The sequence below is a fragment of the Leopardus geoffroyi genome, chromosome A1 (genome assembly GCF_018350155.1).
Source record: "Leopardus geoffroyi isolate Oge1 chromosome A1, O.geoffroyi_Oge1_pat1.0, whole genome shotgun sequence".
NCBI classification, from domain to species: Eukaryota; Metazoa; Chordata; class Mammalia; order Carnivora; family Felidae; genus Leopardus; species Leopardus geoffroyi.
In genome coordinates, this window is record NC_059326.1 from 227,310,609 (window position 1) to 227,382,697 (window position 72,089).

Here is a 72,089-nt window from a genome sequence, read left to right on the forward strand (position 1 = left end):
CTTGCTGGCCCCTCTGTCTGGAACGCTTCCCCGAGGTATTCACAGGGTCTCCTCCCTACCTGCAACCAGGCCTCCATCAGTTGTCATCTCTTTAGAGAAACCTGCTATGCCCACCCATTCTTTTCCATCACCTCCCGCCCCTTACCTTGCTTTCCCCATGGGACTTAGCCATACCTCGAAATGTTATTGTTCCACTTGTCTTAATAAAAATCCTGTAAGGTAGAGATTTTGTCATGTTCATTCTTATATGCCACTAGCCAAATCGGGGCCTGGCACAGGAGTGGGTGTTCAACGAGTATGTTTTCGCAAATGCAAAAACGAGTAAACGAATGAGCACCAGCTCCCGAATGCTTCTGTCTCTGAAAGAGTTGAAAGAGTTCCCCTTTACGACACCCGTAACCCTTTTAATTACTTGACATTTTACTCTTCGCTAGATTATGGCTGATTTCATTCACTGTTGTAAACCCCCGATGCCTTCCAAAGTGTTCTTTAAATACGCACTCAGTGAAAGTGAATGAATGAACTGTCTACTTTGACTACCCACAGGATCCATCCTGATGACAGATTTGACTCTCATCCTCAGGCAATAAAGGTAGACAAGAAAAATCTCATCGATTCATTAGCATTGTCATGATCACTAGCTAAGAGGATGGAGTGTCTTAGAGTCAATAGCCAGATCAAGCCAGAAAAATCAGTGCTATCTCAGAAGGGATTGCTTTGTAGTGTCCAGGAAAAGTGGTCAGGTTGCTCTACAGATCTGGATACCAAACCGATCACTGGGCCAATGAAGCAAGGAGCCACATGCATCAGCAAACAGACTTAAGGGAAATTGTTTATAGCTCCACCAATGTAGAAAATATTCTTCATTCATCTTCACGTAGAGAATACGAGTGACCTTAGGAACATGGGAAAGAAAGGAGCTAGACATGTCCCTTGTGATGTGCACCTGCTCCCCTCTCCTATTCTAGGTTGAACTGGCCCCCGCTTGGGAGACTGTTCCTGTCCATGATCAAAGCAGCTACAATGCACAGTGGACTTTCCGTGCCTTTTGTAATACTGAGCTTCCTCTCAAAGGCCAACTGACTCCAAGTTCCTGATTTTCCAGCAACGTGAGAAGCAGGCCTGGGATAAGACTAGTTCCCCCGAGGAAAACAAAAATAAAACCTAGCCAACACATAAAAACACCACACCTCAAAGAGACAAGTCCTCATGGCAGGTCAAACAGATAGAGGTGTTCAGGCCATCGAGGAGTAAACCATTTGGATTTGCCTTTCTTATCTCCTATACCATGGTATCACCATCTGAGAGCTTACCGAGTGTCTTTATACATCACGTGGTATTCCACCTAAGCTGCCCCTGGCCAAGGAATTCATCTCCAAGCTAAAGAAACAAAGCTGCAGACACAAAGCTGAAGACACGGTATGCACTGGCTATACTCACCATCTTCAGATAGAGGTAGTGTTATGAAAAGCAACAGCCACAAACTTCCAGTTATAAAATAAATAAGCCCTAGGAATGAGAAGTACAGCATAGAAAATATAGTCAATAGCATTGTAAAATCTTTGGTAACAGATAACTGCTCTATGTTACACTACAGTAGTAAGCATTTTGGACTGTATATAATTGTTGAATTATTGTGTTGTACATTCGGAAACTACGATAACGTCGTATGTAAACTACACTTCAATTAAAAAAAAAAATGGGGGGGCACCTGGGTGGCTCAGTCGGTTGAGCGGCCGACTTCGGCTCAGGTCACGATCTCGCGGTTGGTGAGTTCGAGCCCCGCGTCGGGCTCTGTGCGGACAGCTCAGGGCCTGGCACCTGCTTCGGATTCTGTGCCTCCCTCTCTCTCTGCTCCTCCCGTGTTTACACTCTGTTTCTCTCTCAAAAATAAATCAACATTAAAGAAAAATTTTTTTAATTTTTTTTAATTTTAAAGGCAACAAGAAAACAACCACCACAACTAAGACATGATTTAAGTAATTATAGGCTAAGCTATTTGGACTAATTCCCCTAAGGAAAACAAAGCAAAACCTGGCCAAAACATAAAAACACCAGCGTTTATAAACCTCCTGGGAACATGTGGGCAAGAGGGGATCCCAAGTAAGACTAAATCCAACATCCTAGGTCCATGGCCATGGTTACCATTTAATTACACTAAAACTCGCCCTGTAAATACTATCCGTGCTGGGGTGCCTGGGTGGCTCAGCTGATTGAGTGCCCAACTCTTGATTTCAGCTCAGGGCAGGATCTCACAGTTCGTGGGTTCAAGCCCTGCGTGGGGCTCTGTGCTGAAAGCTCAGAGCCTGCTTGGGATTCTCTCTCTCTCTCTCTGTCTACCCCTCCCCCACTTGCATGCACACATGCCCTCTGTCTCTCAAAGATAAATGAACAAACTTTATTTTTAAAAATAAATTCATTAAATTTTAAAAATAAATACTAACAGTCCTATAAGGTGAACACTGGGCTCATCCCCATCTTACAGACCAAGAAACTGAGGATTGAGTATCTGAGAGTCTTCATTTGTTCTGGTGTAGATAAGCTTCAAGTTCAGTTCCATCTTACTCCAAATCACCAGAATATTTAATAAGTCCCTAGTGTCTGTGACCTCATGGGCATGAAATATTACTCTTTTGAAAATCCAAGGAAATAAGCTGCTTCAGCGACTTGTTCTCTTCCAACATGTAAGAAATTGTAAATCGTTTCTATCATCCAGGCCGAAAATCTCAACACAACTCCCGAAATGCAGTCAGGCCAACACCTCACTGTTCTCAACTCAATACATCTTCATTTTACAACCGAGTATTTACGACATGCTGATTACAGACCCACTTGATGAACTCCCTACTTGGTTGAAGGAGAAAATCAAGAGGCTTCTGTTAAGAAAGGGCAAAGTGTTACAAACACATGCTCGCAAAGGGTAAGCAGGGTGACCTTGCGATGACCTCACTTCAGGAAAGCCCACTCCGGTGAGTGTAGAAAGATGACCAGGAAATGCTCCGAGCCTTAGGGAAGACTGTTCACATGAATGGGACGGCAAGTGCAAAGGCCAGGAGGTCGGGAAGGAGCTGTTGTGTTTGAAAAGTAAGGAAACGAATAGGACCATGTACCCGGCTGTGGCAAGTTTGTGGGGGAAGAACAGGAATATGAGATGCTCAATATGAGAATATGAGAATATGAGTTGGCTAAATCCCATCTACATCACGTAGGGCCTTGGGGGTACTGCTAGGGAATTCAGAGTTTATTCTAAGAGCTCAGAAATGAGAGGTGATCAAAAATTGAACTCCAGAGTTTACTTCATTTTCAATTAATATTATACATATGAAATGTATAAGTCATAAACTTAGTTCCGCTTTGAGCTTTTACAAAAGCTTATTGTTTGATTTCAAAGACTAGCACATTTTAATAATCATGCAAGGGGTCCAGTTGCTGTCTGCCCACCCCCCCTTACAAGATCAACTAATTGATTGCCTTGAAACACTTTACAGTGAATTTATAAATTCACCATTTGATACTTTCTAATTTTTCAATTGTCTGCAAAATTTTCCCGAGTAGTTCTGTAATTATGAATATGTTGTAAATACAGTGATGCTTAAAGTCTCTTAAATGTCCTGATAACTGTATATAAGCTTAGTATGATTTCAAACAAATCACGAACATAAAATAATTGCTCATCTGATTTTTAAACTGAAATCATGATAAGCTATTGCCATTCTAACACAGCAGATATTCTTTTTATTTAAAGCTTTTTTAAATTTTATTTCTGATGTTTATTTTTGAGAGAGAGACAGACTGTGAGCGGGGGAGGGGGAGAGAGAGAGGGAGACACAGAATCCGAAGCAGGCTCCAGGCTCTGAGCCATCAGCACAGAGCCCCATGCCGGCCTGGAACTCACTAACTGCCAGATCATGACCTGAGCCAAAGTCAGGTGCTTAACCGACTGAGCCACCCAGGCCCCCCTACAGCAGATGGTCTTAAACATTACAGATACTAACAAATGCATACATCTTACGTGAAAGCTATGATGAGTTTTCACTTTCTTCATGTCTATACGTCATTCTAAACCTCCCCGGAGTCAAAGGGGCTTATCCACTAAGGGAAAAATTGTATCAATTCGAACTGCTTTTTTTTTTTTTCAGGCTTATTGAAAATTGCATATATTTAAAGTACATCCAGGGTGATGATTTAATGTACGTATACATTGTGTAATGATCACCACAATCAAGTCAATTAACATATCCATCACCTTACACGCCACCTTTTTGGGGCGCGTGGTGAGAACACTTAAGAGGCTCTCTCTAGGCAAATTCCAAGTATACAATGCGGTGTTCTTAACAATAGCACGCTGTACATCGGATTCCCAGAACTCACTCAACCTGCTGAACTGCAACTCTGTGTCCTTTGACAAGCATCTCCTCATCCCCCACCCCCACCCCCAGCCACCGGCCACCACCGTTCCCTTCTCTGTCTCCACGAATTCAACTTTTGTTTCCAACTCCACGCCGAGGGGGATCACACGGCGTTTGCCTTTCTCTGGCTCGCTTATTCGCTTGGCATAACGTCAGGTTCTCCCGGGTTGTCACAAATGGTGTCAGCCATAAAAAAGAAGGACATCCTGCCTCCTCCAACAATCCCAGGCTTGCTTTCTCAGGGGCGCAGTTAGGATTTCTTGGCACACTGCTCACTAACCTGACCCAGATTCTGGGTGTTGTAATACCCGGAACTACAGACACCCAGGGCAGGCCTCCCTTTTCCGACTGCCAAGCCAGGTCCCGTTATGTAGTACTTGCCAGAGCTAAGAAGTGCGCCCCAGAGCCACCTACTCTGCCCGTTACTTTAATCTCCAGCCTCCATCCCAGTGGCTTCTCCACTTGATTGCGTTAACGGATCAGTGTACCGGCTTCCCTGTGTCCCCACTTCTTGTCCTGCTCTTCCCATCTTCAGAATCACAACCCTTAGAGGCGCCTGGGTGGCTCAGTCGGTTGAACGTCCGGCTTGGGCTCAGGTCGTGATCTCGTGGTCTGTGAGTTCGAGCCCCGCATCGGGCTCTGGGCTGACAGCTCGGAGCCTGGAGCCCGCTTCGGATTCTGTGTCTCCCTCTCTCTCCGCCCCTGCCCCGCTCATGCTCTGTCTCTCTCTCTCTCTGTCTAAAATAAATAAACATTAAAAAAGAATTTAAAAAATTTTTTAGAATCACAACCTTTAGAGAGCTTAAAGTAACATCAAATTGAATTCTGGAATTCCTTCATGGCTTTATCCGCCAAGAGCAGTGAGAAGTCATTGAATGATTTTGAACAGGGGTGTGATATGAATAGCTTTATTTTATTTTATTTATTTTATTTTATTTCATTTCATTTTATTTTATTGAGAGAGAGAGACAGAGGGAGAATGGGGGGAGGGCAAAAAAAGAGACAGACACTGAATCCAAAGTGGGCTCCAGGCTCTGAGCCTTCAGCACAGAGCCCAATGCAGGGCTCGAACCCACAAACCGTGAGATCATGACCTGAGCCAAAGTCAGACACCTCACCGACTGAGCCAGCCAGGTGCCCCTTATTTTATTTTATTTTATTTTATTTTATTTTATTTTATTATTTTTTTTTTTGAAAGAGAGAGAGAACGAGCGGAGGAGGGTGAGAGGGAAAGGGAGAGAGAGAGAATCTTAAGCCAACTTCGTGCCCAGTGTAGAGTCCAATGCAGGGCTCTATGTGGGGTTCCATCTAATAGCCTGAGATCATGACCTGAGCTGAAATCAAGAGTCAGATGCTTCACTGACTGAGCCACCCACGTGCTCTGGAACAGTTTTACATTTTTAAAATATTAGTCTGCAATTCGGGGCAAAATGAGTTAGAAAGATACAAAGTGGATTCAGAGAGACCATTTTGAGGCTCTTGAAGTATTTCAGGCAAGAGAGTGCTTTGTGATTCAAGCTAAGGATTCCATCTATCTCTACGCCCTTGACTGAGAATGGCCCTCCTCTTTGAGAAACTCTGTCTTCTTCCACTGAGGGCCATGCCCTGCGGGGGAGACAAGTGGAAATTAAAAGGGAAGGATACAACCAACACCCCTCCGGTCTATGGGGCGTGGCACCTAAGAGAGGTAGGAATCCAGCAAAGAAAGACACTGAACCCAAAATAGGATCATAGAGTTTCAAATGTTGCCCATTGGATGTAAGGGGAGTTGGATATATTTATGTGTATAAACACAGCTGTGTCTCCCAGCTGTGATGGGACAGATGGGAAATAACAGTATCTGCAAAGTCTTCTGCATTTCTACACGTATTATATCATTTTCTTCAAATCTATGAAAGGAAGGAGACTTATTACTAATCACATTTTTATACGAAGACATCAGGGCATAGAAATGTCAACTAGTTAGTTCAAGGCAATGTCCAAATATGTATTTGTACACACACACACACACACACACACACACACACAGAAGACAGAGCTAGGACTAGGGTTTCTGAGAGTATTTCTTATTTCAGGCATCTACTCATATGGTTAAGGCTTTTCAGTCTGGAAACTGCTCCTCAAAGCCATCCTAGCAGGCAGATCTCTAGCTATTAGATTTTTTATATTATAAAAATAGTATAAAGGCTTACTAGTGCTCGACACTGTGTGTGGGAAAAAAATGAAGCCTGTAGGATTTCTGTTTTGTTCATCATTTTGTCCCCTGTGCCTAGCGCTCAGCCTGGCATCTATTCAGTGTTTGATAAACATTTAAGCAGATATTGGTGGTTACGTATGTCCCACCTATGTATGGAAGTCATTTGGGGGGCACAGGAAATTCCAAATAAGAGTCGATTCTTGGGCTCAATTCCTGTAGCGTAGCTGCTAGACGGGCAGCCCCAAAGCCCTCTCCTCTGGCTCAGTTGTGCTTCCCAAGTGTTGACTCCTGTAGGAAGATACTGGTCTTCCTGCTTCTCAGGCTTGCCCTCATTCCCTGACATTTTGTGATCCTTCCTTTATTCTTCTCTTCCAGTTAGCACATGGAATTGGTTGGAAGTATCATCCTCCCTCCTGTGGAAACAAATGAAGACCAACCAAGGGAACGCAAGCAAAGACAACTGAGTGAGAGCCTGCTGTAACAAGAAACTATCACTTCTCGCTTGGCAGGGACGCAAAGGCAAGCAGAGAAGTGGGAATGTTTTCTAGTGGAAAACAGGGAAGCCTTCAGAGAAGCCCCCACTGGAGGCTCTTCATGTGGAGAAGCTGGAAAAGAGCTTATGAGAAGCAGGGAGCCCTTTGTGATTGGTTGGGGTGCGTGTTGGGCTGTCTCCAATCGGTCTTAAGTTCGTAGCAGTGATCAAAACCGGGGAAACTGTCCGTTATTAAGCAAGTTCCAGCCACTTGGGGTCAACTGGTACAAGAGTTATTGTTGGGCTTCCTGAATTGTTGCTAGAGCTAGTGGTCTGAATTTCTAGAAGTCTGCCATAGACGGCAAACTGGCTTCCCGGGCTGGTTACCATAGATAATGGGCCATATAACTGGGATGGTTGAGCAGACTGTGGGTCACAGCTCCATTTTTAAGCATGGTATGCCTGCAGCCCGTTGGTCTAGTCAGTCTTTTACTGCTGGTCTGAATTCTGATCTTAGGCTCATCAGAGCTGCCTTACCTCCATCTTCTTAATAAGGCTTAGAACAGCAGAACTATTGCATGTAACTTGCTTGCAAGTATAACCTCTTTCTCCTTTGAAACCTGATCAGAAAGGAAGGCTGGGTCGAGAAGTAATTTAAATATCAGGAACTCACGATCATCCCATCCCCGTGACCCCCTTGCTACTGTCCTCAGAAAAAGCGTGAGCACCTATACTTTCTCTCTTTCCAGAACACATGTTCTTAACCATCAGCTTCTTTACTTGAAGCAGACCCGGGGATGTGTTGGCCAGATGACCCTTCGAGGAAGAAAGGAGGACTTGCTCTCGTTTGCAGGAAAAACAGTCAGCAGACAGCTTCACTGTCAGCTTCTTCAGGTTCTCAGCTGCTCAGAACCTCCTCACCCTAGGTCACGCCCTTCTGGGGGCAGCCCATGTCCAGGAACTGAGCAAGGCAGCTGACAAACTGACCAAGACACCGCCATTTTGTCCTGAGGAGGACAACTTTGATGGGGATGCTCTCCCCAGGGGACACTGCCAGATAGGCCAAGACTTCTCCGAACTACAGCACCATTTCACTGTTTCCCCTACCGGTCTCCCACTTTCTTTCACAACTGCTGATTCCTAATAAAATCGTGCACCCCAAATTCCATGTAGGTTTTAGGAAAAACCAATCTGTACCTCTACCCCCAGAGCCTGTCTGCCATTGGCTCCAGAGTCTTAGCCCTACAGATGAAGAGCCTAGTCAAATAAATATGAATACACTCTCTGTTCACAGCTTCACCCCTCGCTTCTTTAACTTAAGCCTAGGAGTAAACTCTCTCTCTCTCTCTCTTCTCTCATACACGCACACGCGCGTGCGCACACACACACACACACACACACACACACCAGTCTAACCATTGTGATCAACCTGTTCTCTGATTAATTATGTAGGTAAGCAAGACCTAAAACACAGATGGGCAAGTGGTAGCTCATAGTCTGTCATTGGATTCACGATAGTCAAGGATTGAATTTAAAAGCGGAGAAGAGTCCGTCCATTTCTCCTCTATGGAAGTAATGGGGCAGCTGGGTGCTCTCCCAGCTCCCCTGTGGCCTTTCATCTGAGATATGAGTGTCACACCGAACCCAGGATAGCCTGGCCAATAATAGAAGAAGAGGAAAGTGGAAGAATGGAAAAATCAATAGAAAGAAAGCAGGTCAGATTTAGCCAAGTTGTTACCGCGAGTCATTCCTGATTTACGGTTTAACCCCTGGTCTTAGAGTCTCATCCCACAGCAGGAATTTAGCACAAATCCTTTGAGCTCTGAGCTGGTTGGGGAGCTAGGTGTCTGGGCTTCAGATGGCACATACACAAAACCATGGGCAATCATAGTCTGTGGCTCCAGACAGCTACTGGATTAAGGAGAAACTCTGTTCATTGGTGCTAAATTAAACATGATCCAAATCCTCACATGACTAATATTTTGTACTTTTTTCTCATCAAAAGGTGATTTATGGAGTAGGCGGAATGGATATTGGGAGCAAATAGCAAAGTGAATGAGCATGAGTGTGGAGAAGAAGGAAAATGCACTGCTTCAGCCTCCGTTTGCTAGTGAATCACCCCCTCTAGAATTATCACCAGCAATGAGAAAATACATCCATCAAGCAGACAGTATGCTGGAGAGTCTGTGAACAAAAGCCAAAGAAATAGCCACTGCCTCCTGTTTTCCCAATGAGAAAGCATTCCAAAATTCAGAGAGCTAAGACACGGGTCCCCAGTTGTTCATATTACCCTCAAATGAAACCTCATTACTATGAGTCATTATGTTCCAGTAGCTTTATTTCTAGGGCCTTTAAGCTGCAAGACTGTGAGTATTTCATCCAACATGAACAGGCCTGGGATAACTTGTGGTTTGAGGCATTATAGAATCGCAAAAGGCAACCTAAATCACTTGGAGAACATCAAGTCAAATTAGATCAAGATGGCCTACTGAAAATACAGACTGCTTCCTCTCCTGTTCCAAGTCCCCCGAAAGGCGAGGCACGGGGAAAGTGTGTGTGTACAAGAGATTAATTGCTTATCAGCATTAGGGAAAAAAAAAAAAAAAAAAAAAAAGATCTATCAGTACACTAGAAATGTGGCTAAATCCCAAGAGATAGAAGGTAAATGAGGTTGGTTGCATGGAGTAAACAAAAGCCCAAAACTCGGCCCAGGATAGGGAAACTACAAAAAACTGAAGCAGAGGTGGGTATGTTCTAAGCCTGGATGTGGCCGTTATGGGTTGCTAGGGAAACCATCAGGGCTGCAGAATCACATTTGGAGCATTTAGAGCAGCCTGGTGGGTCCGCCCTGCGTTCATCAACCCTTTGGGCCACACCTCCAATTCAACCAGAAGAAAGCATTTTCCCTTTGACTCTAGCAGTGAGTTCCAACGCTCAGGTTGAGGAGGCTGGTCAGTGCCAACACTAACTTCTGACAAATGAGAAAACAAAAAAACAAAAAAACAAAAAAACAAGAAAACAAGAAAAAAGGCCAAAAGACAGAATAATCAAACGCTCCACCAGGAAGCATCCCAGCCCCTTCCAAAATCCCCGGAGGCAAATTGCAGCAAACAGACATAATCACCCAGGTGTAAACAGGGAATCTCAAATTGTAAAGATGAGTACATAACCCAGAAACAGAAAATATTTAAGGAAAAGCGACACTTTGAAAGACAAGCACAAAAGTCAGCAAATAGAAGAAGGTTCACAACGGAACCAAACAAGAGAGGATTTCAAATGAAGTATAATTAATAACTTCAGAGTTAGAGGAGAAGTTATCTTACCTATGAAATTACAAAGGAGTTATCTTGACCATTAGAGATCTCGGAAATAAAAGAACATAACTATCAAAATAAAAATCTCAACTAGACCAAAATATCAAAACAGACACCCCTGAGGAGTAAGTTACTAAGCTGGCAGACAGAGCTGAAAAATTCTCTCAGAATTGTGTACAGGACAAGAGAAAAGGAAAAGATACATCATAAAAGTCTAAAACATGAAAGGTACTTGCAAGGGTTTGAAAATCCATTGAAACAGAGAAACTGAGCGCAATCTGGGTCAAAATTCCAACAGAACTTTCATTGAACTTGGCAAGTTAATTATAAAACGAAGAAAAAATGCAGAATGAAAAAGAGCAGTTGAAGGAAGTTGACCTGCCAAATATCAGAACAAGCTTTCAAGTTCTGTCAGCTCGCACAGTATGGTAATTGCATATAGTGAGTCTTGATACAGGAACAAACATAGATGATTATCAAATGGGGGGGGGGGGAAATGGAAAGCTCATATTAAGATACATCTCACGTGGGGAGTTAATGCAATAAATCAGAGATCCGAACTGCTCTCCATCTGAGAAACAGCTTCTGACTTATTACTGTGCTTGGGCAAAGACTGAAAGCCTAACCATGGGACATCAGAGGACCATGTAACCTGAGTTTCCCGTGGTGAGCCAAGACTTGCCTTATGATGGGGCGTGCACGGAAGTAATCTATCATCCAATGGAAATGATGTTATGATAACAATGTAATGTGTCAACTGGACCAGGCTGAACCTCATTCCCAGAATTCCCTTACTTTTATGTTTCTGGTTATGGTGAGTCACAGGGGAGATTCTTGAGACCTCTGAAAGACTGCAGAGAAGCAGCAGCTATTTGTAATATATATACATTGTTACTGATCTATTGATCCACCTTGTTAGCATGAGGCTCATCCGGGTCTAAAGATACCCCTATCTAGTACTGTAAGCTCCTTCAGCTTTTCTGAGTTCAGGGCCAGGCACGTGTATGTGTTTTACCTCCAAGATAAAAGGTCTTCAAAGCCGGGTCTCAGTTTGTCCTCATGGGGTTCCAGCTCAGGCTCACCAGGGTTCAATCTGCTCATGATATTCCATTCCTGTCTGCCTGCTCTGTGGATTTGCAAGAACAACAGCCTTCCAGAGAATGTTCCCCCTTGCATTAGCATAATAAACTCCTACTGGTTCTTAACCGGTCGGGTGCTGATTGATACAGGTTTTTAAGACACCAAGCTCAAGCAAATCCAGGAGGAACAAATAAATGACTTCTGGATTATGAGCGGGTGGCTCAGACTTCTTCAACACCCACTGCCCGTGGAATTGCCTCCTGTCCCTCAATCCACACCAGTGGCCTCCTAAGATGTTCCTTATGCCCAACGGACTAAAGATATGCTGGCACCACGTGATATGCTGGCACCACCAGGGAAAGAGAAGCTACCGCACCACAGCCCCACTCAGGGCTGACCCCGAAGGACAAAGCGAAGGACAATCCTCCACTGGGCAGACATTTGAACGGCGCACACCCACTGTGGCTGAGGCGAGAGATGGCCAGAGGTGTGGCTCTGCATTGCTTCACGGGCCATTTCTCGTGGGTTGGCTGGGTGGTCAAGGACTTGGGCTTCGGCAGGGACTTCCACATTGGGAAGGCTGCTGGCGAGGAAATCCGGGATAAGGTATGCGTACCGATCTCTCAGAGCGTGAGATAGCTGTGTCCCGTGTAAATACCCACCAAAGGGCAGCCACTGCCGGGGAAACGCTTCATATCAGGTGGAAAAAATGACTTGTGCTGCGGACGTCAGTCACCTCCCTCAGGCTCACAGTCTGGATGTCCACACGTCATCTTCTCAGCTTTATCCCATTATGCTCTGCTCCCTTGTCCTGATTTATTCCCTTTCCCCCTTAGTCTTTCTCCTGCTCGATACACACATATTTACTTCTCTCTACTCACACTGCCCTATCCGGGTCACCGTCAAATCCCACCTGGACACGGCAATCACTTCTAACGGACCTGACATTTTTTTTTCCTCCCCCTTACTGTCCACACTGCCACCAAAGCGACCTCCCTTGAACAAAAGTTGAATTTGTCGCTCCTCTTTTTAAAGTCTCCTGCAGCTCCCCTTTGCCCTTCATGTAAAACCTTCAAATGCCCTTTGTGATACTTCCCCCACCGGCTCCCCACCCCACCTCAGCTTGGAACACCTCTAGGCTCCAGGCATACCAAACTTCCTTCCGTCCCTCAAACCGCACCACACTCCACCCTGGACGCCTTGCTGTGCATCGCCCCACCGCCTGGAACATTCGCCCCACCTAACCTCTTTCTCCAGTCGCTTCTGTTTGTCCCCCAGTCCCAGGATAAATGTCGCTTCTTCTGGAAGGCCTTGCCTCAGCCTTCCCCCTTTGTGATGGCCCCAGGGCCTCTTCTCTTCTTCATATGACAACTATCACCATCCTTTTCTTACATGTACCCATCTCATCGTGTATTGGGGAATAGCGAAGCATGGAGTTTTAAGAGTGTGGTCGTGAGTCGGCCTGCCTGCATGTGAATCCCAGCTCTGCCTCTTACCAGCTCTCTGACTTCAGGTAAATTCTGCCAGTAGTGGTGTTCAGCTGGCGTGAGGATGAAGTGCGTTAATGACACACGTGAAGCCCTTATAACAGCGCCAGGCAGAGGAAGGTGCATTTGCCACACGAATAGATAAATGAGTGCCTGACGTCTTCCAACAGTCGCAAAGCGAGTCAGTGTGGACGGAAGCTGAGCCGGGAGACCGAGCCTCCTGTCTTCTCTCGTGTTGCCTTCCCTACAATCGTGCTTCTCAGGCTAACACGAGTTCACCCCCAGGAAAGCACGTTGATAGGCTCAGATACCCCCCCAAGCCCCAACACAAACAGGGTTCACCTTCCCTGGGCATTAATTTTTTTCAACGGCGAGCAATTTAAAAGGTTATTTCTTCCCCGGGAAAGAAAACATAATGCTCACCTGAATTTGTAAAGTAACAGAAGACCGGAAATAAAATGTCCAGCTTCTGTGTTTGCCTCACCCCATCCGCCATTCCATCGTTGCCCTTCGTCAACGAGCAAGGCCGCCACACACAACCGGAGACGACACTGGCCGCCAGCCTGTTGCTGGTGCCGTTGCCTGCGGTCACGAGCAGCACAACATAATTACCTTCAGAGCCCTGGACAGCACTGGGTAGCACCACAGGTATTGTCTTGATTGGAATTTGGTCCACACGTATGTGAGGATCACTTGGGCTCCCAAACGCCACTGGAAAACGCATTTTCTTCCGCATTATTTTGGGTTACAGATTCTTTTAAAGACTATCTTGCAGCAAAAGGATAAGCTGTTGAGCAAGTATATGTCGCTGCTTAACGTTCATTTCAGGCCACGTGGTAACAAATAGTAAGCCCGTCATCAGCGGCTACACACAGTCGGCGTCATCCATTTCCACGTGCGGTCACGGTGGTGGCTACTGGAGGAGGTGAGCAGAGGACAGAAGAAAATTGTCCTAAGAGAGCAGGTTTCTCACGGCCCCACGGCTGACCTCTGGGGTGAGAACTTCGTTGTGGGGGCTTCTGTGCATGGTGATGTTTCGCAGCATCCCTGGCCTCTACCCACTAAATGCCAGCAGTACCTCCCCCATCTAGTGTGACAACCGAAAGGGTCTCCAGACCTGGCCAAATGTCCCTTGGGGGACACAATCGCCCCCAGTTAGGAAGCACTGTAGTAGAGCCAACAGAGCCCAGATGAGGAGACACAATGTCTTTTCAAAGCAGCCAACATTCTATTTTGAGCCTTCTGTGGCTTCAAAAAGAAAATAAATTCTGGGACACCTGGTTGAGCGTCCGACTGCAGCTCAGGTCATGATCTCCCGGTTCGCGGGTTCGAGCCCCGCGTCAGGCTCTGTGCTGACCGCTGGGAGCCCGGAGCCCGCTTTGGATTCTGTCTCTCTCTTTCTCTCTCTCTGTCCCTTCCCCGCTCACGCTCTGTCTCTCTCTCTCAATGACAAACATTAAAAAACTTTTTTTAAATAAATTAATTAATTCTGCTGTAGACTAATTGGCAGCAACAAAATGCAAACTGTCCTCCATGTTACAAGAGTGGTTTTCGGGGCGCCTGGGTGGCTCAGTCGGTTAAGTGTCCGACTTCAGCTCAGGTCATGATCTCACGGTCCATGAGTTCGAGCCCCGCGTCGGGCTCTGGGCTGATGATGGCCCAGAGCCTGGAGCCTGCTTCCGATTCTGTGTCTCCCTCTCTCTCTGCCCCTCCCCCGTTCATGCTCTGCCTCTCTCTGTCTCAAAAATAAATAAACGTTAAAAAAAAATTTAAAAAAATAAAATATTTAAAAAAAAAAAGAGTGGTTTTCAACGTCAACAAAGACAAGGTGTGAGAAAACCTGCTTTTCCTGGAGCCTCTCACTAGTCTTGGATTGGGATCTAAATTCCATTCCTTTTGAAAGAAGTCACTTGGAAGGGTAGCTTACTTTTTTTTCCCCACATGCCAGAAATCGTAGATAAGGCCTTTTTCATACTATTACTTTCAAAAGGCCTCAAGGAGCAGTCTGATCTTCCGTCATTCCTGAGCTGAGAGTCATTTTCTTGGCTTCTGTAGTATTGGCCAGGAGTGCTAACCTGCCGGGCATCTCAGCAGCGTCTACAACTGTTCTTTGGAGGGACCGGAGTTGACCTTCGGGGACACCGATCATTCACCTGAACTTCAAGGGCTGACCTTATTTCATAAGGATCCCATGAGGTCACATCAATAGCTTCCTCATTTAATTCCAGCTGAATATGTTGTTAACAATATTTGTGACCCCAAACTGAAATCTGGTTGTGAGAAGAGCTGTCAAAGACATTCTGTCTGTTCCACCGACATCACTTTCCCTAAGAAGATCTGCATTTTTTTTTTTCTTCATCGCCAAGAATCCATGCAGCTCTGGTGGGGCCCACCTGGTCCCCAGGCTCGTCTATATTCTGTTTCTATGTTTAGGTTTTGCTTCAAACCTGAGGAACTCAACCTCCCCTCAGGGAAAGGAAAGAATCTGCCTTATGGGTGTGAAAGGAGGGATAGAGGGATAATATACGACAGAAGCAGTGTCAGAGCCTTGCTCCACAATATGGGACCTTCCTGTGCCTCTCTGTCTCATCCGCCTTGCCTTTTCCCACAAAACTGTTTTGTACTTAGCAATCCAAAGAATAAAACAACAATATGTGTGTTAGGTATTTTTTTCAAGAAGATCCTTTTTAAAAAAAAAAAAAACTGTTGGGGCGCCTGGGTGGCGCAGTCGGTTAAGCGTCCGACTTCAGCCAGGTCACGATCTCGCGGTCCGGGAGTTCGAGCCCCGCGTCGGGCTCTGGGCTGATGGCTCAGAGCCTGGAGCCTGTTTCCGATTCTGTGTCTCCCTCTCTCTCTGCCCCTCCCCCGTTCATGCTCTGTCTCTCTCTGTCCCCCAAAAAATAAATAAACGTTGAAAAAATAAAAAAATAAAAAAATAAATTAAAAAAATAAAATAAAAAAAAAACTGCCGAGCTTACTTTATTAACTTCCTCTGAAGATGACTCCGGTGCTACGTCTTTTTTTTTCCCCCCTTCCATAAAACTTCTATCATGTTCCTTTTTATTTCACACCCTTTTTCTCTATCACAGTCCGATGTTGGGAAGCTGGCCTCGCTCTGAGCCCCTGTTTTATGGAAGGGGCAACTATTAAAAAGCCTCCATTCATGGCATGATTCTGACTAGATCTCAGCTCTCCAACTCATTCTCCCGGGGCCCTCATCACTCGATTCACGCATCCCTCTGTCACTCCCAATGTTGTTGTGACGTCATCACGAACCATGGCATGTGGTTTCTGAGCGGCACCATTTTCAAACTGAAGAACACACATTCGAGACAAGAATGCAAAGATTATTCTTTGACAAAGCTAACAAAAGTTTATCACGGTAAACCTTTTCCTGAAAGAAATACGTTAGTTATGTTCACGAGATAAAGACTCAAAATACAAATTGCTTTGTCCGCCATCCAATAAGTTGAATACCTACATGGCTCTTCAGTTAAAACATGTGATCACAAAAGGGGAAGGGGGGGGCATCGAAATATAATTTTTCCGTGAAAGTCTTATAAAATCTATTTTGGGAAAATCGGTCTTCAGTGGAAGATTATGTGAAAGCCCAGAACAAAAAAGTAGGTTAAAACTGTCCTAATTTATAGCCCACCGGATGACTCTGGCTTTTGTGAGGGAGTTTATTGGTGCATTAGGAACAGCAGAGATATAAATGTGAGCTTGCGATCAGCAGAGAACTGAAAAGTAGAAAATTAAGCAACATCTCAAAGGGGTTGGCATTCTTTCTGAGCAGGAATATTGGCTATTTGAGTCATTCTGACAGCAGGCAAATAGCAGGTAAAGATCTAAGTCACTTTCTCCCTTCAACTCCACTGCACAGGTACAATGATTCCGGAAGCCCAGGAAGAAAGATGCTCAAAATATCACATTGTCTTTCCAGTAAGTGGAAGAAAAGATGCATTTGTATTTTTATTGTTATCTTTGCTCTCTCCAGAGCTTGGAAACTCACAACAGAGCCATAAATACTCAACACACTGGGCATCTCAGATGTTCGATACAGGAAGGGATCAAACACAAGGCTCTGGCCGTAAAATTGGGCAAGTTACTGGGCCACGACATCATTTGCCGCAAACTTAATGTCACCAGAAATCGCAATCATTTCCTCTCGCGTTCCACTCTCAGAGTCCTGACTTAAGAATGGTGAGTGAGGAGATGCTGAACTAAACCCGGATAAAAATGATTGTCAAAAGGCCAAGTCAAAAAAGGTCAAGGGAGAAGTCGGGAAAAGAATGCACGGATTTTTGAAAACCTACAGGAGTGACTTAGAAAATATAAACCATGGGGCGCCTGGGTGGCTCAGTCGGTTAAGCGTCCGACTTCGGCTCAGGCCATGATCTCGCGGTCCGTGAGTTCGAGCCCCGCGCCGGGCTCTGTGCTGACGGCTCAGAGCCTGGAGCCTGTTTCGGATTCTGTGTCTCCCTCTCTCTCTGCCCCTCCCCCATTCATGGTCTGTCTCTCTCTGTCTCAAAAATAAATAAACGTTAAAAAAAAAAAATTTAATTAAAAAAAAAAAAAGAAAATATAAACCAGATGACTCAGCAACATGGTTTAGAAAGCACATACAAAACCCCTGCTAAAAACCAAAGCTGAATGCCAATGAAAGAGTAAAAAATAAAAATGATAAAAAATAATTTTGAAAAAAAGATAGATTGTGTCATAATGGCTGCTAGATATATTTCATTTCCTGCTTGTCTTATAGAATGAACTAGGGGTTCCAGTGCCTATGAGGGTCTAGCCTCTCCAGCCAGTATCGCCCACGCCCAAAGAAGCATGACGTTAAACAGAAAAATTTAGGGGCACCTGGGTGGCGCAGTCGGTTAAGCGTCCGACTTCAGCCAGGTCATGATCTCGCGGTCCGTGAGTTCGAGCCCCGCGTCAGGCTCTGGGCTGATGGCTCAGAGCCTGGAGCCTGTTTCCGATTCTGTGTCTCCCTCTCTCTCTGCCCCTCCCCCGTTCATGCTCTGTCTCTCTCTGTCCCAAAAATAAATAAACGTTGGAAAAAAATTAAAAAAAAAAAAAAAAAACAGAAAAATTTAAACACCGTGAAAAGTGGAGACAGAACCCACAGAAGATGGGCAAAGTTCTATATTTGAGTGGCTTTAGTGGCGCTTTTCTCCTGCTTTTTGAAAATGGGGCCCCACATTTTCATTTTGAACTGAGCCCTGCAATCTAGGTAGCCAGCCTTGCCTAGAACCCCCACCCCCCACCCCAGACAGTGAACAGAGTCCAAGGAATTTGTGGGAAATGAAAGTTCATTCAGAAAGCTGGAAAGGACCACACGGTAGCGTCATTGCTCTCCCAGAGACTGAACCTTGAAACATACCGATGAAGACAAAATTCGGACTGTGCCATACAATGGACAGAAAACAAACCGCCAAGACCCAGATAAGATCCTGATAGTATTTTTTGAGGTATCCTCCAAAGGATATCTACTTTAGACTCTTAAGTCTCTCAAACCAATAAATTCTCTTTGCCACTTAAACAAATTTGGGTTGGATTCCTGGGACTTTCAAGTGGAAGAGTCCGGAGACGTACACAGTTCTGGGACTGCTGATCGCAGGTCACTGCTCTGTAATTCCCATCAGCCTCCAGCATGAGGCTTCATAAAGGAGGTGCCCATTACACCAGATAAGGCTGAGACCTGGATTCACTTCCTATGCTGATCAGAGGCCATAGTCAAAGAAAAAATTTGGTTCGTGGGGGAGTTTGTTTCAACGTCTCCAGAAAATAGATATTTAGAGTTAAGATGGCGGAGGAGTAAGGAGACCCTAACCTCGTCTCCTCCCTCGAACACAGTTAGATAGTTATCAGATCATTCTGAATACCGAAGAAATCAATCGGAGGTCTGAGAGAACAAAAACTGCAAGTCTACAAGTCAAACAGTGACCACCTTCTGGAAGATTCTCTTAACAAGCAGACCAAAACCCACCCAGGACCTAGGTTGGGGTTTTGGTTTTTGTTTTTTGTCTTGTTTTTTTGTTGGGGGGGGGGGGTTGTTCTGTTTTCTTGGGTTTTTTTTTTTTTCTTTCTTCTTTTCTTTCCTGGACAAAATGACAAGACAGAGAAGCTCACCTCAAAAGAAAGAACAGGAAGTAGAACTCATGGCCGGGGATTTAATCAATACAGATATAAGTAAGATGTCTGAACTAGAATTTGAAACAATGATTATAAGGATACTAGCCAGGCTTGAAAAAGCATAGAAGATACCAGAGAATCCCTCTCTGCAGAGATAGAAGAACGAAAATCTGCTCAGGCCCAAGTCAAAGTCCCCACAGAATAATAAAAATAGGCATAATAAGAGCCCAGGTTTTTTTTTTTAATGTTTATTTTGAGAGAGAGAGACAGACAGCGTGAGCAGGGGAGGGGCCAAGAGAGAGAGGGAGACACAGAATCCAAAGCAGGCTCCAGGCTCTGAGCTGTCAGCACAGAGCCCGACATGAGGCTGGAACTCTGAACCGTGAGATCGTGACCTGAGCCAAAGGCTGACCCTTAACCGACTAAGCCACCCAGGTGCCCCAACTGGCCACTTTTGATGGGAAGATAATACTAAACAATTGATTAATTGGAAATTAAAAGAGAAAAGGAGTTTCTGAACAGTGCTTTTAGTAATAATATCCATAGGAAGGGGAGATCCACTCTTTTGGAAGGGTTCCCTCTGAATTCCATAAATAATTCATGACTTTTGGCAATAGTTTCAAGGCAATTTTGGAAGGAATAGAAATTAGGGAGCTTCTCCGTCCAGAGAACAAAAATTATGACTGCTTTGCCTGGAGGAGACAGCGAGAGGGCTTCATAGTTTAGGTTAGAGAATTTGCTTTGGGATCGAGATGGCGTACTGATATCATTGCTGAAAATAACTCCAGAGGAAGACTCTGTTCTTATTTGATCCCAGAGCACCTTTTCACTTGACAGAGAAACATACTACTGCAACGAGTCTGGGGCGTGTTACTTATGTCATGTCTGCCTTTGTGGGTACTAACACGCTGTGCTAGGGATTGTGCTGACTGCCCTCCCGTGCTTGTCCCGGGGAATCTCTCTGTCCCCAGGAGACGACTTGCATTACTCTTTCCATTTCACAGACATTGAGACTCAGAGAAGTTAGATATCACAGGGAAAGCTGGCTAGTCCAGGACTCATCCAGGTGTGTCTGCCCATAGTGTGAATTTTGTGTCACACAATTTCGTGCAATTGGTCTGGGATGTTCATGGCTTCTAGAAAAGAAAAAAAAAACAACTTTAAATGAAGGGAAGGAAGCTAGACACTGCAGACAAGCCCTACCCCTATGCCGCCAGTTTTTAAAATCATATGCCCTTTTCCTCAATTTAGATATTGGAGAATAATATTACTATTATAATAATAGTAATAATATTCCCATTTGCTTGACTTTGACTTCCCAAAAGACAACATCCTTGTGAGTTCAAAATAAAAATGTGTTTGATCATCCTCAGAGCAAGACGGGGTGAGGGGTAAGTTTAAAAATTACTTTATTATGGGGCGCTTGGGTGGCTCAGTCAGTCGAGTGTCCAACTCTCGATTTCGGGTCAAGTCATGATCTCCCAGTTGTGAGTTCAAGCCCCACATCAGACTCTGCATGGACAATGCAGGACCGGCTTGGGATTCTCTCTTCCTCTTTCTCTGTCCCTCCCCCCACTTGCTCATGTGTGTGTGTGTGTGTGTGTGTGTGTGTGCACACTCTCTCTCTCTCTTTCTCTCTCTCAAAATAAATAAATAAATGAATATTTTATTTAAAAAAAATTTTTTTGGAAGAATGGTTTGAATAAAAGTCCAAACTACACATACTGTGTATAAAATTTTGCCGTGTGTACCTGTGTGTGTACACATCAATGTATCCCATGCCTCGCATATCACATTAGGAGAAACTCTGGACGTTTTACGAATGCCTGAAAACGATGTAAACAGTTCACTGGATCACAGATGAGCTGTGGCTCCATGTCAAGGATCCACTGTATACACAACCTTTACACTAGTGTTCACGTAGTCTTTTCCTGGTTTCTTCTCATTAATCAACGATTTCTCGAAAGCACTAGTAATGTTTTCATTTTTGTCCTCATTGAAAACCTTAGCTAGAAATGTCACGAAGACCTACAATAACAAGGGGTATCTGTCACTGAAGGGGCTCTTGGCCACCCTTCCCTGCAGGAAATTAAAAAACAAAACAAAACAAAAACAAACATACAAACACACACACACACACACACACACACACACACACACAAACCCACAAAAAACAAGCCTGAACACTAGAGGGCAACATTGTTCCTTAAATATATACTCAAAAGAAAACCGAGGGACGTATAAAATTCCTGAACATTGTTTCTTCCCTTTAAGAAGACTCTCTTTGATATATAACATTTGATGAGTTTGGAGATATGTATATACCCATGAAACCATCATCACAGTGAAGGTAATAGACATATTCATCATTTCCGAAAGATACCTCCTGCCTTCCCCTCCTTTTTTTGTGGTAAGAATGCTCCACCTCTTAACATGGTTTCTAGGGTCCGGTCCAGTATTGCCAATTCTAGGTTCTATATTGTACAGCACATCGTGGAAACTGTTCGTCTCACGTAACTGAAATGTTATACCTGTTGAACAACATATCCCCATTCCCTACGTCTTCCAACCCCCAGCAACCACCATTTTACTCTGTTTCTACCAACTGTCTTTTGCAGATACCTCTTATAACTGGAATCAAGCAGTATTTGTCCTTCTGTGATTGGCTCATCTCACTTGGCACACTGTCTTCCAGGTACATCCATGCCGTCCCAACTGGCAGAATTTCTTTTTTTTTTTTAAGGCTGAACATGAAATAGTCCATTGTATGTATATACCACATTTTCTTTATTCATCTTTTTTTTATTATTTGTTATTTTTATTTTATTTATTTATTTTGGGAGAAAGAGAGTGCACGGGCATGAGCAGGGGAGGGGCAGAGAGAGAGGAAGAGAGAGAATCCCAAGCAGGCTCTGCACGGTCAGCGTGGAGCCTGACGCGGGGCTCGAACCCACAAACCACGAGATCAGGACCTGAGACAAAATTAAGGGTCAGACGCTCAGCCGACTGAGCCATCCAGGGGCCCCTATTCATTCATCTGTTGATGGACATTTAGGCTGTTTCCATATCTTGGCTATTGTGAGTAATGCTTGCTGTAATAAACATGGGAGTTCAGCTATCACTTTGAGATACTGATTTTAATTCTTTGGGGCATATACCCAGAAGTGGGATTTCTAGATCATATGGTCATCTTGTTTTTAATTTTTTGAGGAAGCCTTTGCACCATTTTCCACAGCTGCTTTTCCCAGACCCCTTGGGCGATCTGCCCACGTCCCTGGCGATGACCAAACCCTCCACTTGTCTGGTACTTCCCATATCCTCTCACGTACGTAAGGACATCGTAATGTTTTTCCCTCACCGACTGTACCCATGTCTTCCTCTTTACTGTGTCGTTTGCAACATCAGCAGCTCAAGGGGGAAATAGGGTCCCTGGAGATAGTTTCGTAAGTACTTTATCGAAACACAACACAGATACAGAAAAACACACAAATCCCAAGTGTGCAGTTTGATGGTTTTTCACAAGAGGAGCACAATGAGCCCTGAGTTCAGGGGAAAGAACAGGAATTGCATATCCGAAGCCCCGCTCGTGCCCCCTTCAAGTCACTACCCACACATGTCGACCACCATTTTGACTTGTCGCTTTTTTTCCCAGTCGATATGGGTAGAAGAGTACAACAAATGCTTTTCATGTCGGGCTTCTTTTGTCAACAGTATGTGTGAAAGACTCATCCACAGTGCAGGTGGTTACAGTGTAATTCATTCTCGTTGCTGTGCACAAATTGTACACCTCCTACCAAAATTCACCACAATTGGTTTTGCCCCTTCCACCTGTAACAGTCATGTGAGTTGTTTCCAATCTAAAATACTATAAGCAGGGTTGTGATAAACAATCTTGTATGTGCCTTTTGTGCCTCCTGTATTTCAACTGGTATATAACTAGGACCAGAATGGCATAGACATGTAATGTATATGATTATATGTGATATTCGTACGACGGATACTAGGTGGATGAAATATCAGCATGTTTGTCTGCAAAACCAAAGGTTGCGTGAGAGGGCATGTATGGAACACAGTGCATAAGCTTCATGCATTTAAATTTTTTTTTAACGTTTATTTATTTTTGAGACAGAGAGTGACAGAGCATGAACGGGGGAAGGTCAGAGAGAGAGGGAGACACAGAATCTGAAACAGGCTCCCGGCTCTGAGCTGTCAGCACAGAGCCCGACGCGGGGCTCGAACTCACGGACCGTGAGATCATGACCTGAGCCGAAGTCAGACGCTTAACCAAATGAGCCACCCAGGCGCCCCAAGGTTCATGCATTTAAAATACCATCAATACACTTCATTTCTCGAGTGCATTTATATATTTATCTGCAGCCCGGACCTTCTCTGAAACTCCAGACTCTCATCCTCAATGGCCAACTTAACTTTCTTACTTCACTGTGTAATAAATATCTCAGGTTAACCTATCCAAAGCCACACTTTAGTTCCTGGTCCAAATCTGGTCTCCCACAGCTGATTAGATGAGCTTTTGAAAGTCTGTCGACCATTCTGATCCAAGCCCCCATCATCTCTCTACTCAGTGTTGCAATGGCCTTTGATTCTGCCCTGGCCCCTTTCATTCTGCTCTTACCATAGGAATCAGAGCACAGTCATGAACCTACAAAATATAACGCGGTCGTTGACATTGTGCTATGTACTAAGAAATAAACGCTTGGTCTCCCTTCCAATTGCTGGCACAGAGTTCCTAAAACCCTTGTAATTACCCTAAGTTATGAGGGTGATAAAGGTGTCTTCCCTTATATTAATTAATACGGCGACTTTGGGGAAGCTCCTAGGTAACATAAGGATGGGGTCTTGTTGCCATTGGAACCAACCATGAGATCAGCAGGTTGGAGATTTCCATCTCACCCTTGACCTGCTGGGAGGTAAGACGAGCTGGAGACTGAGTTCAGTTGCCAAAGGCCAATGATTTGATCAATCGTGCCTGTGTAAGGAAGCCTCCCAAACCCAAAAGACAAGGTTCAGAGAGCTTCTGGGTTGGGGAACATGTGGAGATGTACCCAGAGAGAGCTCCTTCCAACGTAACTCACCCTGTGTACCGCTTCACTTGGCTGTTCCTCTGTATCCTTCATAATATTCTTCTCACAAACTAGTAAGTGTAAGTAAATGTTTCTCTGAGTTCTGTGAGCCACTCCACCAAATTAGTCCAACCTGAGGAGGTGGTCATGGGAACCTCTGGTCCAGAGCCAATCCGTCGTGATGAACTGGACTTGCGATTGGCTTCTGAAGGAGGTGGTGGCAGAGGGGGACAGTCTGACAGGACGGAGCCTTTAGCCTGTGGGATCTGACGCTATCTCCAGGTCAGAATTAATTAATTGCTCGATGCATGGAAAAAACACACATTGGAGGTTCGCTCTGCTAAGAAACACCCAGTGTCTTCCAATCTCACTCCAAGTAAAAGCCAAAACCTTCGTAAACGACATCCAGGCCCCACCATGATTTTCTCTCCACTGGTTCTTCTCCCTCATTTGTCCTTGCTTCTGACCATTCTCTCCTCTGGCCATTCTGCTTCCTCATGCTGTTCACTGGCCTCCTTGCTACCCTTCTAACACCAGTCTTGCTTTAGTAGATTATTTGCATTTATCGTTCCAACGCCTTGAAATATTCTTTCCCCCCAAATCTTTGCATGACTTTCTCCCTCAATTCCTTCTATGCTTTATTAAATCATCTTTTTGAAAAGCTTTTCCTTGTCACTCTGTTAAAAAATGCTTCCATAATCCATATCTCCCCCTCTATATCTTATGGTTGTTTTTTTTTTACTCATCTTAGTGAAGTTTCTTCATGAACTATTTTTTTAAGTAGAAAGTATGCTCCACACATGCCAGTAATTCTGTTTTGTTTACTTCATACTAAACTGAGAAAGTTTGCCCTCGTGCTAAACTAGGGATTAAGAAAGTGACTGCCATGTAACATTCACGTATGTATATGAAAAAGACTCCCTTTGGGGAAAGTATTCTTATTTTCCAATGGTAGTGGGAAACAATGTATTATATTCTGTATATTCCACCATAGACACAACATGTCCGAAACCTGGAAGGCATTCAGCATCCTCATTTTAGATGCGTGTCTAGGTTGTTTTTCCTCCTCACCTGACTCTAGCCCAGCCTGAGTGGGATCCTGATTTGTCTTACCCACTATGGTGTCCTCAACCTCTGGCACCATATTTGACATGCGGTAGGAGTTTAATAAATCTTGGTTAAATCAATGTTACTGAATACGTTCTAGACTCCTCCCTTGCTCTCGTCCCCACTTTCCAAGAGTCATCAAGCCCCTGGTGTCAGTCCTAACGTGTCTCTATTTCACCCCTTCCCTCCCGCTCCAACAACCTTGTTCAGGCCTTTCTCACTCTTCCCATTAATTCTTGCACTCCCCTACTAGACTGCGTTCACACTTACCCTGTTCCTGTCCATCCTTCTACACGTCTTTCTAAGCATCTGTGGGTAACCCTTTAAAGGATGCCCCCTTGCCTACAGCACGGAGTCTAACCTCCTTTACAAATTCTGAGACTCCCCTCTCCTCCACCCGCCCCCCTGTCTCCAACTGGGCCAAAGCACTCATGGTTCCCAGACCTCGTCAGGCCCTGTCATGCCTCCACACTCCTACCTGTGCTGTGGTGTTGACCTGGAACTCTCCTGCCCACCTGTCCATGCCTGCTTAATTAACTCCTGCTCATTTGCCACCGTGCCAGGATGTCCCTCTAGCACAGCCCACGTCTCACAGTTCTGGAACGCTCTGTTCATCTTCCTTCCACACCTGTCTCTTGAGGGCAGGAATTCTGTATGTTTCCTCTCTCTATCCCAAGAGCCTTGCCTAGAGCCTCCGTGACGGCAGGCCCTTGAGAAGTGATTAAGTTAAAATGAAATCATCAGGACGTACCCTAACCCATCATAACCGCTGTCCTCATAAGAAGAGGAAATCTTTGGACACAGACACACACACCAAAGGAAGAACATGTGGTGGTAAAGGAAGGAGGCGGCCACCTTCATGCCAAGAACAGAGGCCTCGGGAGGGATCTGCTGACAGTTTGATCTCAGACTTCCAGCCTCCAGAATTGTTATGGAATTCACCTAGTCTCTGATGCTTTGTTAGGGCAGCCCCAGCGAACTAACACACAGACATTCATGTGCCTGTCCTTTCCATATGCCTTTCGTAACGGGGGAAACTTACTGTGCACACTGTTTCACAACTGGCTTTTTCATGCAATCATAAGTGAACATCTTTCCATATCAAGCATTTTTAATGGCTCGACAGCCATGTGGGGTATAACAAAACATTATGCCGTCTTCTCTTAAAGGAGCCCTGCCTTGTGTTCTCAGGACTTGTTAAAACAGACCTGACCGCCAGAGAATCATTTTGGAAAGTGTTCACGGGGGCCTCACGCCCATCAAAACACTTCTCCAATTTCACTTTTCGAGTTAGTAAGGAAGAGAGAAAAAAAGAGAATCAGGCCCTTTTTGCCGAATTGATGACTTCTCATCTTCCCGGGAAGCACAGGCATGTAAATTCTTCAAATGCCATAGGCCTTAAGTGATTCTATTTTAAAATATCTCTGGAAAGAAAAGGCACGGTCCAAAAAGTAGCTTGGAATTCACTTGGAGTTGGTTTGCAAATAAAAGTTGAACCAGCTACGATACCGTGCGGTTTGTTACGTGAATGTTGCACTGGTGTGCATTTCTTGCTTTACATTTGGGTTTGCTTTCTAAAGTAGAAGGAAAACATTTTATAAACATGGTTTGTGCCGGGTTGAGGGCTTTGTTTATGAAAGACTAAGCTATACTGACGTGGGCAGGAACTTCAGCTTTGGTGGCTGCCGGACCTCTGTTCAAATCTCAGCTCCTCTAACTGACAAACCATGACAACTGGACCAGCCATCTCTGTCTCTCCAAGTCCATGTCGCCATCGGATCTTCTGTGACAAATCCAGACTAGCCGTACCGCTCTAGGGCTGTGGGGAGGAATAAATGAAATATAAATCACTTCACGTGGTGCCTGCTACAGGGTAGATATTAGTTAAGACAGACACCTTGGGTTTTTTGGAAAATAATTACATTACTATATGTGGTACATAATATTCAGTGCTATATATTATGCATCTAATTACTACATGATTATAATCCTCTAATTACAATAAATATTTATCAGGCATCACTTGTCTATACACAAACAAACCCTTTTTTATTAAGTGTTTTTTTTTTTATTTTTTTTTTCAACGTTTATTTATTTTTGGGACAGAGAGAGACAGAGCATGAACGGGGGAGGGGCAGAGAGAGAGGGAGACACAGAATCGGAAACAGGCTCCAGGCTCTGAGCCATCAGCTCAGAGCCCGACGCGGGGCTCGAACTCACGGACCGCGAGATCGTGACCTGGCTGAAGTCGGACGCTTAACCGACTGCGCCACCCAGGCGCCCCGTATTAAGTGTTTTAATTCCAGTATAGTTAACATACAGTGTTCTATTAATTTCAAGGGTACAATACAGCGATTCAGCAACTCCATACATCACCCAGGGCTCATCACAAGTGCCCTCCTTACTCCCCATCGCCTATTTCACCCATTCCCCTCCCCACCTCCCCTCTGGTAACCATCAGTTTATTTCCTATAGCTAAGAGTCTGTTTCATGGTTTGTTGCTCACTCTCTTCCGTTTTTTCGTTCGTTCATACATTCCACATACGAGTGAAATCATGTGGGATTTGTCTTTCACTGACTGACTTACTTTGCTTCGCATTATACTCTGTAGCTCCATTCACGATGTTGCAAATGGCAAGATTCCATCCTTTTTTACGGCCGAATAATATTCCACGATGTATACATACCACTTCTTTATCCATTCATCTATCAGTGGACACTTGAGCTGTTCCCACAATTTGGCTATTGTAAATAATGCTGCTATAAACATGGGGGGTGCAAATATCCTCTTGAACTAGTGTTTTTGTCCCTTTGGGGTAAATATCCAGTAGTATGATTGCTGGACCATAGGGTCGTTCTACTTTTCACTTTTGGAGGAAACTCCAAACTGTTTGCCAGGGTGGCTGCCCCCGTCTGCATTCCCACCAACAGTGCCCGAGGGTTCCTTTCTCTTCGTATCCTCACCAACACCTGTTGTCTATTATATTTTGATTTTATTTTTATTTATTTATATTTTTAAATGCATATTTTTGAGAGAGACAGAAAGACAGAGTGCGAATGGGGCAGGGTCAGAGAGGGGGAGAGACAGAAATGGAAACAGGCTCCAGGCTCTGAACTGTTGGCACAGATCCTGACGTGGGGCTCGAACACAGAGCTGTTGGCACAGATCCTGACACGGGGCTCGAACACAGAGCTGTTGGCACAGATCCTGACGTGGGGCTCGAACACAGAGCTGTTGGCACAGATCCTGACGTGGGGCTCGAACACACGAACCGCGAGGTCATGACCTGAGCTGGTCGGACACTTAACCGACTGAGCCATCCCATCACCCCTCTTGTGGTTTGATTCCAGCCATTCTGACAGGTGTAAGGTGATATTATAGTTTTGATTTGCATTTCCCTGATGATGAGCGATATTGAGCATCTTTCCAAGTATCTGTTGGCCAGCAAGATAGATACCTTTTACTGCTATTGCCCCTACAACTTGTTTATAAGGAAATCTCACGTTCTGAATATAAGATTCATCTTATGGATAAAGCATCCTGACTTAGGTAATACTTTGTCTACTCTTCACTGGTTGATTTGAGAAAAGAACATGACTGACAAAATACAGTTTGTAAAAAAGTAAGCCATAGTTTGAGCACAGAAATTCACTTATTCTTTATTGTCACTACAAAAACATGGGAATGACTGACTTGAATTTTTTGTCTTCTACACAGAAGATACGTCTTTAGGAACAAGTAATTTTGTTTCAGTTATTCAGATTAATTTACCCCCTCTGTAAGTAAATGTTACAGAGTTTGGGAAAGTAAATATAGACAGAGACTTACAAAGGTTGATGTCTCTTGGGTCTGAGGCCATGGGAACTGAATCACCACGGATAAACCTGAGCAGACTTCAGTCATCCACGAAAATCAGGGGATCTATACTTTGTGTAGAATGGGCATTTCCATGACAGTTACATAAAGTCCCTTATTTCCATATCATTTGGGGGAGGCACATTTTTTTAAGGCAATCTTTTTTTAAAAATGTCTATTTATTTTTAAGAGAGAGAGAGAACAAACAGGGAAGGGGCAGAGGGAGAGAGAATCCCAAGCAGGCTCCACACTGTCGCTGGAGAGTCCAACGCGGGGCTCAAACTCATGAACTAGGAGATCATAATCTGAGCCAAAATCAAGAGTCAGACGCTCGACTGACTGAGCCTCCCAGGCGCCCCTGTGGGAGCAACAGTTTTAAGGAAAGGTACTCTCCTCTCATAAAAGATTAGTATTTTAAGAATTGGAATAATTTTAATGTGTGATGTAAACTGGCCATGTTTTCTAGCTAATTTGAGATTTCCTTAGGGAAAAAATTACACATCACATTTTCTTTGCTCAAAAGACCAAGTCCTCTTCGTTGCTTTTTAAATTTTAACTCAGACCTCCTTTCTCAGGTTCACTCCGTGGCTCTCCCAGATTCTACCCTTTCTTCTGCCCCTCATCAAACCACCCTTGATTATTATGACAGGTGCCAGCCTTTCATCCAGAATCCCCTATGTGCCTGGTTGGTCTGAACATTCCCCCCACAACTCCGAGACTTCTAAAATGTATCTTCCACAGAAAACCAAAGGCCAGGGCCTTGAGCTAAGTCAGGCAGCTTTTCCCCTAGAATCACACTGAATCAGAATCATTCTCGGCCACCTTTGTTAAATGATTTTCTATGTCCCCTCCTCGGGTCAGTATTTTCTTTTAACTGTAAGGAGAGAAAAGTCCTTGAAGAAGACAGGCTTTGATTGTTGAGAAATTTCTTTGGGCTTCCCTCCATCCCTCTCTCCTTGCCTACCCGCATCACTGCAGCAGGAAGCTGCGAGAATCCAATAGGGCCAAAATACACTGACTAAATGGAACCACAGTGCTTCCTGACATGCTGAACACTCAGCCTTCGGATGACGCAAGACAGTGGTGCTAGTTAGTCATGTGCAAACAAGAGTGGCTCATGACTAGCTTTACTTGCTTGGATTCCAAGTATCACCACCTACACAGTACCAAGCCTATGATGGCAATGGTAACACCTGTTCCTTTATTCATTGATACGGCAACTGCTTACCAAACAACACTGTGCTAGGTCCAGCAGGAGCAAGGATGAGTGAAACAGTAGCCATGGTCATCAGTAACTCATAACCTAATGGAAAGGACCATTCTGAAACAACATGGAAACCGAGTGATAATTACACAGCCTGAAAGAAGAGCTTCTAACGCAGAGGACGGCGGGGGGGGGGGGGGGGGGGGGGGGGGGGGGAGGGGGGGGCGGAGGTATTCGCAAAGACTTCTCGGAAAAGCCAAGGTCTGAACTGAGTCTTATGCTCGAAATCTCAGTGGTCTATCTACAGAGAGCAAAATATTTGTACACACTTTGAAAACTCCCTGGGTCTCACGCAGATCACCTCTCAAGCCAACTCGTTCCACAAACACCCTCAATTCCCGCTGGAAAATGGGCTCCAGAGCTGTGATTCCTTTATGGCATTAACTTTTGTCCATTTTCTTTTCCTTCTACTTCTCATAGGAATGAAACCATAAATCCTGTTCGCAAAATAGGTATTTCTCGACTTTCAAAACTTTGGTTCGGAAAACATCCATTTCCTGCTCCGTTAAATAAGGTTCTGGCAGATGCTGGTTCTCACCCTTCTGCCAAAGCCATTATACACGTGGGCTGCGGTGTTTGGACAGACTTTAAATAGGAGTGTTGAATCCCAACGGGTGTGTCCTGATGTGATAATTGCTTTTGGGACAGGTTATCGTGCGCGGTTTCCAGTTCAGGGCGTTTAGCTTAAAATACATTTTGCACATCGTGCAAATCACTTGGAAAAAAAAAAAAAAAAATCCTTGGTGAACTGCCTATAAAATTCCTAGCACAGGCTAAGTCATATCCTCAAGTATTTCATTTTTCCATTGGACCCAACTTTAGAGACTTTAATTAAAGGCAAATTTTATTACTTTCATTCTAAGGGTGGAGACGGAGACGCTAGCATAAAATGAGTCATGCGCGGTTGCAGAAAGGGTCAGATGCAAAAATCTTCTAGTAGATGTTAGTTTGGATGTCTGGGCAGTAAATGTTACCACTGCTTGCATTTCGTTCAGTAAGATCTTTTTCCATGTTTGTGATATAATGTAACAAATCTGTAGACGTGAATGCAGAAAGATACAAACCACTGAAATGGCTGTCAGGATCACCCTATCATCGGCTTTAACCAGTGCATTTTACACAAAAACACGTCTTTAATTTTTTTATCCTTCTGAGCACATATCTAAGCTGTCCTTCCAGATAGTGCCCGGGGCGGGGCATAAACCAAGCCTACCTCTGGTCTCTCTAAGTACCTTCTAGGGTTGTATTGATCCAGATCGTCCGCTTTCGCGCAACTATGTTACTCCGGTTAGTGATTTTTGATTTATCGCCTATACGAGTGAATATTCCCCAAGAAACACGCTATCAACTTGAGGGAGAGTCGGATGGGAATATCGTTTGACTGTTGAGTGTTGACAATGTTTTTTTCTTGGCAAATGTTCACCGCTGAAGACAATTAATTAAAAATAAGTTGGGAGGCCAACATCTTTGTGGGAGGGTTGCCCAACGATCAAATGTAATCCTTGATAATTCTGGCCCTTGCCCTGGCCCAGCAGTAGATATGTTCCCAAAGGCAAGGAAACACTCTCCCCAGGTGATGGAAGTGTGGTTGCCTCCCAGCAGGAAGCCCTCCTCTTCTTAGCAGCTGCTGCGTTGACTCACCATGTGGGTGCACGGGCCCGAGTCACGCCGACCCGTAGCTTCCCATCCTTTGAAGATGGCCAGCTGCGAATGGTGGGAGAACTAATAAACCCAGGTTCCAGCTTTCCTTCCTTCCATGGTTATTTATTAGGCACCTCGAGTGCCGGGCTCTGTGCTACACCCCAGGGATGGAGAGGTGAGCACAAATGGACACAACGCCATGGGGCTTACAGTCTAGCGGGAGAGAGAATCAACGAATGTGGCAACACACAGAGGATTATGAGAACACATAAGGAAAGAATCCAAGTGAGACTAGAAATTAGGAAATTAGGCATCTGCTAATCTAAGAACTGGTTTTCAAACTTGGCTACACATTGAAATCACCTGGGGAACTTTTTTTTTAATAAGGAAATACACTTTTAATTTTTTTTAGTGTTTATTTTTTGAGAAAGAGGAAGAGAGAGAGAGAATGAGCGGGGGGGGGGGGGGGGCAGAGAGAGGGAGACACAGAATCCAAAGCAGGCTCCAGGCTCCGAGCTGTCAGCACAGAGCCCGACGTGGGGCTCGAACCCCCAAACTGTGAGATCACGACCTGAGCCAAAGTCAGAGGCTTAACACATTGAGCCACCCAGGAGCGCCCCCCCCCCTTTTTTTTTATAAGGAAATTCAATTTTAATTTTTTTAATGTTTATTTACACCTGGGGAATTTTTTAAAAGATACTTTTTCCTGGGTTTCACCCCCAGAGATTCTGGCTGAACCGGTGCAGGGGGTGAAGTCTGGGCATCAAAATTCTTTTAAAGCTCCCTAGGTAACTCCAACGCACAGCACAATTTGGGAACACGAGTCTAAGAATAAGTAAGAGTGAGTCCGGTGAAGACCATCCTAGCAGAGGAAATAGCATATACAAAGACCCTGAGGTCGGAAGAACTTGGTGCCTTCTGAAAACGAAGTCTCTGGCGTGGAAGGAGGAGGCTGCGAGGTTATGACGCCGGGGAACTGATGGAGAAGGAGGCTGCAGCTAGACCCCACACGGCCCCGGGAAGTCGAGTTACAGATTCTCCACTTTTCAGGAGAGCAACGGGAAGCCACTGTGTGGCTTTTGACAAGGAAGAGACATTGTCAGACCTGTGTTTATAAAAGCCACGTGCTGGGCAGAGAGTGCATTGGAGGGGATACGACATCATGATATTAACCCGGGTCTCTCTCTATATTCAAGTTGCAGAGAGTTGCGGAAAGAGAACGATGATGGGGGCGGGCACAGGGCCACAGTCATGCCAAGCAAAGCAGAAAGGAGTCCGGCTTTCCCAGCTGATCCTGGACAGTGGGACGAGTCTGCGTTTCTTTCAGATCAGCCACACAGAGGCCAAGTCGCTCCCATGACACTGACCTCCTGTCTTCCGTCATCCACATCTAAATTCTGCCTTCACCCATCTCATTCCTCCACCCCCACAGGCAGTGCTGAACGAGCGGACAGGAGATCACGAGAGAAGAAAGAGCTCCCAGGGAAGAGCGTTCTCCGCGTTCCCCCAGAAATCACCTGCAGTGCCCTGAGCATAGAAAATGAAAGCCGAGTGTCTTCTGCACGGGCTGGAGGGCAGGCCCTGAGAGGGCAGAGGAGCCTTTCCCAAATCTCCGTGACCCCCAGCCGCCACACAGGCCGGAAGAGCCACTTGACCACTGTGTGAACCTGCCCCGGACTCCATGTGTCAGCAAAGTGCCAACAGCAGCCAACAGCATGTGGTCTGAATGAGCCCCTCCTTCCTTCCACAATAAGCGACAGATTAGGAATGGAATTACACCACTTTCCATCCTACCCCAGGTTTGCTATTGAACTCTAAAACAAAGCCTGCTTGCACCACTGTTTTCCATCCACAAAATGAGTGTTTGGAGACCCTGGAAGGGAGGCGGAGAACTCCAATCACTCTATGGTTTCCGCATTCAAGGAAATTAACATATAAATCCACAAAATCTGTGTAAAGAATTAAAACGGGAATCTAGCAACAGCCCTTCGAGATCTTCTACGAGCCGGACTCTGCACACGTATCTCGCCAACACTGCCACCGCCCCCATGAGTAAGGTATCACTGCCACCGTTTTACAGAAGAAGACACTGAGGTTCTGAGAGGGTACCGGAATTTGCTGGCGGACGCAAGATTGCCCGGGCTGTGACTTAAACCCGGTTCTAGTCTGACTCTGGCGCACCCGTTCTCAATCACTATGCCCCACTGCGCCCCATGCTATGGATGCTTTCTCAGTTTGGGAAACCTCCCCATCTCCACCCATTCACAGTATGCTAGCCAAGGTGCCCGTGATGGCACCGACGTGACAAGGTCTGAAAATTCAGTGTCAGTGAGAGGAGGAAGTTTTTTGTCCTCCAAACTCCGGATGTATAATCCAGGCCAGTTACTTACGCTCTCCATGCCTCAGTTTTCTCCCTTGTAAAATACAGGTAATAGTAAGAAAATCTACCTCATAGACTCTTGTAAGGACTGAATAGAATGATTTTAAAAAGCATTTAGTACAGGGGAGCCTGGGTGGCTCAGTCAGTTGAGCGTCCGGCTTCTGCTCAGGTCGTGATCTCATGGCTCATGAGTTCAAGCCCCGCGTCGGGCTCTGTGCTGATGGCTCAGAGCCTGGAGCCTGCTTTGGATTCTGTGTGCGTGCATGTCTCTCTCTGCCCTTCCCGTGCTCAGACTCTGTCTGTCTCTCTCTCTCTCTCAAAATAAATAAACATTTTAAAAAAAAGCATTTAGTACAAAGTTTCTCAGGCAGTGAGTGCTCAATCAACTTTAGTGATTATTATTGCTATTATTGCAATATTTTTGCATGCTTCTTCTCCGTCTTTTTAGCCAGTTGTGCAGTGCCTTTCACCTTCAAAGTGGAAAGTGGCAACAAATTTAGATAAAAGACTATAAACAGATTTCATTGCTTGGCCGTAATTTGATGGGGGTGGGGGGTTGGGGGGGGCGGCGGGAATCAGCTTTGCCCATCGCCACTAGATGGCGCTCATATGTTACAACCCACCCACAATGCTTTTCATATAAATTTCACAATAAAAAACGCGTTGGAGGGCAGGCAGGCGCCAGGGTATTGTTTTCTAAATGTTGCCTATTTTTCTACTTCTGGCACAAGGGCTCTACAGTGCTGCTTACATTAAAAGGCCGGGATTGTTTTCCAGTTGCTTTACTTTAGATACAAGATAACTTAAATAGCTGTCTTTTGATATCATAATGAGGGTCATGCAGGCAACAAAAGACATCCATTTTTTTTTATTTTTTTTTATTTATTTATTTATTTATTTATTGCTAAATGTGAAGTGAAATGAGTTATCGCCTGTGAAAGAGTGGTTCCATCTAAACAGTTGGGTGAAAGAACGTTAGACAAAAGTCAGCGAGTTGGTTGTTTCCCCGGTTAAGAAACATCACGTTCCCTCTTGGAATTAAAATGTCCTCACAGAATATAATTGAACAACCGTTTTCCCTGCCTAATTTTAAAAGTAAATTCTTGCCTTTTCATGTTTTTTTTTTTTTTTTTTTTTTTTTAATCGACAATACCCAGTTTCACCCATTGGAAGCCATGAACACAAGTTCGGGCTTGCTGCCACGAAAGGGTCATTCAAGGATCCCTGTCGATTGCCACATCGCCTCCGTGATGAAACGCTGTTGTCATTGCTTCCTGGGAACCACAGGTGGGAAGACTTCTTGGCATTCCCTGTCCCAGTCAACAGCGGACTCGGCTTCCCTAAGTGACACGCCTTGCTTTTTTTTCCAAGTGGAAAGCTCTCTCTTCACAAGCATTATCAGCAGATTCCAAAGTGTTCACATACCTCTCTCTCACACTTATGCCAAACCATGAGGCCAGGGGCTGTTTGCCAAAAGGAAAATATCGTGTTATTTTCTGTCCTCACGGCCAAAAATAATTTCAAAGGAGCCTAGCTTTAATTTCTTGTTTTAATTTCCATGTGGGCAAACGAACAGCCTTTGAAAGCTATATGGCTGGGGATTCCAGATGCAAAGGAGAAATGTTTGCTTGTGCCACCATGGTATGATTCTGGGACTTCCCGTGACTTGGACACCTCCCAGATTTTATCTGCCAACTCACAGACCACTTTGCACCTGGGTTCTCGTACTGGTCTCCACACCAATGCAGTTGGAAGACAAGGCAAGCAATTGCTATGGCTCCATATCAATGCATCGGATCGGACTTGCTCAGGATTGAAAGTTAGCTTGGGTAGTGGTACAACAGGGACTCAAACCCAAGCCCTCCGCAACATTGCTTTGGTTTTCACTACTGGGCATCACACACTGCATCTTAATGTCTCCTACTCGTTCGATATTCATCGACTGTCTTGAGCTCTTCATGGGTATATGCAGTCTCCATGCAACTAAATTTTAAGTTTAAAGATAATGACTGTCGGGGCACCTGGGCAGTTCAATCGGTGAAGAAGCTGACTTCAGCTCAGGGCATGATCTCACAGTTCATGGGTTCGAGCCCCGTGTTGGGCTCTCTGCTGTCAGTATAAGGCCCGCTTGGATCCTCTGTCCCCGTCTCTATCTGCCTCTCCTGGCTTGCTCTCTCTCTCTCTCTCTCTCTCAAAATAAATAAGTGAGCTTAAAAAAAATATATATAGATAGATAGATAGGTAGATAGATAGATAATGACTATGTCTAACAAACCTAACATTTTCACAAAGCCTTAAACATGAAATAAATAATCATTGGTTAGGTCTTTACTGTGTGAAGAACGAAAGTAATAAAGGTATTTTACTTAGGCACCCTTAAATCTCAATCAAATTGAATGCTTAGATTATCCTTTTGTATAAGGGAAAAACACTTCAGGATCGAAAGATGGACAATTTTTTCATATTCATTTTAAATGGAAAAAGTATGACAATTTAGGGCAGACTCATTTCCTATTCTATATCCATTGTGGGCGTAGGTTATAATTTTGATGACAGCAAAGAGACTGGGGTGTTCTTCTGTTTTCCTTTGCTAAATGACATGATTTGGGTACAAGTAAAATTGTGTTTCTGTGGGTTCGCCTCCATATTTACTCTCTGCCTGACTCCCATTTTCCAGTGTTTCATAGTCTGGAGAGGAAGTGTGGTCTAGTGGTCAGAAAAACAGTTTAGGAGACGAGAGTCGTGGTTTCTTTTCCTGTCTTACATCCTTGACTCATCAAAAGATCTTAGGAAAGTCACTGAAGCATTATGAGCCTCAGTTTATCCATGTTTTTCCAACATCGTAGAGAGGTTGCTCAGAAATCATCAGACCGTCTGACAACGTGAAACAAGAACTTTGTTCGGCTCTAAAAATAAATAACACCACCTCGATACGAAGCTTCATGAAATTCAGTAATGATGGCCAGAAGACATAATGACAGAAGAAAAGCAGGATTCTACAGTTCATTTTAGCAACTGGAAAGAGATGTCAAAGACTCCCTCTAGTAACTATCGGTTTAGCTGGTTGTGGATTATTAACAGAGACGGTGTCTGGAGAAAAATTTATGATGGAAAGAAAATCAAAGCATCGAGAATCTAGTGGAGAGGAGTGTTAGGAATTACAGGGTCTTGTCCCTGACCTCCAGAAAGAAAAAGTAACTGAACAGAAGCACTCAGATTTCATGGGGTGGGGGGGAGGGGGGTAGTCACACTCTTAGGTACTCTTAGGTCACACACTGGGAATTCCCCTCTGGTCAGGCTACAAATTCAAGATCTACTTGAGATCCTAGTTTCTCTTCAGACTCCATTCTCTCCACTACTTCAAGAACTTGAAGAAGAAAAGATAACAGTGGATGTTATACCTTGTGGGGTTAAAAGGGAAGAAGGGAGAACTCTGAAAAAAAATCAAAGCCACCCAATTATTCACACACAGAGAATCATTTTTATTCCATCACATGGCCTGTTGGCTGGTGGATTGACGGTGGCATTCTCCGCCACCAAAAGCCACCCAAGAAAACAGAACAAGGTTGCCTTCAGAACCTCACTGTCGCCTCAGCAACTAGTGTCATTGCATTAGGGATTGCTGTCACCTTCATAAAATAGAGCCTGATAAATCAATAGTTTACTATCATTCTAATACTACAATTAATAATAGTAGTTATTATTACTATTATTATAAGAATAACAACTACTGGGGCGCCTGAGTGGCCCAGTCAGTTAGGCGTCTGACTTCGGCTCAGATCATGATCTCACAGTTCGTGAGTTCAAGCCCCACATCGGGCTCTGTGCTGACAGCTCAGAGCCTGGAGCCTGCTTCGGATTCTGTGTCTCCCTTTCTCTCTGCCCCTGTCACTCTAACCGTTGGGGAAATCTGTTAATACAAGAATAAAATTTTAGTAGAGAAGCTGGAGTAGTGGTAATATACATACACTCACACATGTACATACATGTATAGGAGTGTATAATACATAAAGAGAGGAACAAAGAAGGTACTGTAATGAGAATATCATGAAGAAATGGGTTAATCCTGGCACTGATCATAAAATTGGCCCATTGGCAAGTTATGGAAGAGACTTCAATTACCTAGAACTATTGGAAACTTCCACCTGAAAATCAGGTCATCTGATAAACGTCTGGATTTCATTTGCCTCCCTTACAATTTCGCTTCTCAGAAAGCAAAGGAGGTAGCAGAGCACCTGCTGCTTTGGCTGCGATTCTTCTTCATGAGAAACTTCTAGGAGATACGAGATCCCACGCATGTTCAGACTTGTATCCTGCTACCAATCCCAACAGCTTCCACTGAGAAGCCCATGAACGTGAAAATCGTACAACATGATCACAAACGACCTCTGCACGATAAAGGAGACGATACTAAAAAGACCCGTGAAAATAGAGCCAGACATGCCCAAACCAAGGCAAGGCAAGGTAAGGCCGGCAAAAAAAGTGTAAGGCTCAAAGGACACTTTCTTTGGAGCAAGATGGATGGACACGTCCACCCCATCAAATCATGGCAGCTTATTCATTTATTTCCACTGACTAATTCTCACTCTGAGGTTCTCTCTCTCTCTCTCTCTCTCTCTCTCTCAAAAAATACTTCCAGGGAGGCAACTGGCTGGCTCAGCTGGTAGAGCACAAGACTCTTGATCTCAGGATTGTTAATTTGAGTCCCATGTCGAATCTTAAAGAAAGAAAGAAAGAAAGAAAGAAAGAAAGAAAGAAAGAAAGAAAATACTCCCAAAGAGAATTAAATTTGTGGTCAGTCAATAAGGATAAATTAGAGAAGAGATGTAAGGCAACTGAACACACTAATGGAATTTATGGGATTTGAAATAAGCAGAAATATCGTTTCATGTATGGAAATGTTACCCATAAAAGCAGAAATAAAGGAAATACTAGACAAGAGACAAAGTGAATATGGAATATTTAACTAAAAAGTTTCCAGGAAGTGTGTTCCCCTGATTTAGAAACCATCGTGCATTACCACATTCTCAGGAACTTGGAGTCTTGTGTCTTCCTTTGCCTCTCAGTGCCATGCACACCGTAGTACTCACTAAGGATTTGTTCAACAAATGAAGTTAGGAATGATACTCTAGGATCAACAGCCATCAGTACAGTATATCAATATCTACAGTATAGTTCTCAAAGAGCATTCCACTATATAGGAACCCAAGCAAGTTGAGAATAAGAATATACAGCTCTCATCAACAGTATTTTTTCAAAAATCGTCTTACCAATCTATAAAACAGGGATCCAAATATGTTCTGTGAATATAAAATAATAACATAAAGTGGAAAAGAGGCAAAGCATACAAATTTCTGAGAATAAATTGGTTACCACATTTGTAACAAAACAGAGGTCCTAACAATGGCCCTAAGGGATGGGATCAGGTCTCCCTCATCTCTGTGTCTACACCTCCTTCTACCCCTCACTCTCTCTCCTCAAGCCACAGCAATAAAAGGGTTTTTACCCTTGTTGTGGTCTCCTCTACCTGGACCGCTGTTCCTCCCCTCTCCCCGCGCTCCCCCCCCCCCCCGCCATTATCTGCATAGCTACTACTGCCTTTCTTCAGGTCTTTGCTCAAATACACCTTCTCCGTGACACCTTCTCTGGAAACCCCATGTATATTTGCAACACCATCCCAATCGCTGCATTCTCCATCCTGGCCTGAGGTCCCCCGAAGCAGAGCCCGAACAAAGGCTTACATGCAGGGATATGGTTGAAAATGTGATCCCAGGAACAGAAGGGGAGGACCAGGTGAGCGAAAAAGGCAGTGAGGCAGGGCCACCAAGGATGTGCAATCCAGCTGACTGTCCCTCCTTGAGATGATAGGTCCTCCCAGGACCCTTCTGAGGAAGCTTAGGAAATGTGATCAGAACTATATCAGAAGCATTTGTTGGCCCCCTCGTCCCCCCGGATGTTCCAGGCTCAGCGTCAGAGAAGTTCCAGAACTCCATGCAGTTCCATGTGAAAGCTGGTCTAAGTCCGCCAGGAATGTTCTCTACAGTACAGCTGGAATCCTGGGGACAGCTGTGAAGCAGCAGCATGCGAAAAGAACCCTCTCTCCCCTCCCTGCTCTGTTTCTCCATTGCTCTTCTAGAATCCGAAATTCTGTTTTATGTCTATGTTTATCTCTTTTTGCTACTGTGTAAGCTCCACAAGGTCAGGCATTATTATGGGCTTAGTTCACTGCCGTATCCCCGGTACCCAGAAGGATATCTCGCACAGCCTGAGCACCCAGCATATCACTGGTGAATGAGTGGGTGAATGAATGAATGAATGCAAGCATTCATTTTGAAATACTGTGAAGAGTTGCGTTTTGGTGGGATTTTCTGAACAGAAACTCACAGGGGATGTTCAAGATCACAAGTCATCATCATGTGATAATTATTACCTTGTTACCCTCAAAATTTATCCAGAAATAAGTCTTCATTTTTTACATGTCATCACTGAACACTGGTCATAATTACACCCAGAGGGACAGTAGACAAAAGCATCCAAAAATCTTTCAAGAGAAAAGAGAAACACCTTTAGTATTTTCATTTCTCTACTTTTCTACCCAGCTTCATCCAACCGTCTGGAGATGGCCAAAGTCAACCACAAAACCTACTTCCCTTTGCCCAACGCTTCTCATTGTTTCCAGAAAATATAGCATTCAGCCTTCATTGGCTTAGTTTGCATTAGGTTTAAAACTAAGTTTACACTAGTTTAAAACACATTTAAAATATGTTTCATATTACTATATTAATGAATAAATAATATCTTTATTAAAAATAAATAAAAATAAATACATAAGCATTTTTATTTTTATACACACAGACACAAATTCTATGTCTTATTTTCTCTTTTACTTCACAAATTGATATCTCTTGCTTCCCTTGCTTGTTCCCACACCAGATCTTTTTCCTAAACTCCTTCCTGTGCATGCAATACATTTAAAAGGTGACCCAAAATATGCTCAGTTAAATAATCCTGCGGATAGGGTTGCCCGGGTGGCTCCGTCGGTTAAGCGTCCAACTTTAGCTCAGGTCACGATCTCGTGGTCCATAAGTTCGAGCCCCACGTCGAACTCTGTGCTGACAGCTCAGAGTCTGGAGCCTGCTTCGGATTCTGTGTCTCCCTCTCTGTCTGCACCTCTCTCTCTCTCTCTCTCTCTCTCTCAAAAATAAATAAACATTAAAAATTTTTTGGGGGGGCGTCTGGGTGGTGCAGTCGGTTAAGCGTCCGACTTCAGCCAGATCACGATCTCGCGGTCCGTGAGTTCGAGCCCCGCGTCGGGCTCTGGGCTGATGGCTCAGAGCCTGGAGCCTGTTTCCGATTCTGTGTCTCCCTCTCTCTCTGCCCCTCCCCCGTTCATGCTCTGTCTCTCTCTGTCCCAAAAATAAATAAACGTTGAAAAAAAAAAATTAAAAAAAAAATTTTTTTTAATAATCCTGTGGATATTCACTGATTCAGGCACTGACCTCTTTGTGTCAATGCGAATAAAGATGCTGGTGTCTCCAAGAAAATCCAAGTTTGCCAGAGTCCGTTCAGAAAGATTTGTTCGTTAAGTAGCATAACCTACTGGTGTTTTAAATAACTGTAGACTGATAACTATTTAACAGACTTCCGCGTGGCTGCATGGCCTGCCCTAATCACTTCTCTATACTCACATCAACACAAGGTCCTACTTTATGAGATTGAGTTTTCTAGACCCCGCTAAGCATAACAGTAGGCTTTCATCATGTTTGCCTTAAGGTGAATCCTTAAGTCAGTCCTCATTATTCACGGATTCCATGTTTGCAAATTCACCCACTCGATAAAATTTATTTGTAACCCCAAAATCAGTAAACGGCAAGGCACTTTCATAGTCATTCGCAGGCACATACAGAGCAGCCAAAACTTTGAGGGACTTCACACACGTGTTCCCAACTGACGAATGAGGCGACGCGCTCCCTTCTCATTTCAGCTCTCATATTGCAGGCAAGTATCCTTTGTAAACAAGTGTCCTTTTCGGGGTTTATTTAGCGCCGCATTTTCCACTTTTTTGTTCTTATTTTGGCGATCTCATTGTTTAAAATGGCCCAGGCACAGTGCCGAAGTGCTGTCTGGTGCTGTCTGCACAAGAAGGTTGTGCTATGCCCAACGGAGGAAATCCGTGTGTTAGACGAGCTTCATTCTGGCAGGAGTTAAAGTGCCATGAGTCCAATGTTACTAAATCAACAATATATACTAAATAAGCTGCCTTGAAACAGAAGCACATAAAACAAGGCTATGTATTGATCTGTTGACCAAACGTGGTGGTCGGAGGCTCACAGGCACCTACCCCTGTATTCTCTCTAGGAGCAAGGGTTCAATACTCACCAATTTGGTGTTCGGTGACTTTGTGGGGACATCACTACCACAAACCAACTGTACAAAAATCAACTGCACAAGAAGCTCTAAAAGCACAAAAACAGGGATCTCCCCTGCTATCGTGAACCTATCAGTCCTTGTCACATCTCCACAGCCCTCACCTCTACTTGTGAAAGGCTGCCCAGGGCCACGCTGGCAACCCCGAAGTCTGCAGACATGCAACTTAGCAAATAGTACAGCACATTCAGGCCCCCGGAGCTGCTCTCGACTAATGATGTCTGGGGACATGTGACGGATTACGTCTAGCATCCTGAACTCACCAGTGGGGTAGTTCTGAGGCCTGTTGTAGCCACACCGCTTTCCAGAGTCCTCTGGAGGAATTAGGCTGCAGTTGGCCTGAGGGTAACTGATTTGACAATTCAGTGTCGAGTGGTTTCATTCCCTTCCTGTCGACTTACTTGTAGCCCTCTCCCAGATAAACTGCTTGAACTACTCGAGTAGAAAAACTACTCAAATTTTTGGCTCACGTCTGCTACATAGGAACCCAAACCAAGATACACCCTGATCCCAAATCTGTCAAAAGCATCTCAATTGAGATGAGGTAACAGCCACGTCACTACCACTATGATAATAGCCCATACCAATTAAGGTATTTATATGACTTAGAAATGCACACAACGCCCATGACACAAAGGGACCATTAGCACAGGGCTCTAAAACCCCAATCCAGGGACTGATCAGCAAGCTAATCAGCTTCATAACCCCTTGGAGCTAGTGGAGAATCTATGACAAGAGAGTTCCTGATAGCACCTGGCACATGATATGTGCTCAAAATTGGCTGTTTGGTGAATGAACATATAGTAAACTTTTAACATCATCCTATAAGTCATGCAAAGCCTGTGGGGGGGTTGAGCAACGAAATAGCCATACAAATTGTGCTGCAGAGAAATTAATCTGGTGTTGGCATAGAAGACGGTTACGAAGGGAGATAAATTCATGTGTTCCAGTTAAATGAGAGAATGAGACATATATATATAGAGAGAGAGAGAGATTTTCATCTAAGTATACTTAAAAGCAAGAGATCAAATTCTAAATGAAGAGTGAGAAGAAGGGGGAAGAAAGAGAGAAAAGAGAGGGAGAGAGAGCCCAAGCCCTACAACGAGCCAAGCAGATATCCATCCCCTCCCCCCAAGAACATGTCACCCTTAGACCCTAGCTGTGTAAATAAACCTACAGAACAAAGGTTCAGTCTGAGCCGCAAGTTCAAACTTCCCCGGGCTGTCGATAACACACACAGCAGCAGACAGCATCCTGTGCAAGGGGCAAACCACGGCAGGAAGCAGCCTCTGTCTTTATGCTTTCCTAAGATATTTATACACTCCTCTGTGGCCAGCAAACATAACTGGTGTAACTTGGATGAAATTTTAATTATACAGGATTTTAATGATTTAAGTTGCTGTGGGTGAAGAGGGGAAGCCAATAAGAAGGGAGCAAAGGTTCAACTAAGTACAGCTGCCCGTTTCCCCTCAGCCCTGTAGAAAAAAAAAAAAAAAAAAAAAAAAAACAGCATTCCGGAGAAAGGTCTCAAGGTTCACTGTTGAAGGTAGGAGAGAGCCACATAATTCTAGCTACTGGCTATGGGCACTGGCTCTGTCACTACTCTGTCTCGCCACAACATGTCAACAAGTTTACAGATCTGGAGTTGATAATCTTGCTATAAAAAGGATTCTGGGGTAACTGTCATCTCCATACCCATTGTTCTTTATCTGCCACTTTCTTCTAGACTTTTCTTCCTTCTCTCCATCTCTGCTTTATTCTTCGGTACTAGCCTATCCACACTCCTCTCCAAGTCTCCAGTCGAGAGCCGAACCAGAGGTGCATATTCCGTCCTGCCAGAATACGCGCACCCTTATCTTGAAATTCGCGAGAAGGCTGGCTTGATCGGCCTCCATGTGGAGCCGCCAGAGGGACCTCAATGGGACTTTCACCCAACATTTACATTGCTAACGCGTGGCTGGCCCCAGTTGGAATGAGGTCAGCATTTGCTCCTGAGATTCTTACCAATAAGCCCATTTCTTATTCTTACATCATCCTCTTCAGCAGACCTGCCCTATCAGACTGCTCTGGGGAACTTAGCAAGATGGCTGAGTTAGTCACACAGTATTCAAGTGTGCGTTTTCATTCATTCAACCACTTACTGAGAGCTAACAACTGTGCTGGATCCCTTGAGGGCTACAATGATGAATACCACCAAGGCTTGAACCCCAAGTTGTTGATAATTTGGCAGGAAGCAAGATGTATGTTCAAACTATAGTGGAACATAACAAAGCATCCTGACAGATGTGGCAAGACCGCGCTCAGCTGGGAGTTCAGGAAAGCTTCACAGAGAGCATTTGAACTTGGCCTTGGAGGCTAGATGGGATCTCCAAATGGAAAGACAAGGGATTCTGGGTGAAATGAATAGATATAAGAATGAATAGGAATAGAAATGTACAAGGTAGTGGGAGAGGCGAGGCATTCAGGAACAGAAAGTATTTCATTCTGGCCACAACATATTTTTGTTAAAGGAGTTAAGGCTAAAAGGGTTAGATTAGGGCTAGAATTGATTTTACAGGCAGTGGAGAGACAATGAATGCCCGAGCACCTCGTTCAAACCCTCACTTCCAAAAGTGGAGCCCCACACCTAGAGAGATGACAAGTCTTTTCCAAGATCCCGTAGCAAATCAGAGCTGGCTCTGGGTTCCCATCCCGAGGCCCCTCACCATGTGGCTATTTCACAATGAGGACCGAGCCTTAGGACAAATAAGCTGGCAGCAGAATAAAAAGACAGATGACAGAGGTGAAAGACTGTGGCACGAGAGCTGCAAAGGAGGCCTTTGCGGGTTCCAGGAAAGGAATACTGGGCACCTGGACCCAGTTGTTGGCAGTGGGACTGGGAGGAAGGTTCAAGTCCAAGAGTAATTGTGGAGGGAGGATTTACAGGACAAGATGACTGTTTGGCTGTGTGGGCTGTGGCGGGGGGAGGCGGAAGAGTTGATTCCAAGGTTTCAAGCCCAAGTGACTAGGAGTCCCATTTATGGAAAAAGGAAATCGCCCACTCTTTCCTTAGTTCCTGGCAGTGCACCTTCCTCTCCGCCCCTCTCCTGCCAAAAGTGCTCCATCAGAGTTTTTCCTGGCCCCTAAGTCAAGGCTCTGGACAGAGCCCTTGCTCTGCAACATGTGATGACATCATCACTGTTGTGCACCCCTCCTTTTTGTTAGTCTCCCTGTTCTCGGATTTCTTGTCTCGTGGGCTCTTATTACTTACTCCTTAATTTTTCGTTAGGCCACTGATTGTACCTGTTTTCTAAGTTTATATTCTTTTCCCTTTTCATAGTCATAACGTACAACAGAGCCTCAATTCAAACTAGTTCAACTCAAAAGGGGATTTATTGGTTCCTGAAATTGAAAAGCTTGAAGGCACAACAGGATCCATGGATCTGAACTGGATCCCCCCCCTGCCCCCCGCCTCTCTCTCTCTCTCTCTCTCTCTCTCTCACACACACACACACACACACACACAATCAGTTCTGTTTTTCTTTCTGTTGGCTCTGCTCTTAGGCAGCCTCCACTGGTAAGATGGCCTCCAGAACCTCTACGGCCTCCAAGTTCAGCTGCTCTGATAAATGGAAAAGCTCCAATGATTCCAATAAAAGTGCTGATATTTAGTCTTGCTAGACCCAGTGTGGTCAGGTACCGTTGCTGACCCAATCTGTATGACCAGAGGGATGGAATATACTGATTGGCCAGGCCAGGCCTGCAAGTGGCTGAGGTTAGTCCCTCCAAGTCACATGAACTAAGAGCTGGAAAGGGGGTCCTAAAAAAGAAACTCCAAAGGAAATCACATAACTGTGGTTACCAGAGAAGGGGAGTGGTTGCTGGCTGGGGGCAAACAGCACATTTTTATTGTTGTTTGCATCTATTCACATCCAAAGTATGTAGGTCTCCTTTTTCTTTGGATTTCTGGACCCCTTCCTGGATACTTTCTCCTAAACATCTCACGTCTACATCAAACTGTCTACATTCAAAGGTGAATGTTTCTCCTGCCACGTTTCCTATTTATCTATATAGTGCCACCATATCCTAAGCCACCTGAGATCATGGCTTTGGAATTAATTTTTATGCTTTCCTCTGCTACACCTGACTCCCTTCCCCAAGACGCAAGTCCTTGTACCTATAAGCACACACATGCACACATCCAAATCCTCTCGTTCCTTCTCTGCTTTGTCTTTCACATTATCCTTCTCACCCTGTGTGGGAGATCGTAAAAATGGCCAAATCTTTCACTCTTCTCTATCCACACCCTCTCCAATGGGATTCTGTACCTCTCCCACTGACAGAGTTTCTTTCCCCGCTCAATGAATCTGGGTTGAACTTGTAACTTCCTTTGGCCTAGGTGACGAGTCTTTGTGACTTTGGCTGTTCCTTGCTCCTCTGTCTTCACCATGAGACCAAGCTCAGGCTCACCTGTGGAGCAAAGATAAGCCATGCCAGATAAGCCCAGCCTAGCCTGGCCAGGCACCAGATGACCTAACAGCTGACCACAGATGCTTGAGAGAACAGAGCCAAAAGCAGAAAAACTGCCAGGCTGAGCACAGTTTAACTTGATGACCCTCAGAATCAGGAGCTAAATAAATGGTTGTTACTTTTAAAGCACTAAATTCCAGGTTTCTGTGTTACACAGCAAACACTGACTGATACATCTCCTTTCCTGACACTGACCTAATTCATGCTTTCCATTTCCTTCCTTCTTACCTAGTTGGTGCGTCGTTTGAGGCAGTCTTAGAATGATCAGTAATAATTATTTCTAACGCTTACTTAGTGCTTATTCTGTGCTATATAGAGCCTGAACACCTACATATAATAACTCATTAAGTTTCACAGCAGTAAACATCATCCCTGACCAGATACAGGGACATCAGAGAACATGTGAGAGAGAATCACTAGGAAAGATTATTCATCCTGGAAACAGAAGCCAAACAATCAGGGATGTTTGGTCATCCAGGAGGCATCGTGGACTTCTATGACCACTTTCCTCCGTTATATGCCACCTCTATGCAGCGTGAGATCCCGTCAGGGAATGCATTTTTTTTTTTTCTAGACAACCACACTAAACTCTCCGTCACTCTTAAAAATACACAAGTTCCATACAAATCAGTGGGAATTACTCATGCATCTCTAAGAACCAAAGTTATCTTTATGGATTAAAAAACCCACTCAAATAAAATATTACAGTACTAATATGGTACTATGTCCTCTTGACATGGTTATCAAAGCTACTGTGTTTAATAGACAAATCTGATCCGGTAAATTACCTACTGTTTAAGGGTAGCAGTACTAAATAACAAAGACTTCCCCAGCCTCCCCTCAATTAATCTGTCTGTCCCCAAAATAACCCATGTCTAGAATGAAACCTATGACAATTCTACCATAGAAAGTTCTCCATTGTAAAGAAATCCCCATGGTAGTGGTAGAGGTGGTAGGGAAGAGGGAGAAATGTTTTAGAAAAGTATAACATTTTTGGGGCGCCTGGGTGGCGCAGTCGGTTAAGCGTCCGACTTCAGCCAGGTCACGATCTCGCGGTCCGGGAGTTCGAGCCCCGCGTCAGGCTCTGGGCTGATGGCTCAGAGCCTGGAGCCTGTTTCCGATTCTGTGTCTCCCTCTCTCTCTGCCCCTCCCCCGTTCATGCTCTGTCTCTCTCTGTCCCAAAAATAAAATAAACGTTGAAAAAACAAATTAAAAAAAAAAAGAAAAGTATAACATTTTTAAAAATTGACTTAAGAATTCTACTTGCGGACTACTTAAGAATCTTACACAATTTAAGGTTAGGCTTTTTTTTCTTTAGTTAGTCCAACACTTCCAGTAGCCATTTTGTTTGTTATTTTTTATTCCATTTGTTCCAAGTATAGAGGAGAAGGAAGGGCTGTTTCCCTCTGCTAACAGGTGGGGCTGGAAGGAAAATTTTTCTAGTCACTCATGAAAATGAGCCCAGTCAAGAATTTTATTTTTGTGGAAATAATACCTCAAGATAGGTAGAGGTCAACCCTAACAAGATCATAAAATAGGGAGAAGTGGCAGAACGAGTGTGGCCCTGACACCCTGCACAAAAGAGCTCACTGTGCTGTGGCACTACCGTAATATTAGGTGGGCATTCTGTGCCCTGGAAAACATCATTTCAACTTTGTTCCTGGAGCCTGAACTGTTTTAATCTTTGTTGCTGCTAAAATACACACGAATGTTCCATAAACATATACGAGCACAGGAGTCATGAGGAAACAGAAATGCGACAAAGACAACCTGGTTTTCAGGGCATAAGATGAAACCTGAAATGTAAGGTCACAAAACTGTCAACGCTATGCCACGCAACCTGCCCTGTATTTAATTATCGAGTATTCTGTTAAGATGTTCTTGTCATATGGCTTATAAGCAAATTGTCCGTTCATTTCCTATCGTTACTAAGTGCCAAATGCAGGAGATGACAAAACTCTCATAATAGGGAAATCATTAAAAATGACAAAAACAAAACTCTCCTAGATCAGGTGAGAACAAAATGATGGTGGCAATGTTATGTTCTACTGACTTCCCAGAAAAATGGAGAAAATATTGTAAATAGACAACTTCTATTCTGTTTTACCCTAGAATACCTTCAAAGAACATGCCAGGGGGAAAAAAAATGTAATCCTGCTTGCCTCTTGCTATCTACATCATATTGCTGAGTATTCTTATTTTCTCAAAATGCCAACCTAGGGTGATTTTTTTAACGCTTTCTCAGTCTCTCTTACAGACAAACCTGAAATGAATTTAGCTCCAAAGGGGTCATAGCAACTTCTTTAATCTAACAGCACAGGGAATGGACACAGTGCCATCTGATAAGGCACATCAAATACTTGCCCCCAGTGGCACTCTTGTGATTTCCCCTTCAGAACACTGCCACTCTATAACCCCTTCTTAGCAATTAAAATGCATTATCCCAACCCACAAAAATAATAGCTGATGAACAAGCTAGTCTTCTACACCCACTGAGAAGGTAATCATAATATCAACATTCTAGAGCTTCCTACACCCTCACTGTTGTTTATGGGTCAGGAAGTTCTAAGCACTTTGAGTCTCCATTCGTCTCCCAAGTTTGGTGAGTGACCATTACTTTGAACTCTTTATCAAGTAAATTACTTATCTCCATTTCATTCAGGTCTTTCACTGAGGTATTATCTTGTTCTTTTATCTGGAACATATGCCTCTGTTTTCTCATTTTGTTTGACTCTGTGTCTGTTTTCATGTAGTATGCGAAACAGCTGCCCCTCCCAGTCTTGAAGGAGTGGCCTGTGTGGGAGATGAAACTTATCAGTCAACTTTGCCCTAGCTTTTGTTGTCTCTCACACCTTTGTGATTGTCTAAGTGGCCTGATTTATTCCTGATAGGACCTCATTGTTGACCATGTGTCAGCACCTGTTGGTGTTTCAAAAGGAGTGACCTTAGTCAGTACCTACTTCCAGGCTGACTGGAAGCCAGGTCCTCAGGCAACAGCTTTTAATGTATGTCAATACATACAGTCCTGTGGGACCACCATTGTAGACCCGATGACATCCCGACTAAGAGATCTGGGGGTATCCCCTGAGCCACAGTTGAAGGAGCCCAGGCTTCAGATGAGTGTATACGTTCCTTTCTGGAAGGTACCGGTGGGCTGTGGTGAGGGCCGAGGCGGGGCACAAAGATGGTGTCTCCTTGCATAGGTTCCCTGAGAACACCTCTTTAGCCTCTAAATGTGTGGCACACCTGAAACCTATCCCTGAGGTTGAAGTTTCAGGACAAGTAAATCAACCTTTTTCACAGACTGGGAAAGTGTTTCAGTCTGCTAACTATGCAGTGCCCTGGGTAGGGTAGCCTGCCCGGCACTGTCTTTTCTATTGCTGTGCCATTCAGAAACATAAGCCCTTCTGGCCACGGGAGCCAGGTGATCAGGAAGCATCCCTTGTGTGGACTGCGCTCACCTGCCAGCTTTAGCAAGGTTGTGGAAGAGTGTTGAGAGAGGGGCACATCCACGGTTTCGCTCAGGCCAAGAAAGAGTTGTAGAGACAGTGAATGGCGGCCATGTCTGTGAGCGCCCGCCTACTCTCGCAAGGGAGAAGGAGCGTGCTCTCGCCAGCAGCTCCGTCTCCAAAGAAAGTCCCAACTTCTCCCTGCCCCTCTAGCAGATGCTTTAAGGTTAGCAAATGAATCTCCTTCAGATGTAATGCAGTCACCTCTCACATTGCTGCCTTTGTGCTAAGTCCTGGGACAACCGACTCTATGCACAATCCCCACAAAAAGAGTACATCTGGGGCACCTGGGTGGCTTAGTTGGTTAAGGGACCATATTCAGCTGAGGTCATGATCTCATGGTTCATGAGTTCAAGCCCTGTGTCAGGCTCTGTGCTGACAGCTCAGAGCCTGGAGCCTGCTTCAGATTCTGTGTCTCCCTCTCTCTCTGCCCCTCCCCAACTCATGCTCGCTCGCTCTTTCTCTCCCTCCCTCTTAAAAATAAATAAACATTAAAAACAAAAAGAGTATATCTGATCCCCACAGCCCCCCAGGCCCCTTGAGCATAAGCTCCTTGGTTCCCAAAGCCAGATGTTTTAACCGCTTTATCTCTCCAGTGCAGGTCTCAAGGGCTGCGGTGCCAGATGTGGGGCACAACCCCTCACTCCTTAGGGAGATACTCCAGACCAATGAGATCCCTCCCTATAGTGTATTGCCACGTTGGGGGTAGGGTTTTTGGAGACTCTGCATCTGTCTCTCCTCCCTGTCTCCATGGAGTCTTTCTATCCCTTGTGGTGGAGGGAGCTGTGCAGCTAGTTTTCAGCTCCTTTTCAGCAGCAATTATTCCTTATGTACCTGTAGATTTGGTGTTTCCATGAGAGGCGGTGAGTTCAGGGTCTTCCCACACCATCACCTTGAACAACCCCCTCCACAGCAGGTAGTTTTTGAACTAGACTTTGAAGGATGATCATTTTCTTTTTCCAGGTGAAGAAAGGAATGGTTAGACAGAGAGGAGACCAAGCAAGAACATAACCACATGGATGGAAATGTTAATATAGAAATCATAAAAACATGGTAATCATAGAGAAAATAGTTAAAACTTACTAAATTAAATGAGTTTTCCAGGGGCGCCTGGGTGGTTAAGCGTCTGACTTCAGCTCAGGTCATGATCTCACGGTCCATGAGTTCGAACCCCGCGTCAGTCTCTTTGTTGACAGCTCAGAGCCTGGACCCTACTTCGGATTCTGTGTTTCCCTCTCTCTCTGCCTCCTCCCTCACTCACACTCTGTCTCTCAGAAATGAATCAATGTTAAAAAAAAATAGTTTAAAACAAATAATAAAATAAAATAAAATAAAATAAAATGATTTTTCCATTACAGCGAAAGGGACAAAAGTAAGGTACAACTCCCAATCCATCGATGCCTACTGGTGATGTGCCAGGCACTGTGCAAAATACTTTTATTTACTTGTCATGATAACCCCAGGTAGTAGATATTAGATCCCCATTTTATGGATAAGAAAACCAAGGTTCTGAAAAGTTGAAATATCTACATAGCTAGTGAGAGGATCCCATCCTACGTCTATTTGGTTCCAAAGATTATGGTCTTAACAACTGTCTTATTCTAGGAACTGAAAATGAGAACCAACTCTCAGCCAAGACCTCATGATATCACTTAGGTTAAGGAATCGCAGCTGATGAGCAGCTAAACCCCCAACTCTGCAGACGAATACAGTTAGGTTGTATTTTTGTTCATGAAAATTCTGAAGTGGATGTTTCTGATCTACAAGATTCTCCTTCAAGCAGTCGTGTAGGGACCTATGGCCCCTTCTCTCTTGTGGTCCCACTGACTTCTCCTTCCAGGAGCCAGGAGATTGTATGGCTCACAGCTGGAGGCACTCACCTCACTCTCATTCTATTGGCTAGAACTGGGTCACCTGACCATCCCTTGCTACCAAGGAGGACCGAATATTTAGCAAGCAAAATTACTTTATCAGAAGAGCTGTGAAGTCAGCTTAGAGAGGCTTTGAAGAGGGGCACCTGGGTGGCTCAGTTGGCTAAGCATCCGACTTCGGCTCAGGTCGTGATCTCATGGTTTGTGAATTCGAGCCCCGTGTCAGGCTCCATGCTGACAGTTCAGAGTCTGGAGCCTGCTTGGAATTCTGTGCCTCCCTCTCTCTCTGCCCTCCCCCACCCACACTCTGCCTCTCTCTCTCTCTCTCTCTCAAAAACAAACGTTAAAAGTTTTTTAAAAAAAACAGTGAGTACTTCACTCAGCTTATTTAAATCAATGGAGTTTTATTTATTTCTTCTCATACCAAGTATGAAATTCTGAAAAAGCATAAGCATATCCTCTAAAGATGAACTCACCAGGAATCATTTCCCATGTTTGTTTTTAAGAGAGGCAATAGGGGCGCCTGGGTGGCTTGGTCGGTTGAATGTCTGACTTCAGCTCGGGTCATGATCTCGCGGTCTGTGAGTTCGAGCCCCGCGTCGGGCTCTGTGCTGACAGCTCAGAGCCTGGAGCCTGTTTCAGATTCTGTGTCTCCCTCTCTCTGTGACCCTCCCCCGTTCATGCTCTGTCTCTCTCTGTCTCAAAAATAAATAAAAACGTTTAAAAAAAAAAATAAGAGAGGCAATAAATATTGCATAATGAATTCTACAGTCAAGAGGAGAGTTATATACAGGCTGAGTTGGCCATTGCCAAAATCAAAAGTATTTTTCAAGATGAACTGATCTGTAATTAAGAATTAGTAAGGGGTAAAAAACACAATCCACATTCAAACGGTATTAAATATACTCCACACTTTGGATTTCGATGAGTTAAACTTTTATACTAACTGCCTTCACCACCTTCACCAAGGCCTTCCATGTCTGTCCCCGGGCACATCGCCTCTCCTCCTACAACTCACCCCTAGCTACAACTGTCCTCCTTCCGATTCTTCAAACAGCAGGCATGCTTTCAGCTCAGGGTCTTTGCTCTGGGGAAATAGAACTTTCCCCAGTATAATTTGTGGCCAAAAAAAGATGCACCTACAATGGTCATATAGTTGAAAAGTGGTTATTCAGGCTAGGGAGCTGATTTGCAAACCTGATCTAGAAAAGGACAAATCCAAAATACTGTCCAAGACCAAATGGTAGACTTCACAGGGGAGTCACAAGCCATATTACATGGCCCTAAACCTGAAGCTCTGGAGATGGATGAAATGAGTTTGTGCTCAGTTACCTTGGAGAAAACACAACTATCCCCTAATAATTCTCTCAATATATGGAAAAAATGTTTTAAGGGAACTACAAAAGCCGAGACTCATTTGTTTTTTATCTTCATCCCATCCGACTCTAACAAGGATATAAAGCCAAACCACTAACTAAAATAGGATGAATTTTGGTGAAGTATGAAAAAACTTGGGAGGATTATTCATGAATAAAAATCGGAAACAATGAGAAGCCTCAGCTCTGCCAATACACCATACTTGGTGACACGAACTGAAATCAGATGGCATCATCCTAAGAATGCAGGTTTTTCTGGAAGCCACATTTCAGCTTCACACGATCTCCTCTCAGAAAACTCCCCACCCCTCACCTCCTGAAGAAGGTTACTTTGGACTGAATGTTTGTGTTCCTCCAAAGTTCATACGTTGAAACAATCACCAGTGCAAAGGTACTTGGAGGTAATCACGTCACAAGGACAGAACCATCATGAGTGGGATCAGTGTGCTTATAACAAGACGTGAGAAAGAAAGATGATTTCTTTTCCCACCATGTGAGAACACAGCAAGACAGTGGCCATCTGTAACCAGAAAGAGAGCCTTCTCAGGCATCAAATTGACTGGCGCCTTGATCTTGGACATTCTAGCTTCTAAAACTGTGAGAAATAAATGTTAAGCCACTCGGTCTGTGATGTTTTGTCTGAAAATACTGAGACAGAAGCTGTAGCCAGTATCACTTCAGTGCTGAAAGGACAGTCCCAGCTCCTCCCTCAAAAGGATGTCGCCTTAGCACAGAAGAAACCGTACCTCTCATCTGATCTATGTTTACAAACCAGGTTATTGGGGGGGGAAGACAGAGGTATAGCGGACACAAGGTCTAGGCATTCTTTAAAACCTCCTTACTGCCATTTAGGAGCAGAAAAATCCAAACTGAGAAACAAAGTAATAAAGCTTTTACCCAACTGCTTATACTCACTACTCAAATATAAATTCACTTGTTACGTGCTTCCTCTGAGGCTTTTCTCCTCCAATAGCTTGGCCAGATAGAAACATAATTAATTTCTTTTTTCTTTTTTAATTTTTTTTTTAACGTTTATTTATTTTTGAGACAGAGAGAGACAGAGCATGAACGGGGGAGGGTCAGAGAGAGAGGGAGACACAGAATCGGAAACAGGCTCCAGGCTCTGAGCAGTCAGCACAGAGCCCGACGCGGGGCTCGAACTCACATACCGCGAGATCGTGACCTGAGCCGAAGTCGTACGCTTAACCGACTGAGCCACCCAGGCGCCCCAACATAATTAATTTCAAAAGACCCAATGAGCCGTGTGATAGAGCAAAGATTACTAGTAATACCAAGATTTTTCCAGCAACTATCTCAAACAGAGGTGGAAAATTATGTCGATTTGGTTGACTTCAATACAAAGACATAAAAGTACAGCTGACCCTTGAACCACAATGGTTTTGAACTGTGTGAGTTCACTAATATGCAGATTATTTTTGATATATACAGTACTATAAATGTCTTTTCCTTATGATTTTCTTTTTTTTTTTTAAGTTTATTTATTTATTTTGAGAGAGAGAGAGAGAGAGAACTCAGGGGTGGGGCAGAGAGAGAGAGAGAGAGAGAGAATTCCAAACAGGCTCTGCTCTATCAGTGCAGAGACTGACTCAGGGCTCAAACTCACAAACCGTGAGGTCCTGACCTGAGTCGAAATCAAGAGTTAGACGCTTAGTCACTCAGTTAAGCTTAACCAGTCGCCCCTTCCTTACGACTTTCTTGTAACATTTTCTTTTCCCTAGCTTTGTTTTATTGTAAGAATGCGGTATGTAACACGTGACACACAAAATATGTGTTAATCAACTATTTATATCATCAGTAGGCTAGTAGCAGTTTAAATCGGGGGGGGGGGACGTCAAAAATTACACACAGATTTTCGACTGGCAAGGGAATTGGTATCCTTAACCTCTGTGCTGCTCAAGGGTCGATTGTAATCCCAGTTCTACTCTTCTCTGGTTATTTATTTGCGTGGCAGCAACTGAAGTATTCAGCAGTAAAAACCATGGTTCAGTAAATTATAGTAAAAATAATTATCATAGTAACTAACAACTTTTGAGAGCTTATTTTGTGCGAGGCACTGTGCTGTGCAGTTTAGATGTATTATCTTGGTTGATCTTCATAGCAATCCCCATTTCACATATGATAAATTTTCATATATATATATATATATATATATATATATATATATATATAGGCAACCTCTTAACTAAGAGGTAAAGTAACTTACTTGAGACCACAGAAGTCTGGACTTAAACTCAGGACTCAGCATCCTTGTTTTTAAGTGCTACAGCATGCTGCCCAAGGTCAGTTAAGATCCCTTCTCAAAAGGGTATTTATAGTTTCTAGGAGAGGCAGATGTGCAAACCAAAATAACCACAGCACCTTGTACTAAATACAGTTACAGGATTACAGTATCTAGAAAAACTTTGCAAAGTGATTCCTGCACCAAATCTTAAGGATCGCATTATAGACCAGAAAGGAAACAGTCAATGGACGCATACCCAAGACAGAAAAAGTGTGTGCAAGAAGGGGTTGGAGGCAGGAGACAATTTAGCAGGTATGAGAAGTGACAAGCGGCACTCACCAGAACATTCCACAGGGGCATGACTGGGGGTAAGGTTGAAGACTGAGCCCTAATGACAGGAGCCCTGCCCACTGGCCAACAGGCTTGGGTAATCCACAGGTAGACCTGAAAGAAATGTCCATTTTAGAAAGAAGCGTTTCAGAGTGTTGGTAGAATGGCTCAGAAGGAGAAAAGCAGAGACGCAGAGTCACGGAGGAAGTTGTGGCCTAGCCCAGGCAAGAGGTGACGAAGTCTCAAATAAAGACAAGGGAATTAACAGGAGATGTTAAGGTCAGAGGGCATTTAGGAAGTAGAATCAGTCAGACATGATGAAGGATGGTGCGTATGAGGAAGTGTCTTAACCAACTTCCAAATGTTGGCCTCAGGTGACTAAGTCGTATCACCTGGCTCAAGAGTGAAAACTCAAGAATGAATCTGAAGGCAAGTTGTTGAGTTTCAATTCAGGTAGAACACTCAGGAATAGATGCTAAGGAGGACCATTAGTACGCTTTTGGGGAACATAGCCAAGAGTGTACAAACACATCTTGCCTGAGGAAATGAAGTTGAAGTATAGCTAAAAACCCTAAACATTACCTATAAAACAAATATAAGAAGATTCTGAAACGTGGGGTGCCTGGATGGTTTAGTCGGTGAAGCATCAGACTCTTGATTTTGGCTTGGGTCATGATAGCACAGTTCATGAGGTCAAACCCCGCTTCAGACACTGTGCTGACAGCTCAGAGCCTGCTTCTTATTCTCTCTCTCTCTCTCTCTCTCTCCCTCTCCCTCTCTCTCAAAAATAAACATTATTAAAAAAAAAAAAAAAGAAAGAAAGAAAAAGAAGACTCTAAAAGGTGGAGACGAGAAAGGCAAACTGACCAGGGTCCTTGGGACTTGAGGACAACACTTCATTGAGTCCCTTGGGTTTTCTTTTTGCCCCACATATCCCAGAGAGGGTATCAGAGAGACCAACTCAAAAACCACAACGGGTACAGACCACAAAACCCCCCCGAAAAGTTTACTCCCTCTATTTGAAGGACTGGGACAGAGACAACCTAGAAAGATAGAAAAAGTTTAGACAGGAGCCACTCTACACCAGACAAACACCACAGAAAAAATATGGCTCCTGCTCCCTTCCATCGGCAAAGGCCAAGTGAGAGCCCAGACTTCCACCGTCACCCATTCCCAAGATGTCAAACGTATAAAGATGAGGAACAGATTAGTGGTCACCAGGGGTAGTTACAAATGGTGTGGGAGAGAGAGGTGATTACAAAAGGGGAGCCTGAAAGCCACTTTTGGGGTGATGCAATCGTTCTGTATCTTTGTTGCAGTGGTGGTTATACGAATCAATACAGGTGATAAAATGGCAAAGAACTACACACACATATTGTACCAGTGTCATTTTGCTGGCTTTGATATTGCCCTGTAGTTATGTAAGAAGTAACCATTGGGACGTACCGGATGGAGGGTACCCAGAATCTCTGTGCTACCTTTCCAAGTTCCTGAGAATCTACAATTATTTCTAAATAAGAAGTTTGAAGTTTTTAGAGAAACACACAGAGAACAAAAGTGTACATAGGGAAGGGTCATCAGATTATATTTGGTATTAGTACTCCTTTCCCTTGTGATTTATTATACGGATGTCTAAGCTCATTAAAATTTATAGCATTTCAACAAACCGATAAACCACATTCTGCAGATTCTATCCAGAAGGACCCAGATAGTTCTCATTTTCCACAACGTGCTTGGTTGCACACCCAGTTTGCATGTCTAGCCGCACTGTTTTCGAATTCCATTACCTTCCCAAGAGCCCCAGTCTCATCTGTGAAATGGGGCTAAGGATACAGGGAACCTGCGTGGTTGTATTTAAAGTCCTTTCTTAACACTGAATTCCAGATGGGGGGGTGGTTCCTTTAGCCTCTTTCCTCTCAGCTGTGGTACTTAGTGGGGAAAAAAGATACAGGATATCAATGATCAATGTTTGCATACACTGTGCTAAAGAAAAATTATAGATTCGTCACAAATGAACAGCAATGCCCATATATGCTCCAGACGTGTGATGCTTGTATAAAATGATGGATATCACATGGCAGGAGCCTGACTTATGCTATAGCAAAATGTCACATCGTTTGAGTGAATCGTATATTCCCGGTATATAAAAGTTCCCAGAGGCACCAGAAAGCTACTCTCCATGCCTTTGCTTCTTGGATTCCATGAGCCACCCCACACCCAGCCTGGAAGGAGAGTCGACAGTTAGGAAGCTATTTCGGTAGCATCGGCAAACAGTAGTGAACTAAAACGTTAGCAACGAAAGACCACAGGGGGATACAAGAGATACGTTGGCGAGGAATTAAACATCAAGATTAATGATGAGACAGAAAGAAGTAAGAGTGAAACAGAGTTCTGGCCTGGGAGAAATGGGTGTCATTCGAGGATATAAGAGAAACAGGAGGGAGAGTCAGGAGTGACTATAATAAGTCCATCCGGGGACATATTTAACTTCAAGGGTCTGTGGATACACCGATGTGGAGCTAGAAGAGAGGCCTGTGGCGGAGGAGTCAATTTGGGGTTGGCGGCATGCGAGTCATTGCTGTAAACATGGGTGTGGCCTCCCAGGAAGGATACAAAGAGAGAAGAGATGAAGGTAAAGACAGTGCCCTGAGAAAGGCTGGAACACATGGCGAGCGGGAGAGGTTGCTGGAAAGGCAACTCCAGAAGAGCAAGCAGAGAGGAAGGGAAGAGTGGGGAGAGAGTGGAAGCCAGTGGGGGAAAGAGAGGCACATGGTTGGGTTGACCCATGGATGGGACCCGTGGATGTCAGTGGTCGTGGTGGGGTCGGGGGATGCAGTAGTCAGGTTGCAGTGGGCTTGTTAGCAGGATCAGTGAGTCCCAGACTGGATCGCCAGCCATCAGTGTCACCCTGATGACAGAAACGCACATCCTCAGACCTTACCCCAAACCTACTGAATCAGAAGCTCTGGGGAGGAAGCCCAGGAATTCATGCATTGGCAAACCCTCTGGACGATCCTGATGCCACCAAAGTTTGAGATGCACTGATCTGGAGAAGGAGAAGGAATTGTCAGTGAGAGGAAGAAGGGGACGGTCAAGGGAGGATTTTTTTTTGTTTTTCAAAATGGGAGATTTTAGGGATGCCTTGGTGAATCAGTCAGTTAAGCATCCGACTTCGGCTTAGGTCAGGATCTCACAGCTCATGAGTTTGAGCCCCGCGTCGGGCTCTGTGCTGACAGCTCAGAGCCCGGAGCCTGCTTCGGATTCTGTGTGTCTGTCTCTGTCTGCCCCTCCCCCACTCGTGCGCACTCTCTCTCTCTCTCTCTTTCTCTCTCTCTCAAAAATAAATAAACACTGGGGCGCCTGGGTGGCGCAGTCGGTTAAGCGTCCGACTTCAGCCAGGTCACGATCTCGCGGTCCGGGAGTTCGAGCCCCGCGTCAGGCTCTGGGCTGATGGCTCAGAGCCTGGAGCCTGTTTCCGATTCTGTGTCTCCCTCTCTCTCTGCCCCTCCCCCGTTCATGCTCTGTCTCTCTCTGTCCCAAAAATAAATAAACGTTGAAAAAAAAAATTTAAAAAAAAAATAAATAAATAAACACTAAAAAACAATTTTTTAATATGGGAGATTTTAAACATGCTTCTATGCTATGAGGAAAAGAAGATTTTAAAAAAGAAGAGACTGGGTGTATAGGAAAAGAGAAGTATGGAAGCCAAGTCTTAGAAGCACCAGCAAGTAGAAGCTGACTATCTTGAGATACAAAGACAGAGAAGACACCTAAGGATTCTATCCCAGTGCTGGAACCCACTGTCCAGTAGGCAAAGCAATAATGACAAGGTACTTCTGTTATGACGGGTCTGCTTCTAATCCTTCAACCATTGCCTCCTCTAAGAATCTCTTTCAGTTGCCATGTGACTAATATCGTCAGGATTTGGAGTATTTCAACGTGTGAACTTTAAAGCTAAGGGAGGCCCCGTGCAGGTCAACAGGCCACCTAGACCAGGTCTCGTGGTTGTAACATGCAACCTCACCCACCATGCTCCGGTGTCCCGGATAAGGTATTTGCTCCCACACTGGACTTCTCCATGTCTGGGGCCGCGTGAGCTACTGGGCCCACGGTCATGACCCAAAGGGGTAAGGAGGAGCAGGATGCTCCTAGGCCACAGGCAAACGAGAAGGAGATGTCTGGGGATTTTTCCAGACAAAGTGAGCAGAGGATAGTCACCCAGTGGCTTCAACAAACATAATATTCCACCTTCTGGGGTGATTCAAAATGTCAAATACAGACAAAATTTCAAGGGGGGAGAAAAAGAGGTTTGTCTGGTAGGAAAAAAAGGTGGAGGAGGCCGCTGGTTATGACAGCCACCATTGGCAATGTTTACTTTGTCTTACCTCTGGTCGAGCTGGTCTGCAAAGACCTGTCTGGCTCTGGCGGCCAGACAAGCGTCTGTACAGGAGACCTACAGGGAGATTCAAAGATTTTTCACTTTCGTTCACCTCAATTTTTACTTTCTTTTTTAAAAAAAACATGGTGCTAAATCTCTGTAGTTATAACCCTAGGCTGACGGCCTTTAATAAGGAAGGCCAGATGCCAGAAAACCAAAAATAAATAGGACCGTGGACCAAATCACATTCTCCTTTGAAAGTTGCTTTTGAAGGCCCAAGGGAACACCATTAACATCACAGGAAAAGTGGGCAATTAATTTCCTTTCTGGGGGCTTTTAGAAGGTCTACCTGAATTGACCGTGGAGAGTAACCTAACGCCACGTCAAGACATTAATCCAGATCACCAATTAGCCTACTCAAAGTCCCGTCTGGTAGGAACGTCTGTTTGCGAGCAGCGTGGAGGAGGTACGAGAGGTGAAAAAAGAGTCCCACCGATCCACACTGTGTCCCCTTCCAGCGGACACTGGCTCTCGTCTTTCCCATCCCACTTCAGGGAAGGGTAAATCACCTTGGGAACTGCAAGGTAAAGAAACAAAGAAACGTGGCCACGAAGCAACAAAGAGATACGAAAATGAACCTGGGTGCTAAGCCCTGAAACCAGCCGATGCAATCACTCTGCCAGAAACAGCCTCTAGGGTGAGAACCAAGGCGATGGAGAACAGAAGATTCCCTCTTATCGGCCTCTGTTTCTCGAAGGATGTGAAAATGCACTGAGAGGCCAGTAAATGTGTCCCTGAGCTAGAGAATAAGCACAGCCAGAAACCAAGGCGCTGGGTCTTATCTGTGAAGCAGAAGCAATTTCAGGCAGCGGCTATTGTTCCTGCCATATACTTGAGGGTGGTGGAGAGGGGTTAGCATTTCAAATGCGGGCAAAGGCAGGAAAATAGAGAACGCGGCAGAGTGACTTCGCACATTTTAGTTACTTTCTGGGAGACAGTAGCTCAGGATAGAAGGGAAGCAGGTAAAACTCGCACTCTGTACAAAAAGATACAATCCAGGGACAGGAACCTTCATAATGAGAATCCAGCAGAAGTGACAGGCGCTCCTCCTACAAAAATGGGATATTTGGGGCCAAAGTGAAACAGGCTAATCACTGGGCTACATGGTGTCTGGGCAGCCGGGCTGAAATGGCATCCCTCACATCTGGGGTGGGGGGGGGGGGACAAGGACTCCCCGGAAGGGTGCCAGAAATGTAGCGGAAAGTGTTCAGGTCTCTCCCTTGGAGCACGCTCTGCCCATGCAATGTTATGACTGCAGCACAGGTTGAAGAACATGGGGTCATCTGTCCAAGCCGCTACTTCCTGTCCCTTTTTGCTCTGAAATCATTCTGAATTAGAGCTTCTCTGACTTCAGTGCCATCACCACAGATGAGAAAGCTTTTCTTTTTTTTTTTTTTTTTTTTTTTTTAATGTTTATTTATTTTGGACAGAGAAAGAGAATCCTAAGCAGGCTCCACACTGTCAGCACAGAGCCCGAAACGGGGCTTGAACTCGCAAACCACCAGATCATGACTTGAGCCAAAATCGAGTTGGGTGCTTAACTGACTGAGCCACGCAGGCACCCCCAAATGAGGATGTTTTGATTGTCAATTACGCTAGAGGCAGAAAAGAGTCACCCCCTTCAGACTTCGGACCAAATAGAGAAAACCAGATTCACTCCACCTATACTTGAATAGACCAAAAGAGTCTTCAGGAATGAATTTTAGGGGCTCCTGGGTGGCTCAGTCAGTTGAGCATCTGACTCTTGGTCTCATAATCTCATAGTCTCGTAGGTTTGAGTCCCTCATCGGCTGGCACGGTGCAGCCTGCTTGGGATTCTCTCTCCTCTCTCTGCCCCTTCCCCACTTGCACTCTCTCTCTCTTAAATAGATAAATAAATAAATAAAATGATGAATTTTAAAGTGCCAAAAGATAAATATGCATGTTTCAAGGTGCTCAAGACACAAATGATGTCCCAGAAAATTAATATCTTACCAGAGGCAGACAAGTATGACCCCTGGTAATGGACAAGATGTACTTTATGTGTAAGTCAAGAATTTCTTTTCAAGTCAACGCCAATTAATTTTTCATCTACAAAGGCGACTTTGGTGTGGTAGAAAGCATAGGATGCCTGTAGCTCTACATCATCTGTTTCCATCTTCTTGGGTCGGTCGGCTCCCTGCTGGCAATTCCTGCATTGGCCAGGGGCCTATTTTCTGCTTTCCCGAGTCCTTCGCAGCTGCTTCTCACCACTCTGCTCTGAGCTGGGTGACACCTCTCCTCCCTTCTCCTCTTTGCCCGGAAGCAGCATCCCTCAGTTAGTTACATGCATATTTGCACCAAAATAGCGAGGCCCCTGAATGGAATTCTAATCACATGCACCCTTAATAAGCCAACTAAGACCTTCTAAAATGGTAGTCACGAAAGTCAGTAATCCAGTAAAAAGGGAAAGAGCAAAGGAGGGGAGAATGCACAATGGGGAAAGGACAGCCTCTTCAATAAATCGTGTTGGGATCATGAGACAGTCACATGCAAAAGAAAGAGCCTGGACCGTTATCTTAGCCATGCCCCAAAATGGACTCAAAATAGATGAAAGATTTGAACGTGAAACCTGAAAGCACAAAGCTCCTAGAAGACCATAGGCAGGAGATCCCGGACGTAAGTCTCAGTGAATCATGTTTTGGATCTGACACCACCAGCCAAAGCAACAAAAGCAAAACTCAGCACATGTGATTACTTCAAACAAAAAAGCTTCTACACAGCAAAAGAAACCATCAAAAAGGAAAAAGCAATCGTCTGAATTGGAGAAAGTATTTGCAAATCATGTAACTGATACGGAATATATATATCTCCAACTAAAAAAAATCAGCAGAAGATCTGCATGGACATTTTTCCAGAGAAGAATGCAGATGGCCAACAGGTACAAGAAAAGATGTTCAACATCATTAGTCATTAGGGAAATGCAAATCAAAACCACAGTGAGAGAGCACCTCATACCTTTAGAGTGGATACTATCAAAAAGAAAAGAAATAATGAGTGTCGGTGAGGATGTGGAAAAAAGGGAACACTTGAGGGCCGCTGGTGTAATATACACGGATAGAGCCACTATGGAAAAAAATGTATGGAGACTCCTCAAAAAAATCAAAAATAGAACTACCGTATGATCCAGCTGTCCCATTTCTGGGTACTTATCCAAAGGAAACAAAAGCACTCACTGGAAAAGATATACGAACCCCATGTCCATTGTAGCATTATTGACAATTAGCCAAGATATGGAATGAACCTAAGCTCCCATCAGTGGCTGAATGGATAGAAAAAATTGTGGCATATATATATATACAAAGGAATATTACTCGGACACACAAGAAAAGAATGAAATCTTGCCATTTGTGACACCCAGAGGGACCTCAAAGACATTACATAAGTGACATAAGTCTCTCAACAATAAATAAACATTAAAAATTTTTTTTAATTTAAAACATAAGAGATTGAATGTAAAGACCACCAATAGCCAGGCCACATACAAAGCTAGAACTCAGCCTCACAAGCTGCAGCAACCTGTCCATGAAACCTACCCCCTTACCTGCCATCACCAGCCTAGGAAGCCAGGCAGGAGGTCAAAGCGGAAAACGGACTGGGCTTATTTTCAAAGCTTCTCAGAAACGATGTGTCCAGGCCTACCCACATCCCACTCGCCCCACAGAGGCCAACACCCAAACACCCAGCCTCGGTCCAGCCTCTGCAGGCCACCCATGGACAAACGAACCCAGCCTCACAGTTTATATTTTCAATTTCAAACGCTGTTTTAAGAAAACACTTAAGTATCGCTTTCCAAGAAAATGGTTGCAGGGGCTCAAACACCGTCATTTATATTTCATCCTCAATCAAGATGAAAAGGGCTTAGGTAAAAATTTTCCTTTCCATGCAGCAGGTTCCAAACCCTGGACTTCACCACCCCAAGTTCAAAGGATCTACCCACCCTGGTCTACCCACACGACTGCCCTTGAACCCCCAGATGGCTCTCCCAGCAGGGCTTGGTCTTGTCCACTCACTGAATATGTCCTGGGGACACCTGGCCCCTTCCCATGTACACAAAATGTGGACAACACTACATTTTATCCAGGCAATAAATAATGTTGCAAAGTTGCCTGGTTTTTTTCCTCAAAATTCTCTCAAGATAAGTTTATTATGAACATAAAAATCAAAATATTAAAACTTTTCCTTCACCTCTTCATGCACTCTAATAGAATTTGGAGGTCTTCGGGGGAGGGGAGCCAATGTTTTTCCAGGGAATATCACAGCATCTTAGCGTGTGTTTTGTAAGTTTGTGTCAACAGAACTTGGATTTTAAAGTTACATTTGATGGCATGCAGGCTATTCAAGAGATGAGAGAATCAAAAAGCTTTGAGTGGAAGAAGGAGAATTTCTATAATCTCATTTGACAAACTACACTTAACAAATAAATTGGATCATTATTCCCCTTTATATTTCACTTTTGTTGGGTTAAACAGAGTCCAGACCTAACTTCCAACTAATTTTCTTTCTTCTAGCATGCATGTTACATTTATTCTTGTGGCATTCATTTCATACATTCTAGCATAATATATACTTAAAAGTATAAAATTACTGAACAAAGAAGCTATAGGCCACAACACTACTCCAGCTTTAAAAAATTTGAAGCAACAATGCAAATTTCTTTTTTTTTAATGTTTATTTATTTTGAGAGACAGCAAGTGAGAGCACGAGCAGGAGAAGGGCAGAGAGAGGGGGAAAGAGAGAATCCTAAACAGACTCCTCGCTATCAGCACAGAGCCCGACCCTGGGGCTTGATCTCCCAAACCACGAGATCATGACCTGAGCTTAAATCAAGAGTCAGACACTTAACCAACTGAGCCATTCAGACACCCCAACAGTGAAAATTTCTATGGAATAAATATTGATTGTCCAAGGGCATGTTTTACTTTCTTTGTTCTAAAAGGAAACGTTACCTGTAAGTAAAGAACCGATACCAGCAGAAACTGAATCACTTTGGTATCTTTTGAATTAAACATCCTTCAGAACTAAACACAGTTTACAAATTCTCAAAGGCGTTTCCCTCCACTCCATTCTCCAGAAGAAAAGGCAAAGAGGCAAGGAGATAGATTCTCATTTTGTGTAGCTTTCATGAAAAATAAAAAAGGTCTATTTTAAAGTCTGGTGTCCTGAGCACTTCTCCCTTTCAAAGCATTAGGAATCATGAGAACAGAATAGCATTGTCTAGGATTTCTCTCTCACACCCCAGGAAGGCCTCCATTTAGGGGTTGGAGAGCAGACCATGAAGGCCAGTTCTCTCGGGGCTGATGATCCTTACATTGGATACGCTGAAAGGCACTTGCAGGTAATTCCTTTCAAACCAGAGGAAAGTGTTGCATGACCAAGGGGGATGGTTAATCTTATGTGTCAATCTGACAAGGCTAGAGTACTCAGTTTTTCAATCAAATGCTAGTCTAGGTGAAAGTATTTTGGAGATGTGTCTAACACCTACAGTCAGTTAACTTTAAAGAAAGCCGATTACCCTTGATAATGGTAGTGGCCCTCATCCAATCAACGGAAGGCCTGAAGCGCAAAACTGAGTTTTCTTGGTCGAGGAAGAAATTTCACCCGTAGATTGCAATACCAGCTCCTGACCAAGCATTTCAGGACAGTGCTCCCTGGTGGCCTGTCCCAGGGATGTCAGACTCAGCAGCCCCCACAATCAGTGGTTTCGTGTCTCTGGTAGAATCCTGACTGGTAGACCAGTTGACTGGTCTAAGATGGTGTCAATCTAAGTTCCTTTACAAATGAAGGAGCTCATTGTGTCCTAAATGTTAGTCAGTTGCTAAATCCCAAAACATTGGTTTTATAAACTTTAGAGCCAAGAATAGCAGTACTATTTTTTGTTGCTATGTCTTCAAATATCACACAGATGGGAGTTAGTAGGAATATTCTCTATTGTACAACTAATGAATCCCAATTTCTCTAAAGTTGAAAAGATACCTGAAATGGGCAATTACACCAGTTGGGTTTCCATTGTTGTTAAATGGCTGCGGCCTTTCAGGCAGAAAGGAGCCACGTGGAAGATGCTTTCTGAAATGCTACGCAACGAAAGTCTTCTAAAATGAGAACGACGTGACGAACGCTAAAACAAAGCTGGAATTTGGCATCAGCACACAGCCCAAGTTGCAGCTGTTCTAATAATGCCCCCTTACCTGTCTTATTTCTGTAGTTTTCTAGAAGATTTGTTTTCACCCACATCTAAGAAAGAATCTGTGTTCCAGTTTTCACACAAACTGTCACTGATGAGTCCTACCAGTTCTTTCCCCATCACAAGACTACGAATTTTCTTCTTGTTACATTCCTCTTTTGCCAAAATAGCCCCCTATGGCTGGGTGGTTTTATTTCATCCCATCATAAGAGGGTTTAATATAAGCTTGTCCAAAAAAGAGACGGCAGTGACAGTTAAATTAGAACTGGCTCCAATTAATGTATTTAAGGAACATCATATGCAAACAGACAACAGATGAGGAGAGAGGCTTTATGCATGAAAAGCACACCAAGCTGCAGCAATAATCATATTTTTTTTTCAGAAGGGCTGTGTCCCCAACGCATTATTTGTGAGGGGAAGATCACAACGATCAAAGGAGCATAAAGTGGGGTCATTTTTCCTGCCACCCGACATCCCCCTGGCTGCAACTGCAGCCTGGGAAACAGTGGCACGGGGGTAAAATAATCAGAAGATGAACTGGGTAACACCCTCTCAGTTACCCATCTACCGTAGGACTCTGGGTCCATGTAGGAGATACAGACTGTCAAGATACCCGGTCCCTCTGGTTACTGTAGCCATGGAAGGATCACTTGCTTCTGCCTCCTAGACTCTGCCAGAGACATGACCAAAATGTCGGCAGACTGTTTCCTGTTTTCCCCCTCTTTCTCTCTGTCATACCATGCCCTTCCTGTACTCCAATCCTGTTCTTAAGGAAGAATATGACATCTGTCATCCCCCGGAGTCAGGGTGTTACCCTGGGCTCTCTGAGTTTTGACAAGTGTATACTTGCTTTAGCCATGGAACCTGTTCCTTATTGAAGGGATTTCTGGGATCAGTGGCAGGCTGGGGTGGGGGAAGCAGAGAAGCCTCAGAGCTTTAAGCAATATTATGAAGCTAGGAAAACAACATGGGATTTTAGGCTATGAAAGTGGCCTTAAGAGGCCAAGATACCAAAAAGAAACGTTCCTAATATAGAGTATCTATGAAAACTATACAGCAACCACCATACAAAAGAGAAATCCCAAGATAGACAATAAACGAATATGTCACTATGATCACTTCTGTTGAAACTACTGGGGTTTTAGCCAGTATAATTAAGCAAAACAAACAAACAAAAATAAAAACAAAAACAAAAACAAAAAAGCCAGGAGTGAATCTGACAAAGATTTATAAGATATCTACACTGTAAAATACAAATATTGAGAGAAATCTTTAGAACGATGTCATGTTCATGGATTGAAAGACTCAATAGTTTAAAGGTGTCGACTATTCCCAAATAAACCTACATCCCAGCAGAGCTGTTGTGAAAATTAAAATATGATTTAAAATTCATGTGGAAATGCAAAGGTCCAAGAATAGCCAAAACAAGCTAGAAGAACAAACTTGATATCTTACATGAGTAGATATCAACATACATCCTAAAGCTACCACACTTAAGAAGAGTGAAGAAACCTTCACTTGACTTTTACAAAGGTGAGGTTTCAGTCTGGTGAGGAAAGAATGGACTTGCTACTAAATTGCCCTGGAGCAATGGGAATCTGCATGTAGAGAAAAACAAACCTTAAATCTTGATCTCACATCATAGACAACAATTAACTCCAGGTGAATTGTGGCCACAAGAGTAGGTAGTAGAGAATAAAATAAAGATTCAGGGGGCAGGGGTGGAGAGATAGTATCTTCATGATCTTGGGGTAGGCAAAAAAAAAAAAAAAAAAATTTAAGAAGACACAGCAACAACCATAAGTAAAATGATGGATAAATTTGACCACATTTAAAAGAATTCTAGTTCATCAAAAGACACCAGTAAGAAAGTGAAAAGACAATCAACAGACTGGGATTTGCAATGCAAATACCCAATGAAAGACTCATATCCAAAACATATAAAAACTCTTATAAGTCAATGAAAAAAAAAAAAAAAAAAAAAAAGACCATCCAATAGAAAAATAGGCAATAGGCTTGAACAAACAGGTACTCTGCAAAAAGAACATCCACATAGCCATGAAATATATGAAAAGGCGCTCATCATTAATAATCAGGAAAATGAAAATTAAAACCACAATGAAACGTCATTATATACTCACTGGAACACCAACTGATGAGAATATTAAGCAATTGGATTCTCTATAGACTTCTGTTAGTAACATAGATTAGTACAATCAGTTGAAAATAGTTTGGCCATATCCACTAACGCTGAATATATGTTTCCCCTATGATCACCCATTCTATTGGGTATATCGCCAAAACAAAATGAGTACATATGTGTACCAAAATACATGTACAAGGATACTCACAGAAGCACTCTGCATAGTCACCAGAAACTGGACACAACTCTAAAGTCCATCAACAGAAAATGGATAGTGGTTTGTTCCTATGATGGAATGCTTCGGGGCAATGAACATGAACACACTTGCTACATATAATAACATAAATGAATCTCATAGACAATTGTTGAATGAAAGAAACCAGACGCTGAAGAGTACCTGCTTATTATTTCATTTATATAAAGTTCAAAAACTTGCAAAACCAACAATCCATGATTGAAGTCAGGATATTGGCTACTTTGGGTGGGGAGGAAGGAATTTACTGGAAAGGGTCCTGAAGAGGGCTTCTGAGTTTCCAGTAATGTTCCCTATCTTGGCCTGGATGGCATTTATAATTTCTGTTCATCTTGCAGAAACAAACACATACCTTTCTCTGTTTTTGTTATGCTTTAATAAAAAGTTTATTTTTTAATGTGCCGAAAATGTACATTTACCATTGTATGAGAGCAACAGTAAATGGGGGATGGCGGAGGGGCAATTATTTCTTCAAAAATATAGAAGTGTAGGCCTCTGGGAGGGGTTGAACTTGCCTAAGATTTAATTTGGGAGCCCTAGAAGACCAGAGGATGATAGAGAAGCTCAAATGACTTCCAAAAACATTATACAATTTCTTTGCACATTGCAAATGGCCTTTTGTTTCTTTATGTCCCATTCCATTCTTTCCACTCCGTTCTCCAAATGCCCTAAAGAAATCTACATAGTACAATAAACAAATTGTGCTGTTTGTTCCTGGCCCGGTGACATCACATCAAGCCTTGAGCAAAAAAGAGTTAAACCCTTAAACCCCAATCCCCTTCTCACTGTATCAGTGCCACCCGAAGCACCACAATAGCCCAGAAATGGAAACAAGCATCTTGACCATCCTCTGAGGAACCCCACAAAGGCTCATTGTGGTATTACAAAGGGCAAGGCTTCGAGGGCAAAATCCCTCAACAGGAAGGATTTTTGCCTCGCCCTGGCTGTTCCAACATAGCTCATGTAGACTGCCCTGCGAAATGAGTTCTTCCTCTGGATAAATAATGTTCAGAGGAGCAAGTAAAAAAAGGAAGTAGGTAATAGTACAGTGGAGAAAATGCTACTGAATTTAAATTCTGGTTCTGTTTCTAACCAGTTATTTTATTTAGTGCTGGCCAGAGCACAGAACCTATCAGCACATAATGTCTTTGCAAAATAAATACATGACGGCATGGCCATTAATCCCCTCCCCAGTGAGAACGTTCTTTGATACTCTGACAAATCCTTTAAAGTAATTAAAGGGAGGGGCGCCTGGGTGGCGCAGTAGGTTGAGCGTCCGACTTCAGCCAGGTCACGATCTCGCGGTCCGTGAGTTCGAGCCCCGCGTCGGGCTCTGGGCTGATGGCTCAGAGCCTGGAGCCTGTTTCCGATTCTGTGTCTCCCTCTCTCTCTGCCCCTCCCCCGTTCATGCTCTGTCTCTCTCTGTCCCAAAAATAAATAAACGTTAAAGTAATTAAAGGGGGCAGGGAAGACCCTATATATACCACAGGCACTAAAGAAGAACTATGTCCTGGTGCCCTCCGGTGGATGGTGTGTGCCAAAGCTGTGTTACACATACTGGCCTATTAACTGGACATGTTGTACAGGAGCCATTCTTCATACATTCGCCTCCAGGGAACTTGTATTTTGAGAACCTAAGGCTGTATTCCCTCTGCTAGAGCCCCAACCAGGTGACTGTGCTGTTTAAACCCATAGCTTTTGGTTCTTTTTTCCCCCCCCCCACATATCAGTGAATATAATAGTGCACAGTAGCAAACAGCATTCTTAAATGAAGCCAAAAGCCAGCAAGATTCCTTTAATTCAACTGGTCAGATGGTCATTAACAAGAAGGGAATGTTTACTTCTATTTTCCTAAGTGTTTGGCCAGGATATGATTTCTAATCAGAGTCAGTAAAAATTGTTCTGGGCGTCATTTAAAACCTGCACCTAATTAACATGTTCTAGAGAGTGAAATCTCCCCATTTACTTCTCACTGTACAGACGCATTAGGTAACTTCCAACTTAATTGTTCTGAGCATGGTGGGGCCAACATGGTCGTAAGTTCCCAGTTACTCAGGACCAGATATGGAATGCCTACTCTCCCATGCTCAGGTTCATAAACCAGCTCTATCAACATCTTTGAACTTCTCGAAATAGCCAAAGGGCACCCTGCCTAGTTATTGAGAACTTCCTGTGTGCCAAACACTGTTCTAAGCACAGGAAATAAACGATGACCCAAAAGAGACACGACTGTTATGGAAATAACACTCTAGGACAATCTTAAAAAGTATAATATAATCAAAAGTGCTCTATGAAATTTAGCTACGTAAGGGGCCCCCGGGTGGCTCAGTCAGTTAAGCGTTGACTCCCGGTTTTGGTTCAGA